This window comes from Lathyrus oleraceus, chromosome 6, assembly GCF_024323335.1.
Source record: "Lathyrus oleraceus cultivar Zhongwan6 chromosome 6, CAAS_Psat_ZW6_1.0, whole genome shotgun sequence".
Taxonomy (NCBI): domain Eukaryota; kingdom Viridiplantae; phylum Streptophyta; class Magnoliopsida; order Fabales; family Fabaceae; genus Lathyrus; species Lathyrus oleraceus.
The window spans coordinates 343332079-343404167 of NC_066584.1; the positions used below are offsets into that span (position 1 = coordinate 343332079).

General features: G+C 39.7%; 1 protein-coding gene across 1 annotated transcript; it reads left to right on the forward strand.

Moving 5' to 3' along the window:
* Positions 1-5590: 5590 nt before the first annotated feature.
* LOC127095562 (uncharacterized) lies at positions 5591-38317 on the forward strand. Its single transcript, XM_051034236.1, has 3 exons — positions 5591-5775; positions 37561-37895; positions 38001-38317. The coding sequence occupies exons 1-3, from the start codon at positions 5591-5593 to the stop codon at positions 38315-38317; spliced, it is 837 nt and encodes a 278-aa protein (XP_050890193.1).
* The last annotated feature ends 33772 nt before the right edge of the window (positions 38318-72089 follow it).

Consider the following 72089-nt stretch of genomic DNA (forward strand, 5'->3'; position numbering starts at 1 on the left):
GTTCTTTCCCGGATCTTTGGTTTAGATGATCTTATGAGAGCTGCACGGCACACCCGAAAGGGCAAACCCGTTGAGTATCTTATCCGATTATCGAGACCGATTATCCGCCTTAGGATGAGCTTATTAGAATTCACCTGTGAGGGGAGGGTTTGGTTCCTACAGGTACAGGTTCTGTCGGTGATTCTGTGATGGTGACTTTGGTTCAGTTGGATTTATGGATGTTTATTTCTGATACGCCGGAGTTCTGTATGTGGTATTTATCAGCGGGTTCCGTTTATTTCGGATTCCCCGGGTTGAATTTGGGGTTGCTTGTCCAGATGATCTTGTTGTTATTTGGTCAGTGATTTACCTGTGATGATGGTGATGTATCCCCCGGTTCTGTTTATTTTGGAACTCCCAAGTTGAATTTGTGGTTACTCGGTCCCTCATATGGTTGTGATCAGTTCTAAGACCGGAATCCATTACAGTTGATGTTCAGATGACTTGGAGGATGGCACCATGAATTGCATACATGCATCTGCATCATTCCCGTTTTGCATTTATCCGCATCTAACTCATGTTTATCCATATGCAGGGTACATTCTTGTTGAAGATTCTGGTTGAGAGGCATCCTTGTTCCAGATATGAGGATCGACTTGAAAGCTGATGTTGTCTACAATTTCTTTGATCCAGAGATTGGCGTGTTGAAAGATATGATAGCATTGATTACGCCTGACCATGTGGGGATGTTCCGTGAGGCTTATGGTGGTATTCTGAAGATGGTTTTCAGGCTCACAGATGGGGATAGGAGTGCCATCCATACTCTTCTCCGGTTTTATGATCCGGGTTTGAGATGTTTTATCTTCCCGAATTACTTGTTGGGACCTTTGATGGAGGACTATGCCGGTATCCTGGGTATTCAGGTCAGAAACCAGATTCCTTTCTATGTCACTAAGGAAGAACCTGATGTTGGTGAGATCTCTCGTGCTCTTTATTTGAGCCCAGAAGTGACTAAGAGAGGTTTGAAGGAGAAAGGAAAGTTGCCCGGTTTTCATCTGAGTTTCTTGGAGGCTAAAGCCAAGGAGCATGTTGTTTTGGGTAATTGGAAGGCCGTTTGTGCTTTACTTGCCGTAAGCATTTATGGAATTATTCTGTTCCCTACTCAGAAGAACTTTGTGGACATTAATGCCATCCGGGTGTTTGCTCAGAAGAATCCCATTCCTACCTTGATCGGGGATGTTTATTACTCGGTCCATAATCGGAACGAGAAGCGGCGTGGAGGATTGGTTAGATGTTGTGCTCAACTGTTATATAAATGGTTCATGGGATATTTGCCTTCCAGAGGTGCCTTTGGTTTTCTTGACCATAAGGTTAATTGGGAAACCAAGTTGATGGGTTTGCGAGCCAAGGACATAGCTTGGACTCACATTGATGAGGCTGGATGAGATTTCATTTGCAATTGTGGGAGTTTTCCCAATGTGACTCTTATAGGAGTTCAAGGTTGTATTAATTACAACCCGACGCTTCTTAAGAGACAAATGGGGTTTGCTATGGAGGTTCCTCCTCTCGAGCATGAGATTCAGGAGTCTTTCATCGTTGAGGCAAGTGTCTGAGGCGTGGCGTAATATTCAAAGGAAAGGCAAGATTCCTTTTGGTAGAGCTAAAAACAGGTCTTTTCCTCCGTTTGATGATTGGCTCAGAAAGAGGGTTGAGATCACTCGTCTACCATTTCCTGTGGGTGATCTTTGGTACCCGTTGATTGAGGAGCCACGTTCTGCTGTCAGTATGGAAGAATTTCTTGAGATGAGAAGGGAGAGAGATCAACTGCAAGCAGAGAAGACGGAGATAGAAATGAGTGTTGCTAGAATTCAAATGGCTAATCAGGAAATCAAGGGGAAAGCAGAAGACCAGGCTAGGATACATGCTCAGGAGGTGAAGCGTTTTGAGAAAGACACTGCCTATTACGGTAAGATCAGCCAAGCTTTAGAGTCATCTAAGAAGGAGCACGACCTTACCAAGGAGAAGTTGGCTAGAGCTTTGAAAGTCATTGAAGATGAAAAGAGGAGACAAGTCCTCGTGAAGACTCAGAGGGAAGCTAGAGCCAAAGCCCTTACCACAGAGTGGGAAGCGAAGCTGAGGGTTAAGGAAGAAGAGAAAGCGAAGATTATGGCCGAGAGAGATCACTATCTTGCCGAGAGGGATCATTATTTCCGTCAGATGAAGATTCACCAGAAAGAGGTGGGAAGACTTCAGCTGGAGAATACTGAGCTCAGGTTCGCTATGAAGTTTACCAGGATGGTTGGTGATGCAGAGCCTTCTGTGGGACCTTCTTCAGATTAGACTTTTATTGCAGTTGTCATCATGTGTTGGATTACTGTCAGGCATGTTGACGGAATTCACTTATTTGTATTTCGTTCCGATTCTTGAGGATTGTAAATTTGATTTGTATCAGATGTGATGTATGATTCTCGCACGTGTAGTGCTTTTGCTATACAGTGGTTATTAGCAGTCAATGATTGATCTTCAAGCTTTATTTGCTTTTCTGTGTACACTCACATAACACACACATGGTCGGGTGATGTCTTTGCTAAATCATAACTCTCTGTTCCGTATGGTAAAACCAGATGATTGATGTCAGAATGTTACTGTCGAATTATTATCCGTCTCGATGAAGCCAGGATCGAAGGACAGAACGTTCCTCATATGGATAGACATTGCATTCATGCATGAATCATAATAACTTGTCTTCTATTTTGCAGGTGTCGGTTTCTAACGTGTTTGATTGTTTCAGGAATCATTGCTCGCGCACGCAGAATCATTCCTCTGCACGTAGCTCGTCCGCACAGATACTTTACCAGACACAACAAACCCAAAATGATGGATCCACCCAACGCTGACATTATCGAGCTGAAAGAGAAGATGAGTGAGTTGATCAACGTCATGCAAGGGTTCGCCTTGGGGCAGAAAGCACTCGTTGAGAAGGTGGAGAAGCTTGAGCGGGCTTCGGTTGCCAATAGTGGCAATAATCAAGAGGGTACCTCCAACAATGGTCCTGGTGGTTCTAGGGATGGTGGCGATCCCAGAAGAAAGGCAGCTACTGCTCGTGTAGTCCTCAACAATGGTGGTGGTTTTGGTTTTGCTGCAGGCGATGGACTAGGTCCTGTGGACAACACTCTGAAGGACACTCAGTTTCCTCCTTTCTTTGGGGCTATGGAGGATAAGGAAGAGGATCAGTTTTCTATGTTGAATGAGCAGTTCGGTCAATATGGTGTTCAACCGCCGAATAAAGAGATTCAGGTACTGGCAGAAAAGATCAGGGCTTTGGAAAGCCATACCTCTCCTGGGACTATTAATATGACAAACATGGGGCTGGTTAAGGGGATTGTGATTCCACAGAAGTTCAAAGTGCCCACGTTTGATAAGTACAATGGGAGTTCTAGCCCGGAAACTCATCTTCAGGCCTTTGTCTGAAAGATATCTGCCTACACCATGGATCGGAAGCTCTGGATGTACTTCTTCCAGGATAGCTTATCTGGTGGGTCTCTTGAGTTGTACACCAAGTTGAGATCACCAGATATTAAGAGCTGGCAGGATTTGGGGGATGCTTTCTTCAAACAATACCAATTTAATGCTGACATGGCGCCAAGCTGTACCCAGTTGCAGGGTATGTCTCAGAAGCCAAATGGAGGGTTTAAAGAGTATGCACAAAGGTGGAGAGAGTTGGCTTCCAGAGTTCAACCTCCGTTTGTAGATCGGGAGATGTCGGATTTGTTCATGGGTACCCTTCAGGGGACTTTTGCTGAAAGGATGGTGGGATGTCCGGTTACCGGCTTTGCAGATATAGTAGTGGCTGGTGAGAGGATTGAAAGCTGGCTGAGAATGGGGAAAATACAGGGAAATGCTCCGTCGTCTGGATTAAGAAGCCCTTTGGTAATGTTCATCGCAAGAAGGAGGGTGATTCGAGTGTTGTGTATGCCCAAAAAGGACACTGTGGGAATCATTACTACCAGCATACTGCTGCAGTAACGATTCTTGTTGATAATCAACATGTACAACAACAACAGCAGCCACCTCAACAGAGAACACAAAGGGTCGGGTACCAAGTGAGAGGAAGGATGGCAGATCGCCAATTTGATAGGCCACCCGTGACATATGCCTTTCTGTTGAAGAAGTTGAAGGATCTTGGGTTGGTTCAGCTGAGGACGTTAGCTCCGTTAAGACCAGATCAGAGGCCTGCCAATTATGATGAGAATGCCAAGTGCGAATTCCATTCTGGTGCTCCCGGGCATAACATTAAGGGTCGTAAAGCTTTTAAGCATGTCGTTCAAGATTTGGTGGATTCTAAGGCCATCAATTTTGCACCATCGCCGAATGTTAATGCTAATCCCATGCCAACGCATGGTAAGATGGGGGTGAATGCAATTTCGGAGGATAAGAGGAAAATAGAGGTGATGGACGTGGATCAGTTAAGGACTCCAATGTTTGTGGTCAAGAGACAGTTGTTAAAAAATGGAGTTTTTCCGGGTTATGATAATTGTTGTGCTGCTTGCACTGGCGCTACAAATGGGTGTGTAATATTGAGGGAGACAGTTTAGAGAATGATGGATGAGGGAAGTCTCCGATTTGAGAAAGTTGATTTAGAGAAGGAGGATGTTGCAACAATAACCATTTATTTTGATCCTGTCCACTTGTCAGCGCCGGCAGATGCGGCTCCAGTTACCATCGCGGTGGATAATGCCGGACTTAGTGGTTTCACTCGCAGCGGGAGGTTGTTTGCGCCTGACACGTTAAGGAGTGGGGATGCAGAAAAAGAAAAGAGAGATAAGGTCGAGGCTTTAGTCAGGGCAAAGGTAAACAGGTGGTGAATGAGGGTACTCCTAGAGCGGCACCGATGCCTGTTGGGTCGGAGAATGAGCTTGATGATGAAGCCGAGGAGTTTTTAAGGATTATCAAGAAGTCTGAGTACAAACTTGTTGATCATTTGCAGCATACTCCGTCCAAGATTTCAATCTTATCTTTGCTGTTAAGCTCAGAAGGGCATAAAGATGCTTTGTTAAAAATCTTGAAGAGGGCCTATGTCCCGCAGGAGATTACGGTCAATCAGTTGGAGACAGTGGTGTCAAATGTCAATGCCAGCCATGGGTTGGGTTTCATTGATCTCGATCTTACCGTGGATGGACGTAATCACAATAAGGCATTACACATTTTGATGGAGTGTAAAGGAGCAGTGCTTTCGCACGTTCTGGTTGATACCGGCTCGTCACTCAATGTGTTGCCTAAGAAGGCCCTGGCTAAGTTGGATTGCGAAGAAGTGGTTTTGAGGCCTACTGATTTGGTGGTTAGAGCGTTTGATGGCTCTAAGAGGGTTGTGTTTGGGGAAGTTGAGCTCCCTATGAAGATTGGGCCCGAGGTGTTCAAGTCTGTGTTCTATGTCATAGACATTCAGCCGGCATACAGTTGCTTGTTGGGTCGACCATGGATACACGCTGCTGGGGCAGTAACTTCGACTTTACACCAGAAGTTAAAGTATATCTAGGACGGGTAGGTCGTAACAGTTTGTGGGGAGGAGGATATTTTTGTCATCCAGTTGTCATCATTCAAATATGTCGAAATGGACGGTGAAATATTTGAGACACCATGTCAGGAGTTTGAAACCGTCAAGGTGGAGAATTCCATTTTTGCTGGGAAAGAGAAGAAGCCATCCATTGCTTCTTACAAACAGGCCGTGGAGGTGGTGGGAAGTGGAGAAGCCCCAGGTTGGGGAAGAATGATAGACATTGCGGCGAAAGAGGACAGGTTTGGGATTGGCTATCAGTCGGGCCAAGGCTCGTCTGGGCAGAATAGAGGTCGTCATCAACCGTTCACGTTCACTAGTGCTGGAATGCTAGATCCAGATCGCGTCTGTATGGTGGGTGAAGAGACTAACAGTGACTGCAAGCTCGACTCGTGGATAAAACCGTGCATACCAGGGATGGAGATCCAGAACTGGAAGGCCGAAAATATCATCACTGTCACTCTGCGTGAAGAGTAATATTTCTGTTTTTTAATTCTGTTTGCATGAAAGCCATACGTGTTGCCCGAAACGTAATGGTTCATTGTAAGGGCCACCTCATGTGTTTCATTTTGCAATATTTACATCATTAATAAACGGAAGTTTTTACATTAAAAGCGGTGTTCCCTGTTTTTCATTTATTTTTGCAGTTAATAAAAATAAAATAAAAATGGCAATGGTTATTTTCATTTTCCTTCCTTTTAATTTGTCTCGTTCCAGCTCTAAAGCAATGCATGAATCAACATTCATGCAGATGCGATCATTCTCTAGATCTCATTGATAACAATTCTGTTACACCTCCATATGACTTCGACAACCCGATTTATCATGCCGAAGAAGAAGGCGAAGAAGATTGTGAACTGCCGGAGGAGTTAGCCAGGTTGTTGAAGCAAGAGGAGAAGGTGATTCAACCGCACAAGGAGCAAGTTGAGGTTGTCAATCTGAGCACCGAGGAGGACAGAAAGGAAGTGAAAATTGGGGCCGCTTTGGAGGTGAATGTCAAGAGCAGAATGGTAGCACTATTAAGAGAGTATGTTGATATCTTCGTCTGGTCTTATCAAGATATGCCAGGGTTGGATACCGATATTGTTGTACACAAGTTGCCATTGAGAGAAGATTGTCCTCTAGTGAAGCAGAAGTTGCGCAGAACTCGACCCAAGATGGCCATGAAAATCAAAGAGGAGGTGCAGAAGCAGTTGGATGCTGGTTTCCTAGCTGTCACTAATTATCCGCCTTGGGTCGCGAACATTGTGCCGGTACCGAAGAAGGATGGAAAGGTGAGGATGTGTGTGGACTACCGGGATTTGAATAGAGCTAGCCCGAAGGATGATTTCCCATTACCTCACATCGATGTGTTGGTAGATAATACAACTCAATTCTCGGTGTTTTCCTTCATGGATGGCTTTTCTGGCTATAATCAGATTAAAATGTCGCCAGATGATATGGAGAAAACGACGTTCATCACATTCGGTCTCAAGAACGCCGGTGCCACGTATCAAAGAGCTATGGTGACTTTGTTTCATGATATGATTCAACATGAGATCGAATGCTATGTTGATGACATGATAGCGAAGTCCCAAACGGAAGAGGGGCATTTGGTAGACTTGGCCAAGTTGTTTGACCGGTTGAGACAATTCAAATTGAGGTTGAATCCGAACAAGTGCACTTTCGGAGTGCGGTCCGGTAAGTTGCTGGGGTTTATTGTAAGTGAAAAGGGAATCGAGGTTGATCCTGCTAAAGTAAAAGCGATACAAGAAATGCCTGAACCGAGAGCAGAAAAGGAGGTTCATGGTTTCTTAGGTAGATTGAACTACATTTCGCGGTTCATATCTCATCTAACAGCCACGTGTGAACCCATATTCAAGTTGTTGAGAAAAGATCAAACGGTCAGGTGGAATGATGATTGCCAAGCGGCATTTGAAAAAATAAAAGAATATTTGCAGGAGCCTCCGATTCTGATGCCTCCTGTGGAAGGGCGGCCGTTAATCCTGTACTTGACAGTCCTCGAGGGGTCTATGGGGTGTGTACTGGGGCAGCATGATGAGTCTGGTCGAAAAGAGCATGCAATCTACTACCTTAGAAAAAAGTTTACCGACTGTGAAACAAGATATTCACTGCTCGAGAAAACTTGTTGTGCTTTGGCATGGGCTGCTCGCCGACTGAGACAGTATATGCTGGTTCATACCACTTTGTTGATTTCCAAGATGGATCCGATCAAGTATATATTTGAGAAGCCAGCATTGACCGAACGGGTTGCGAGATGGCAAATGATTTTGACTGAATATGATATCCAGTACACTTCCCAAAAAGTAATAAAGGGAAGTGTATTGTCTTATTACCTCACCCAACAACCCATTGAGGATTATCAACCGATGAAATTTGAGTTCCCTGATGAGGACATCATGTTTCTCAAATCGAAAGATTGTGAGGAACCGATCCCGGAGGAGGGGCCTGACCCTGAGTCCGAATGGATTCTGATGTTTGATGGGGGCGTTAACGTGAATGGTAGTGGAGTTGGTGTTGTTTTGGTTACGCCGAAGGGATCCCACCTTCCTTTTGCTGCCCGGCTAACATTTGAATGCACCAATAATGTGGCTGAATACGAAGCTTGTATCTTGGGTGTCGAAGAGGCGATTGATTTGCGAATCAAGAACCTTGTTATCTATGGAGATTCAGCTTTGGTTGTGAACTAGGTTAACGGGAAATGGCTTACGCATCAATCTCACTTAATTCCATATCGGGATTATACGAGGAGATTGTTGACGTTCTTCACCAAGGTGGAACTACCACCATGTGCCGAGAGAAGAAAATCCTTTAGCACATGCTTTGGCTACTCTGGCCGCTTCGATCAAAGTGCAGTGGTGGAATCAATTTCCTATTGTTGAGGTGGGATGGCTGGATAGACCGGCTTATGTGTTTGTTATCGAAATCGTGCCTGATGATGAAAAGCCGTGGTATTATGACATCAAGCGTTATCTGGAGACCTAAGAGTATCCCGAGGGAGCATCTAAAAAGGACCGAAAGACTCTGAGGAGGTTGGCCATGGCGTTCTTGTAGGTGTTTAATTGGCTGCATTGTATGGTAAAACACTAGCTGGATTCTAATGTCTTGACTGATGTCATGACATGTTGTGGAGATGTTTGTTTGACTGCATTGTATGTTATAATATCTAGATGTACTCTGATGTCTTGGCTGATGTCATGACATTCTGAGTAGTGTACTCCAGGATTAGCTAATACAGGATTTATTGAAGGTCAAACTGGATGTTATGACATTCATCCCTGTCAACAGATACTGAGGAATAGAACAAGTGATGTTCTACTATAACTCAGTATTTATTGTCAGTCTGCTTATCAAGAGGATAACAGACCTGATGTAAGTCTCTATGAATGAATGTCAAAATTGGATGTTTTGACATTTATTAATGTACGCTGATACTGAAGCATGGACAGATTGATTCTGTACAGTACATCAAATTGTACAGTCTGTTTTCAGGAAAAACAGACTTAGCATATGGTTAGTGACTTGAATGTCAAACTGATTGTTGTGACATTCATTCTTGACAGCGTATGCTATATTGTAGGTTGTTTAGTTTTTCTGTTTCAGCATTTTTCTCAGCCTATTCTTCAGGGATTCAACAGCTGCGAGAAAATCCAGGAAACCAACAACCAAGCTACATTTAATGAACCTAACAAATAGCCTATTTGTTAGTAACCTAGATGTGGAATTTAGGGGAACTCGCGTAACCTTAAATTCAGGAGAATACAAGTACAAGGCCCAAGTGCTGCAATATAAAAGGATGGCAATCCTTCATTCAGGACTGGGGATTTTAGGCGTGAAGATTTAGTGTGTTCATCATACTTCACTGCTGTATTTTTGTGAGTCTTGTATTAGACATATCTTGTAAGCCAAGCTATTATCACGTAGATGATTGCATTGGTATAGGGTGTTCATTGAGTTGTAAGTGTTGTGTCACTCTAAGCTTTTAAGCGTGAGTGCTGTGTATCTTGATTAAAGCTGTCAAGCACAATCAAGAGTTGTTTGAAGTGTGACTTCATAATTGTCTTTAATATTGATTAAAGGTAGTAATCACTGAGGTGATCGAGGGGGAGTGAGTAGGAACTCTGATCTTAGTGTAAGATTGAAATTGCATTGGGTAGGGATTAAGTGAAGAGTTGTAAACGGGGGAGTTTAGCTCTGAATTAATACTACTAATAGTGGATTTCCTCCCTGGCTTGGTAGCCCCCAGACGTAGGTCATGTTGGACTTAACTGGGTAAACAATTACTTGTGTTATTTACTGCACTTACTTTTAAGTTCTGCATAATTCTTGTCTGTGCAGAATTTGATGTCATAACAACCCGTGTGACATTGAAAGTCTGATAACTAGAATTTCAATTGGCATCAGAGCAGGCACCCTGCCTGTTAATTTCTGGCTGAGATCTAGGGAAGTTACTTTCTAGTACCATGGACAAGGATATAGGACACTCAAATAGACCACCCATGCTGGATGGTTCTAACTATGATCACCGGAAGCCTCGTATGATAACCTTCTTAAGGTCTCTAGATAGAAAAGTCTGGAGAGCTGTCAACAAAGGATGGGAACATCCAACGAAGACAGGTGAAGATGGAGGCAGTGTGTAGATTCCTGAAGAAGAGTGGGACAAGGAGCAAGAGACATTAGCCCTTGGAAATTTTAAGGCCTTGAATGCATTGTTCAATGGAATCAGTAAGAACATCTTCAAACTGGTGCACCATTGTGAGCTGGCTAAGGAAGTGTGGGATACCCTCAAGGTAACTCATGAAGGTACCTCCAAGGTGAAGATGTCTAAACTTCAGATGCTGACCACCAAGTTTGAAAATCTGAGGATGAAAGAGGATGAGACTATTCATGACTTTCACATGAATATTCTTGAGATTGCAAACACCTCTGGTGGCTTAGGGGAGAAAATGGTTGAAGAGAAACTTGTAAGAAAGATTCTCAGGTCATTACCTAAGAGATTTTCCATGAAGGTCACTGCAATAGAAGAGGCTCAAGATATCTGCAAGATGAAGGTGGATGAGCTCATTGGTTCTCTCCAAACCTTTGAAATGGGCTTGTGTGAGAATGCTGAAAAGTAGAACAAAAGCGTAGCTTTGTATCAAATACTGAAGAGGAGTCAGAAGCAGGATATACTGGAGGTGATGAAAGCATATCAGAAGCCATAGCCATGCTTGGGAGACAGTTCAACAAGTTCGTGAAGAAGATTGATCAAAGAGGTAGACCTAATGTCAAGAACATCTCTTCTGACATCAGGAAAAGATCAACTTCTGAAGAAAAGTTCAACCAAGGCAAGGGAATCCAGTGTCATGGTTGTGAAGGTTATGGACACATTAGAGCTGAATGCCCTACTTACCTCAAGATGCAAAAGAAGGGGCTAGCTATCACATGGTCTGAGGGAGATTCTGAAAGTGAATCTGGAGGAGAATCTGCTAAACATATCACTGCACTAACGAGTGTTTGTGCCACTGATGATAACTCAAGTGCAGATGAACTGACCTTTGATGAACTTGCTACAGCTTATAAGAAGTTATGTGTCACCAGTGCAGAAGTGCGTGTACAAGGAGAAAAGCAGAAGAAGCTCATCAAGGAGCTGGAAGATGAGAGACAAAAGCATCTGACAATCATAGAGGGTCTAAATGGTGAGATAACCCTGCTGACCTACAAGCTGGATCAAATGACTAAATCCATCAGAATGTTGAATAAAGGAACTGACACCTTGGAAGAGATCCTAAAGGTGGGACAGAAGTCTGGAACCATATCTGGTTTAGGCTTTGTGAAAAAATCCTCAGCTGAACTCAAACGCCCAAAGGCTAAAGTTCAGAAATTCAAGCGAAGGTCACATCCAATGTCTCAACATCAGGGAACCAGGATGAATAATCATCAGAAGAGGAAATTCCAGAAATGGAGATGTCACCACTGTGGTAGGCTTGGCCATATAAAAGCCTTCTGCTACAGGCTTCATGGTTACCCTAACCAAGCCCCTCATGTCAGGCCTAAGCATAAGACATATAGGCACTATGTCCCCATCAAGAAGCGACAATGGTATGCTAGGTTAGCTCAGACAGCTCTAAGGGCATCTACCAGAGAAGACTGGTACTTTGACAGTGGCTGTTCAAGACATATGACTGGTATGGAGAATATATTGGTGGATATACAACCTCACACTACCATGTGACCTTTGGTGATGGTGCTAAAGGAAAAATAAAAAGGTGTGGGTAAGCTAGACTGCTCTGGAGTCCCAGAACTGAACAATGTATTGTTAGTAAAAGGACTGACGACCAACCTCATCAGCATAAGCCAGCTATGTGATCAAGGATACTATGTTCAGTTCACTAAGGAGCTATGTGTTGTGACAAATGGAGATAATCAAGAAGTTATGAGAGGATCCAGATCCAAAGATAACTGTTATCTGTGGGAACCTAAGCTCTCAAACTTTTCCACAATGTGCTCCTCTGCCAAAGAAGAACAGGAGGTGAAGCTGTGGCATAGACGCCTTGGTCATCTACACTTAAGGGGAATGAAAAAGATCATATCCAAGGAAGCAGTTAGAGGAATCCCAAAGCTGCTTATTGATGAAGGAAGAGTCTGTGGAGAATGCCAGGTGGGAAAGCAAACCATGATGTCTCATCCGAAGCTGGGACATCCTACAACTTCCAGAGTTCTGGAACTGTTGCACATGGACTTAATAGGACTTATGCAGGTTGAAAGTTTGGGTGGAAAGAGATATGCATTTGTGGTGGTTGATGACCATTCCAGATACACTTGGATAAACTTCATCAGAGAGAAGTCAGATACATTTGATGTCTTCAAAGACCTGTGCATCAGACTTCAAAGGGAAAAGGACAGTTGTGTTGTCCGAATTAGGAGTGATCATGGTACGGAGTTCAAAAATTCAAAGTTTGATAAGTTTTGCTCGTCTGAAGGAATAAGTCATGAGTTCTCCTCTCCTATAACTCCTCAGCAGAATGGGATAGTTGAAAGGAAAAATAGAACTATTCAAGAATCTGCCAGAGCTATGATTCATGCAAAGAAGCTCCCTATGCACTTTTGGGCTGAAGCTATGAATACCGCTTGCTATGTTCACAATAGAGTCACCTTGAGAAAAGGAACCTCCTTCACTCTGTATGAAATATGGAAAGGCAGAAAACCCACTGTGAAGTACTTTCATATCTTTGGAAGTAAATGCTACATTCTCACAGATCGTGAACAGAGAAGGAAAATGGATCCCAAAAGTGATGAGGGTATATTCCTAGGATACTCAACTAACAGCAGAGCTTACAGAGTGTTCAACTACAGGACCAATGTCCTGATGGAATCCATAAATGTTATTATGGATGATAAAGAGGAAGGAATCGATGTCATAGAGGATGTTGGAACATTCCTTGATACTACAACAGACATACCAGTCAAGTCTGAAGAAGTACAGGAGACTCCTACTGAATGTGAGGTAGATGCACCCACCAAAATGCCATCTATCAGAATTCAGAAAGACCACCCTAAGGATCTTATCATAGGAGATCCCAATAGTGGTGTGACTACCCGATTAAGGGAAATTAGCTCAAATTCCTGCTTTGTATCCAAGGTTGAACCAAAAAATGTGAAAGAAGCCCTGACTGATGAATATTGGATCAATGCCATGCAAGATGAACTGGAGCAGTTTAAAAGGAATGAAGTATGGGAGCTAGTTCCTCGACCTGAAGGGACTAACATCATTGGTACCAAGTGGATATACAAAAACAAGTCTGATGAGAAAGGAGTAATTACTAGGAATAAAGCAAGACTAGTAGCTCAAGGATATACTCAAGTTGAAGGGGTTGATTTTGATGAGACGTTTGCACCCGTTGCTAGGCTTGAGTCAATCAGATTGTTGTTAGGTGTAACATGCATTCTGAAATTCAAATTGTTCCAAATGGATGTGAAGAGTGCATTCTTAAACGGCTACTTCAATGAAGAAGTCTATGTGGAATAACCAAAAGGGTTCTGTGACCCTAACCAACCTAAACATGTGTACAAGTTGAGGAAAGCCATGTATGGGTTGAAGCAAGCACCTAGAGCTTGGTATGAAAGGTTGACTGAATTTCTGACCTCAAATGGATACAGAAAAGGTGGGATAGATAAGACCTTGTTTGTGAAGGATGAAGATGGCAAAATCATGATTGCTCAAATCTATGTGGATGATATAGTGTTTGGTGGAATGTCAGAGCAAATGGTAAAATATTTTGTTCACCAGATGCAATCTGAGTTTGAAATGAGTCTGGTTGGGGAACTGACTTATTTTCTTGGAATGCAAGTCAACCAAATAGAGGATTCTATGTTTCTCTCCCAAAGAAAGTATGCCAAAAACATAGTTAAGAAGTTTGGTATGGATAATGCTAGGCACAAGAGAACTCCTGCACCTACTCATCTAAAGTTAACCAAAGATGATGGAGGGCCCAGTGTCGATCAATGTTTGTATAGAAGCATGATAGGTAGTCTTCTATACCTAACTGCAAGTAGACCTGACATTTCCTATGCAATTGGAGTGTGTGCTAGATACCAAGAAGAGCCCAAAGTGAGCCACGTGAATCAAGTCAGGAGGATTCTCAAGTACATCAATGGGACTTGTGATTATGGGATGCTGTACTCACATGGTTCTGAGCCTGTCCTATCTGGGTACTGTGATGCTGACTGGGCTGGGAGTGCTGATGACAGAAAAAGCACATTAGGAGGATGTTTCTTCTTGGGAAACAATCTCATATCATGGTTCAGCAAGAAGCAGAATTGTGTATCTCTGTCCACTGCAGAGGCTGAATACATAGCAGCTGGAAGCAGTTGTTCCCAACTAGTTTGGATGAAACAGATGCTCACTGAGTACAATGTCTCTCAAAATGTCATGACATTGTTCTGTGATAATCTCAGTGCCATCAATATTTCCAAGAATCCCATCCAACACAGCAGGACCAAACATATTGACATTAGACATCACTTCATCAGAGATCTAGTGGAAGACAAAGTGATTACCTTGGAACATGTAGCCACTAAACTCCAACTGGGTGACATATTTACAAAGGCTCTGAATGCTACTCAGTTTGAAAACTTAAGCGGCAAACTGGGAATATGTCTCTCTGAGAACTTATAGCAACCAATGATGTTTGGGATGTATTGTTTAATATCTCTGCCTATTAAACAATTGGAAGTGTGCTCTGATTGGTCAACAGATCATAGCTATGTCACTTGCAACAAGTGTGACAACAAGAGGTTAAGGAGATATCCTAACTTGAGGCAGCCTATGCACCTGCAGGTGTTCAAGGACAATGTTCATGCCGGAGTGGTTCTGGATGTCAGACACAAAGTCATGGCATCTGATATGGTGGTACCTACTGTAAAGCAAGAGTGTGACTACTTGATCAAAACTGTGAAACAAGATCAAGTGGGTGTTGACTTGGTTGAAACTATGAAGTAAAACCAAGACTGTAATTCTGTCATGTTTGTGTAATTCTGTTTATTTTATGTGGATCTGTAATTTGAAGTGTTGCTTTGGCAACATTTTTGACAAAAAGGGCGAGTAACAGGTGATACCCCAGGACAACAGATTGTTTTGTTAAAACAGATATTCGTGACAGATTCAAGATCCCCTACTATGCAGCTGATGTTCCACTTCTATGAGAGTGAGTAAGTGTATGTGTGTTGCAATTAGAAGTTTTTATTTAACTTCTGTATGTGTGCTGCTATGTGAAGTTTTTATTTAACTTCCATGTGTGTGAGTGTGCTGCCACTCTGAGTGTATTAGCTAGGTTAATTTCCTGCTAGATGTGAGATTTCCGCTGCTATGGACTCTGTTGTGAGACCAAAGTGTTTTAGCCAAAAATTTGCCAAAGGGGGAGTTTGTAGGTGTTTAATTGGCTGCATTGTATGGTAAAACACTAGCTGGATTCTAATGTCTTGACTGATGTCATGACATGTTGTGGAGATGTTTGTTTGACTGCATTGTATGTTAGAATATCTAGTTGTACTCTGATGTCTTGGCTGATGTCATGACATTCTGAGTAGTGTACTGCAGGATTAGCTAATACAAGATTTATTGAATGTCAAACTGGATGTTATGACATTCATACCTGTCAGCAGATACTGAGGAATAGAATAGGTGATGTTCTACTATAACTCAGTATTTATTGTCAGTCTGCTTATCAAGAGGATAACAGACCTGATGTAAGTCTCTATGAATGAATGTCAAAATTGGATGTTTTGACATTTATTAATGTACACTGATACTGAAGCCTGGATAGATTGATTTTGTACAGTACAGCAAATTGTACAGTCTGTTTTCAGGAAAAACAGACTTAGCATATGGTTAGTGACTTGAATGTCAAACTGATTGTTGTGACATTCATTCCTGACAGCGTACGCTATATTGTAGGTTGTTTAGTTTTTCTGTTTCATCATTTTTCTCAGGCTATTCTTCAGGGATTCAACAGCTGAGAGAAAATCCAGGAAACCAACAACCAAGCTACATTTAATGAACCTAACAAATAGCCTATTTGTTACTAACCTAGATGTGGAATTTAGGGGAACTCGCGTGACCTTAAATTCAGGAGAATACAAGTACAAGGCCCAAGTGCTGCAATATAAAAGGATGGCAATCCTTCATTCAGGACTGGGGATTTTAGGCGTGAAGATTTAGTGTGTTCATCATATTTCACTGCTGTATTTTTGTGAGTCTTGTATTAGACATATCTTGTAAGCCAAGCTATTATCTCGTAGATGATTACATTGGTATAGGGTGTTCATTGAATTGTAACTGTTGTGTCACTCTAAGCTTTTAAGCGTGAGTGTTGTGTATCTTGATTAAAGTTGTCAAGCACAATCAAGAGTTATTTGAAGTGTGACTTCATAGTTGTCTTTAATATTGATTAAAGGTAGTAATCACTGAGGTGATTGAGGGGGAGTGAGTAGGAACTCTGATCTTAGTGTAAGATTGAAATTGCATTGGGTAGGGATTAAGTGAAGAGTTGTAAACGGGGGAGTTTAGCTCTGAATTAATACTACTAATAGTGGATTTCCTCCCTGGCTTGGTAGCCCCCAGACGTAGGTCATGTTGGACTGAACTGGGTAAGCAATTACTTGTGTTATTTACTGCACTTACTTTTAAGTTCTGCATAATTCTTGTCTGTGCAGAATTGGATGTCATAACAACCCGTGTGACATCGAAAGTCTGATAACTAGAATTTCAGTTCTATCTGAATAAAGATGGGGTTTTGTACAAGAGGAATTTTGATTGGGTTTTGCTCAGATGTGTCGATGACAAAGAAACAAGCCAATTGATGAAAGAAGTGCACGAGGGGTCGTTTGGTACCCATGCCAGTGGGAATGCGATGGTGAAAAAGTTGTTAAGGGCTGGATATTATTGGATGACAATTGAGGCCCAGTGTTTCAACTTTGTGCGGAAATGTCATAAATGCCAAATTTATGCTGACAAGGTGCACGTGCCTCCAAATCCATTGAGTTTGATGTCGTCTCCGTGGCCGTTTGCTATGTGGGGCATTGATATGGTCGGAAAGATCGAACCTACGACTTCGAATGGGCACCGCTTCATATTAGTGGCTATCGATTATTTCACCAAGTGGGTGGAAGCGGCGTCTTATGCAAACGTGACAAAACAGGTTGTTGCCAGGTTCCTGAAAAGAGACATCATTTGCAGATATGGGGTTCCCGAAAGAATCATTACGGATAATGGTTCTAATCTCAACAACAAGATGATGGCAGAATTGTGCTGGGAGTTCAAGATCGAGCATCACAATTCTTCTCCTTATCGTCCGAAGATGAATGGGGCGGTCGAGGCGGCTAATAAGAATATTAAGAAGATCATGCAGAAAATGGTCGTGACCTATAAGGATTGGCACGAGATGTTGCCGTTTGCATTGCATGGGTATCGAACCTCAATGCGTACGTCTACTGGGGCAACGCCTTTCTCGCTTGTGTATGGGATGGAAGCGGTGCTACCAGTTGAGGTCTAGATTCCGTCATTGAGAGTCCTGATGGATGTGAAATTGGAAGAGGCTGAATGGGTAAGGACTCGGTATGAAGAGTTCAGCCTGATTGAGGAAAAGAGGCTGGCAGCCATTTATCATGGGCAATTGTATCAGCAGCGAATGAAGCGTGCTTTTGACCGAAAGGTGCGACCTCGTGTGTACCATGTGGGAGATATGGTGTTGAAAAGGATCCTTCCTCCTCAGAACGATCGTCGGGGCAAGTGGACACCCAATTATGAAGGTCCATTCGTGGTCAAGAAGGTTTTCTCTAGCGGAGCCTTCTTGTTGACGACTATGGATGGTGAGAATTTTCCATCCCCTGTAAATGCGGACGCAGTTAAAAAATACTTCGTATAAAAGACCCGCTGGACGGAAAGAATAAAATAGTCCAGGCAAAAATGGGCATCCCAACGAACCAGAAAAGAATGAAAAAAGGTTCGGGCAAAAATTAGGGATAAAAAGAAAAAAACTGTACACCCAGCAAGTCGAAAACCCTACAAGGGAGGCTTGGGCAAAAAAGGGTATCCCGGTGGACTGAAAAACCGAAAGGGCGATCCAGGTAAAAGAGGGAATGAAACAAACAACTGCGTCTAGCATGGTCATTTGTACTTTGGTTAAGACACATGGATAATCTGAAAGCGGAGATCGATCGGAAGCGTCTTGTTTCGGAAGGCAGAAAGTGCGGAGAGTCTTGAGGACATATGGGTTGTAACCGGGTTGGAACTCGATGAGATCATGGGTTCCCATTGCCATTAGGATAGATTTTCCTTTTGTGTGCAATTACCTCTTTTTAGAGATTGCTTCCTGTGTATTACTCAGTTACGAGCCACCTTTTTCAATCAATAAAATGCATATTCAGTCAAATAATTTTGTTTTTGTTTTCATTACCGCTTTGATTGCAAAAACATCCGTTTATTTTGATAAAGAATCTTTGCATTTTCAGACATAGGGGTCCCTTCCAATGCATGTTTATAGGATTGAAAACTTGAAATCTTATTCGGAAGGTTGAGTGACCTGGGTGTTGAAATTTTGGCACGCCTGGGGCACGTTTTATCTAACGATCTCTTTTGCAGGTGTTGTTGGTTTATTTTCACTCACTTGCAGGTTGTGGTATGAAGCGTTCATTTTTGACAAAATATTCCTTTGGGGTCCAATCAGGGACAAGGAGTTAAGGAATGGTGTAAAGACGGCGAAAGAATTGCGACAATCCTAGCGGGTTAATCAAGAAGACTCTTCAAAGTCTGAAGAAGTGAAAATTGACATTATGGTTAGATGGTGAATGCCAGTGTTCGACGAGTCGACAGGTGTTCCGTGTCAAATATTCCGTATCTCCCCAGCGGGTTCGAGGTCGGTGTTTCCTCGGCAGCCAGGCCTGAAGTTTGCTGTTTCCCCAAGCAGGGTTGAGATTGTTATTTCCCCGGCAGGTCTGAAGGTTGTCGTTCCCCCGGCAGGGGTGTGCGTTGGTAGTTTTTCCCCAGTGAAGTCCCCAAGCGGATCGAGTTCAGTGGAGGTCATCCCCATTAAGGGTTCCTCTTTCCTCAGCAGAGCTGCTCGTGTCGTCCCCTGAGGGGGATATTTTTTATGCATTCATCATTTAGAGAAGCATAGCATATTGCATAATTAATTGCGTAGTATTTCCATGGTTATGGAGCATTACGCTGTAAGGTTCATGCATCGGCATTGCAAGCATAAACTAGTATCGAGCCGTGGTTACCGTTTGAGAATTGGTTTAGCTGGTTGGTGAAGATGTTACTCTGACGAGTTTGGCATCGTGATTTTGAATCCACAGTATTCCCTAGTAGTGCGATATTGGGGGAAAAAATTTCCGTCGTTCGGAGAGGGAAGTTAAGATTGAAGAACGTTACATGATCAATGTGGAGATTGGGGTCCATCAGGAGAAAAGGAGACGCAGAGTGTCTTCTGGAGAACGGGGTTCATTGTTTGGAAGTAAAATCAAAGAAGTTTTTGGGGGTTCAAGAAAAGCAAAAATAATAATAATAATAATAATAATAACAAAGAGAAAATCCCCAGCAGAAGTGTCATTCAGGCCAACTTTCCGGTATTCAGACCGATGTGGCATTCAGGCCAGATTTTCCGATGTTCAGATCGAATGAGGTTCCGACATTCAGGTCGATGCAACTTGTGGCATTCAGGCCAGTTTTCCGGTATTCAGACCGAAGTGGCATTCAGGCCAGTTTTCCGGTATTCAGACCGAAGTGGCATTCAGGCCAATTTTTTTCCCAATGTTCAGACCGAAGTGGCATTCAGGCCAGTCTCTCGGTGTTCAGAATGATATTAATAATCTCATATCTTCCGATGCTCAGATCGAAGTCATTTTCCAGTATTCAGACTGATGAGCGGCATTCAGGCCATGGTTATTTCTGTGCTACCATTTATTTTGGTATCCAGGTTAACATTCTTTTTCGGTATTCAGACCGACTCTCACCGTACCAGACGGATTTTCCTTTCAAGACCACCTCTTTGCCGATTCTGACAGGCATTGTTACTTCACTTCACTTCAGTGTGAAATTCCCAGTGGTGCGCAAATTATTCGTTTGTTCTTTGTATTCAACCACTCTTCACCCTGATCATCTGGAAAGCCGAGGCTGTTCATATCGACAGGTTCACAGTGGATTGAATAGGGGCAGCTGTAACACCTCAAAATTTTCCCTCCTCTTCTTGAGACTAGTTTGACACATTGCATTTTATATTTTAGGGCATTAGGCATTTAATTTTGCATCTCATTTGAAATGAGAAGGTCATCCTCCAAGGTCTTTTTAAAAGATGGAGAAGTTACATGATTCAAGCCTGAGGGTCTCTATGAATTGATGATAAACCATCTGAGCGCATGGGCTTTAGTTAGGGTTTCTTGATTCTTCAAAGGTCTTGAGTATCATCTTGTTTGCAAGGATATATTACCATCATCATGGTTGCATCAGCATCAAGGGTTTCATAGTTCATTCTCAAGTTCCTTTGGATTAGGGTTGTGACCTCTGGTCAACCCTAATCAATGCAATTCTTCCAACCAGGGCTTCTCAAAGAGATGAGGTATTTTCTTGGGATGAGGATCAAATGATTGTTATGAAGAGCTTACATGAGCTAGGGTTTCATTTTGAAGCAATTTCACCAAGTGGTAGGGGCTCAAGCTGATCAGGACATTTCAAGGTCATCTGAGGACCAAAAAGTCAACTGTGCAGTCAACTGAGGGCTATGAGGTGGGTAAATGAGTTGAGACACCTCAATCATGTTCAAAAGAGGTCCATTCTTCGTTCTAAACATCCATCTTGAAGATTCAAAGGTCATGGCAAAAGTTACCAAAAATGGAAAGTGACCTATAATTCTAAGTTTCCAAATTTGGCAAGTTTTTGGTCCACTTTCAACTTGACTTTTCAATATCAGAGATGTTTCAAATGGATTTTTGGTGAACCAGAAAGTTGTAGATCTTTGTCTCCCCTTTCCAAAAAGTCCTAATTCATGTCCATATAATGAATGGTTGAGGAGTTATGGTCATTTGATCACAAGGTGTGCATGGAAATTCAAAATGGCATAACTTTTGTTACAATGCTTCAAATTGGTTCATTGTTTTTGCAAAATGCTTCTCATGTTCAAGGCATCTCAATTTGACATCATTTGACTCAATTGTGCAAGAGGAATCATGGCCAAAATATTCATTATTTCACACTTGCCTTAAGGATGATACCATGCCACAAATCAAAATTCACAAGGAATCAAGGCAAAGTTTCAATTCAGCATGCTCCATAGACCATATTTGAGTGAATTGAAAGCCTTGCATGGGAAACTATACGTGCATTATGGCCATGAAGTGTCATTATTCATTTTTTGCAATTGGTTTAATAATTCACTAATCATGTTTAGTGAAGGTCTAATTTTGTTTTCAGCATCATAAACATGAAGTATAAATACCAAAACCCTAGCCATAACCACCATAACTAACATTTCAGATCTGAAAATCAAGAACTCTCTCAACTTTCTCTCTCTTCGATTTTCCATTTTCTCCACATAATTCTCAAATCTCTTTGCATATTCTGGTTCCTGGTGCTTCATTGAGGAAGATTCAGCCATTGATTGGAGCAATTCAACCAGATTTCGAGCAGTTCAAGCACAATCCATGTTGATGGATTTTGGAAATTGAGATGAATTCAGAAGGTTTCAAGCATTGCTTCTTGCATAAAGCTTCAAGACAAGGGTAGAGGAGATGATCTAGAGCATGTGAGCTTGTGAGAGCACGATTTCAGAAGCTTCCATTTCAAGGTGACCAAATTTTCGTTCTCTTATTTTGCTGATTTAAGGATATGGAAATGTAGATCTTGATGCATAGGTCATGTACATGTGTTTAGATTTTGAAATGGTTGAGAATTGAGGTTGTAGTGATGAATAAAAGTTTAGATCTAGGATTTTATTCTCTTCGATTTGCAAAGTACGTGAGGAATTAGGATAATCTAAGATCATATTTGGAATCTACATTGAAGGACGAGTCGTTTGGTATAGGATTTGTCAAATTCTGCAAATTTGCACGGCGGAGCCACCGCCTAGTTCGCCGGAGAAGACGACTGGAGCGGAGCTCCGGCGTCTTTGTATTTTCTAGGGTTTGGCTGAGTTGGCTCCATGTCATGCATTGCGTGGAGGTTTGGTTGGCTAGGATCGCTTTGACTGGCCACGCGTGAGCGCTGAAAGCTGAGTGTGCATGCTGAGTCATAAATGAAGCACTGCGTTTTGATGCTTTAAACGTGAGCCATTGATTTAGATAGCGCGCCATATCCAACGGTTCAGGATTTTCCAAATTTTATTTGAATTAATTGTTTCCCTCCAATTTTCCATGTTATTCCATTTATTTTTCTCATTTTAGGAAAATCATAAAAAATACAAAAATGGTCCAAATGAACTCTAATTTTTTTCCCTAGTTTTGTATGAATGTCTACATTTTTCTGGTATTATTTTCATGAATTGTTGATGACTGGATATGTATTTTTGAAATTTTGAATGAACATTGTGCTAATTTGATATGTTGCATTCAATGCTTTGTGAAATCCTCATTTTTGAGCCATTGGATCCAATTTTTTGTATGATTAACATTCACACATGATGTGAATTATTGGTCACTGGTTTGGATTTTTTATCATATGTTATCATCATTTTTGATACATAGAGAATAGTGTGACAATTTGTGTCACATTTTTGACATTGAATTGTTGCATTTTTGTTCATATATCATTTGAACCTTTCTGGATTTGATCTTTTGCATATTGCTTTTTCATGACATGAGGAACTTGTATGAAAAATTTCAAGGTCATTGCATGCATTTCTGATTTGATGTGAATTTTCTAAGTTGGAAGATCATTTTATGCACATTTTTTGTCCTTGCATTACATTGATCATTTGAGATACTTGCTTATTGATTTGATGCTGGTCCTTTTGAGGACATTTTGTGGATTGTTTGAATGTGCATTGTGTAAAATATTGGGTTCTGTTTTGGTCATTTGATTTGGTTTTGAATCTAGTCTTTGCACTAGTGTTTTGTACATAAACTAACTTTGTCTTTTGTTTCAGGTTTGGACATTTAGCATTGATGGTTGATTTGTTCTCACTTGTGAGATGCAAATGCAATTGAGTACTAACCTATGTTTGTGTTGTAGGGTTTCAATTGATATGGTGAACTCATGAGCTCATTTGAGTGCCAAGGCACTTATGCACTGAATTGTAAAACTGTGGGAGAGTTTCACTGTTTGTTTTCTGGTTGTATGACTGAAGTACTAACTGTTTAGCCTTTGTACAGGTACCTTAGTTGCTTGCTTGCTTTTGCTCTTGCTTGAGCATTGGATTGTGGTTGACACACCACTCAGGTAGTTAGCTTCTTACTTCATGTAGTCTGGAAGTCCTGTCACCTTTTTGGCAGGCATTTGGCTGGCAAGTCCTCCCTCAGAGGCTCTGTTTGTGTTTGTTTAACATTGTGCCCAAAGACCTCCCAGAAGAGGCATGTTATATTTGATAAGACCTCCAAGAGATGAGGCAATTGACGGATAAAAGGGATTAGTAGCCAATCCCCCGTTATTCGGTGAGTCGTTCTTTATGCTCGCATTACGTGCTGATGCTCCAGAACATGTACCCAAGATCTTTGTCCAGAGTCTGTCAAGTGGAATAGGATCTCACTTTCTGGATCCCTATGCTTTCTTTGTCATTAGCTCACCCTGGCCAGGGTTAAGAGCTATGAGGTCTCATCCTCATTACCAGTTTGATCTGCTCACCCTAACGTTCAATGTTAGTGGTTAAGAGCTACAGATTACCCTTACAGTTTGGCTTGTTTGTCGAGGTTGACATGACCCCTCTTGACTAAAGCCCACCCATTGTTTGAGACTCTTGTATGGATAAAGTGTGTGATGCTTGTTCACTTGTGCTGATGTGTTTATCTGCTTTTCTCTTCTCATCTCCATTTCTGTAGGAGTTGTATGATTGATTTTTGAGGAAGTTGAATGCATGTTAGAAGAGTTGTATTGATTGCATGACAACTATTAGGCTCGAGTCTTAGTCTCCCTATTAGTTTGTTGTCTCCTTGGTCTCTGGTTAGGAGAGTGTTTTACCCCTGTTAAGGGGAACTACGTCGCCCTGATTCTCATACCAGATGAGATACGTAGGCAGGAGGTTGCGAGCAATCTCTCCGGGCACCCTTTTGTTTTTTTTTTGTGTGTGTGTTCACCTCCTTTCTTGTTTTGGTGTGAGTACTTGTTTGTCCAGCGTGGACTTGTGTGGTATGTTTATAGCTTGGGGATTTCTTCTGTCATTCACTTGGGGTTCATTTACGATTGTTGTTATTTGGGGTTCATCTTTGGAGTTCATTTGTGATGATTGTTATTCATCTCGGGGTTCATCTGTGACGGTTGTTGTTACTAGGGGTTCATATTGGGGATCATTGGTGTTTGTTATTCAGTTGGGGTTCATATTCGGGGTTCATTTGTGTTGGTTATTGTTGGGAGTCGGATATAAGTCCATGTATTGGCATTCTGTTTCCTTTTGTTTTTGTTGTTGGGAGTCGGATATAAGTCCATGTATTGGCATTCTGTTTCCTTTTGTTTTTGTTGTTAGGAGTCGGATATAAGTCCATGTATTGGCATTTTGTTTCCTTGTTTGTTATTGTTAGGAGTCGGGTGTAAGTCCATGTATTGGCATTCTGTTTCCTTTTGAGTGTTTCTTTTGATGTCTCAGCGTCTCTTTTGTGGTGTCTTGTTCCAGCGTGCGTTAGCCGAGCTACGAGTGCTCTGATTCTCCTCTGGATAGAGAAGATACGTAGGCATAAGACGCGATGTCTTAGCGAGCATGCCTCCCTTTCCCCGAACTACGTTGACTCTGATGTTTGTTTCTGACAAACTACGTAGGCCCAGGATGCAACATCCTGCCGAGTCCATTTCCTCCGTCTTCTTTCTTCTTTCACCTGTTTATTATTCCAATTTGTGTAGTTTTCTTTGAGCAGTTTATTAGCAACCCTTTTTTTACTCTTTGAGCTATCTTTTGAGCGTGGATCCCGTCGAGTACGGCGGATGTGAGGGATGCTAATACCTTCCCCTTGCGTAACCGACTCCCGTGCCTTGTAATCTCTGGTCGTAAGACCGTTCCTTTCCCTTTCTTAGGTTAGTCCTGCGCTCCTTTTCCGTCATAGGATGAATAGCGTCGGTGGTGGCTCTGTATTTTTTCCGCCGGTTGTTTTTCGCGTTGCGACATGGGGATAACGGCTAATTAATCGTCTGGGGAAATCAACAAACACTGGGCACTAATCATGTTGCTGAGGGTGAAGGAGGAATCGCACCTACTGCTTTGGGGAGAACCAACAATGCTCCACATTTAGGGCTTACTGCTTTCAAACCGCTGTTGATATTCCTTTTAAATGAAATCGATTAAAATTACCGCTTTTATATGTTTAAGAAAGAAAATGTTTTGATTGAAATTTTAATTTTCAAAATGATCATAATAAAATTTAAAACTATTTGGCTGAATTAAATAAGAGTAGAAACCGTTGGATAAAAGCTTAACTTTATTTAATAGAATGGTAGTTTGTAAATGGCAAGACTCCATAGATCTTTACAAAGTTGAAAATGGTAATTTACATGGAAAAATGTTACATTAAATACAATGATCACTAATCCTCCTGCCAATTCTTGATATCCACTATGCTCTTGACTGCTACTAGGGATCAGAATCCGACAATGGGCTCAAGAAAGTCTTCAAAACTGAAGATCAGCAGGTTGCAGTTACTTGCCATAATCTCTAATTTTTGCATAAATTGCCCCAAGGTGGGGGTACTCAATTTATCAGGATAACTCTTTCTGTTTTATGTCTCTAACTTTAGCCTGGATCGCCCTTTCGGGTTTTCAATCCACCGAGACTCTCATTTTTGCCTAAGCCTCCCTTTCGGGTTTTCAACTTAGCGAGTTGTTCTTTTTCTTTTTAGGCGAAGTATTTCTTGATTGCATCTGCGTTCATAGGACGAGTGAACTCTTCACCATCCATAGTTGTAAGAATCAAAGCACCGTCTAAAAAGTCTCTCTTGACAACATATGGGCCTTTGTAATTAGGAGTCCATTTTCCCCTAGAATCTGGTTTGAAAGATAGAATCTTCTTGAGCACAAGTTCAACTTCTCTGAACACACGAGGTTTGACCTTCTTATCAAAAGCTTTCTTCATTCTCTCCTGATATAACTGACCATGACACATGGTAGTTAACCTTTTCTCTTCAATCAAATTCAATTGGTCATACCTGGTCTGACACCATTCAGCCTCAGTCAACTTGACTTCCATGAGCACACACATTGACGGGATCTCAACCTCCATGGGGAGCACAACTTCCATACCATAAACAAGTGAAAAAGGGGTTGCCCCTTTTGAAGTGCAGATGGATGTACGATACCCGTGCAAAGCAAATGGGAGCATCTCATGCCAATCCTTATACGTTACAACCATCTTCTGGATGATCTTCTTTATGTTCTTGTTTGCGGCTTCAACAACCCCATTCATCTTGGGTTTGTAGGGAGAAGAATTATGGTGTGCAATCTTGAAGTCTTTACAAAGAGCTTCCACCCTATTATTATTCAAGTTTGATCCATTATCAGTAATGATCTTGCTTGGTACCCCATAACAACATATAATCTTATTCTTGATAGACCTCATAACAACTTGCTTGGTCACATTCGCATATGATGTCGCTTCAACCCACTTTGTGAAGTAGTCAATTGCCACCAAAATGAAACGATGTCCATTCGACGCTTTGTCTTAATCATACCAATCATACCAATTCCCTACATGGAGAAGGTCCATGGGGAGGAAATGACGTTCTACAGTGTCGGAGGAACATGAATCTTATCTGTATATATTTGACACTTGTGGCACTTCTTCACAAACTTGCAACAATCAGATTCCATTGTCAGCCAATAGTAACCTGCTCGCAACATCTTCTTTGTCATTGCATGTCCATTGGGATGAGTACCAAAGGAACCTTCACGGACTTCATCCATCAACAGGTTTGCTTCGTGTCTATCCACACATATGAGCAAAACCATATCGAAGTTTCTCTTGTACAACACATCACCATTTAGGTATAAATTTCCAACTAATCTTCTCAAAGTATTCTTATCTTTCAAAGATGCCGCAGACGGGTAAATTTGACTTTGGAGGAAACACTTGATGTCGTAATACCACGACATTTCATCTTTGACTTCTTCAACAACAAACACATGACTTGGCCTATCAAGATGCATCACAGTCAAATTTGGAACCTCATTCCAATATTTCACTACGATCATTGAAGCCAACGTTGCAAGAGCATCTGCCATCCGGTTTTTATCTCGAGGGATATGATGAAACTCAACCTTCGTAAAGAAAGTTAAAATCCTCCTCGCATAATCTCTATATGGTATTAAACCGAGTTGATTCGTCTCCCATTCACCTTTTATTTGATTCACAACCAAAGTTGAATCTCCATAGACGTCTAAATATTTGATGCTGAAATCAATGGCCTCTTCAATCCCCATAATGCAAGCTTCATACTCTGCCGTATTATTTATACACTTGAAAGTCAATCTAGCTGTAAATGGAAAATGCGTGCCTTGAGGAGTAATAATCACTGCCCCAATGCCATTACCATAGTGATTAACAGCTCCATCAAATACCATGCCCCAACGGGAACCAGGTTCTGGCCCTTCTTCAAGCAATGGTTCGTCACAATATTTCATTTTCAAGTACAAGATCCCTTCGTTAGGAAAATCATACTGCACTGACTGGTACTCTTCAATGGGTTGGTAAGCCAAATGGTCAGCCAAGATACTACCTTTGATCGCTTTCTCAGATCGATATTCAATATCATACTCTGATAACAACATTTGCCAACGGGAAATCCTCCCAGTTAAAGCAGACCTCTCAAAAATATACTTGATTAGATCCATTTTGGATATCAACCAAGTGGTATGATTCAACATATATTAACGCAGATGCTTAACGGCCCAAGCCAATGCGCAACAAGTCTTCTCAAGCATAGAATACCGAGTCTCACAGTCGGTGAACTTCTTACTGAGGTAGTAAATTGAAAATTCTTCTTTCCAGTCTCATCTTGCTGACCTATAACATAACCCATACTCTCATCAAGCACAGTCAAATACATGATCAACGGTCTTCCTTCAACTGGCAGAGACAGAATTGGAGGTTTAAGCAGATACTCTTTGATACTGTCAAAAGATTTTTGGCAATCTTCGGTCTAATCACAAGACTAATCTTTCCGAAGAAGCTTGAATATAGGCGCACATGTGGCAATCATGTGTGAAATGAATCTTGAGATATAATTCAAGCGACCGAGAAAACCTCTGACTTGCTTCTTAGTTTTGGGCGCAGGCATCTCTTGTATTGCTTTGACCTTGGAAGGATCAACTTCAATACCCTTCTCGCTGACAATAAAGCCCAAAAACGTTCCAGAACGAACACCAAAAGTGCACTTATTGGGATTCAAGCGGAGTTTATACTTCCTCAAATGCTGGAATAACTTCAACAAATGCTCAACATGTTCTTATTCATCAATTGATTTAGCAATCATATCATCGACATAGACTTTAATCTCTTTATGCATCATATCATGAAAAAGAGTAGTCATTGCTCTTTGGTAGGTTGCACCAGCATTCTTTAAACGAAAAGGCATAACACTATAACAGAATGTTCCCCAGGGTGTAATGAATATGGTCTTCTCCATATCTTCTGGTTCTATCTTGATCTGATTATAACCGGAAAATCCGTCTATAAACGAAAAGACTTTGAACTTAGCTGTATTGTCTACCAACATATCAATGTGTGGCAGAGGGATGCCATCTTTCGGACTGGCGTTATTCAAATCTCTATAGTCAATGCACATACATACTTTTCCATCCTTCTTCAGAACAGGCACAATATTGTCCACCCATTACGGATATTCAGCAGTCACAAGGAAACCGACATCAATTTTCTTTTGCACTTCCTCTTTGATCTTCACTACCATATCAGGATGACTTCTTCTCAACTTTTGCTTGATTGGCGGGCATTCTGGCTTCAACGACAATCTATGCTCCACAATCTCAGAATCCAACCCAGGCATGTTTTGATAGGACCAGGCAAACACATCTGAATACTCTCGGAGAAGATCAATCAACCCCTTCTTAAGTTCAGGACATAGTCAAGATCCAATCTTGAATTCCTTCACATCATCCTCGGAACCCAAGTTGACTAACTCAATCTGCTCTTTGAACGACTGAATGGTTTTTCCTTCATGCTCAAGAAGACGAGACAATTCATCATAAACCTCTTCATCACTTTCCTCCTTAGCCTCAAACACAAGGAATTCAAAATTTGGAGAAGGAAAAGGATCATTGTATTCAATGGGGTTAAAAAGCAACCTACATAATGATTTGATATTTTGATTTTAGAGAAGTGGATTGTTACCAAATATTATGCAGATGGATAATTATATTATTTATTTATGTTTTTTGTGATTACCATTTTTAGAATAAAGCAAAAAGTAAAAATAAAACCATCATAGATGTGGATGAATAAAATTATATTTCATTAATGATCAAATTTGAAATGCCCAAGCAATGTTCACTTCTCCCTTAGGCATAGGAGAAGGATTTTCAAAAACAAATAAAAGAAATTACTTAGATCGATGCACAATAATAGGAATATCAACAGCAGTCCAATTGTTGCAATCTTTTCCATGTGTCACAAAATTGGTGCGGTCTTCATCTTCATCACCCTCTAGCGCAATAGCTAAGTGTTGTTCATTACCATGAATGAACCCTCTGTTATGGAAACTGAGTTGCACATCTTCATGTCTAACCACGGATGAACCTTGTTAGAAACCCAATCCGTCTTTGCCCTTGTTATCGGAGACTGCTACCATCTGTCCCCACTGATCAGACTAACCATTTTCAACAACCTTCAGCACCTCTTTGAATGAGGACATGGGTGCCCCATCTCTCTTTTCATCAACAATAGATAAGGCTTGGAACGGAGTTCCAACCTCATCCTCAGCTTCTACATAAGAGAAAGATGACAAGTGGCTAACCAGCAATGCCTTCTCCCCGCCAACAATAACAAGCTTCCCATTCTTGACAAATTTCAACTTCTATTGCAACGTTGAAGTAACGGCTCCTGCCTCATGAATCCACGGCCTTCCCAACAAACAGCTATAGGCCACTTCGCCAATCACAGTTTTGCTAGAACCGTTAAATGCCTTGATGATCATGCAACTATATCTCATAGGAGCTCCTTGGTATGACAGCCTAGACAAATTTGACTTTGGAAGTAAGTTCAATGAGGACCCGGTGTCTACCAACACATTTGACAGAGCGTCGTCTTTGCAGTTCATTGAGATATGCAGAGCCAAGTTATTATTTCTACCCTCCTCGAGGAGTTCTTCATCACAGAAACTGAGATTGTTGCAGAAAGTGATTTAGCCATAATATGATCAAACTGATCCACCGTAGCATCATGTTCCACATAAGCTTGCTCAAGAACTTTCTGCAGTGCTTCTCTATATGCTTTTGAGTTCATTAACAAAGACATTACTGATATCTTGGAGGGAGTTTGGAGCAGCTGCTCCACCACATTAAACTCGCTCTTCTTAATCAAACAAAGAACCTCATCATCATTGTTAGGCTTAAAACCGCTGGACTCACCAGACTTACACTTTGGAGCACTAACAGAATCTACCACTGGTACATCGTCCTTCTTATTAACAGACAAATCTTCCATATTCTTTGGGAACACCGGCCCAAACACACGACCACTACAGGTCACCTTGGTAACATCTGTTATGCTCACAAAATAATTGGTCGTAGGCAAAGGGACCTCTTGACCATTCTCCAACATGGTAGCATTATACTGATATGGGACAGCCTTATCGTATGCATACGAGACTGGACCCGCCAACCGTATAACCAACGGCGATACCGATCTATTGCTGACGTTGTTACTACTATTGCTGTCGTACCGAATCACCATTCTCTCAGGAGTTTTGAAAACCAGGACTATAACATTGACATCGTCATCTATATGACGGGATTGAACAATCTGAATCAAACCTTCATCCATCAATCTCTGGATTTCTCTCTTCACAACAATATAACCTCTGGTATTGACACTACAGATAGCACAACCATCATGATCATGCTCACAATCGCTAACCAAGAAAATATCCTTGTGCATCGTCATCAAGGACCTTCTTATGAAGCGTACATCAAATATCTTGAACTCTCCAGGACAACCGTCCACCATATTAACAGATGAATTTCCATGGGCAAGTAATGGGTTAGCTTTGACGTTTGGCGCAAGATCCTCAAAGGACACCATTCCACTTTTTACCAGCTTATGGACTTCAGACTTGAGAGGGTAGCAATTCTCAATATCATTTTTGGGATCTCCTTGATGAAAAGCACAGCGTAGTTCCGGTTTATACCACCATAGAAGTGGTTCAGGGATTTGTGGAGGATTTATTGGTTGCAACAGGTTCTTGAGAACCAAAGAGGGATATAATTTTGCGTATGTCATATGAATTGGGTCAAAAGAGACCTTTTTCCTCTCAAAATTTGATTGTTGATGATTGTTGGTATTTTTGTTATTGTAGGTGTTTGTTTGTTGTTGTGGTTGTTGTTGTTGACGTTGTTGTTGTTGAATTGGTGTTGACTGATTAGCTGAAAATACTGGGATCACTGATGATACTTGATGATGATGTTGATGGGGTGGTTGATTTCTTATTGCATGAGGCCTCCTTTGCCTCCCAATGGAAACTACATTTGCTTCAATCTCTTTCTTCTTACTGAAATTATTTCCATACCTCTTGCTGGATGACACCTCCTTTTTAGATAACCGTCCCTCTCGGACACCTTCTTCGAGCCTCATCCCCATGTTTACCCTCTCGGTAAAATCCCTAGGGGCACTGGAAATCATTCGCTCATATTAAATGAGCTCAGGGTCTTGAGAAAAATCTTAGTCATCTCCTTTTCTTCCAAAGGAGGTGTAATCTGAGCAGCAAGCTCTATCCATATTTGTGCATACTCGTTAAACGTCTCCTTGTCCTTTTGAGACAACGACCTAAACGGGTCTCTCTCTGGAGCCATATCAACATTATATTTGTACTGCTTCACGAATGCTTCACCCAAATCATTGAACGTGCGGATGCTTGCACTATCCAATCCCATGTACCACCTCAGAGTGGCACCGGTCAGACTGTCTTGAAAATAATGGATCAATAACTGATCATTATCGGTTTGGGTCGACATCTTTCTGGCGTACATCACCAGATGACTGAGTGGACAGGTATTCCCCTTGTACTTTTCAAAGTCAGGCACTTTTAACTTCATCGGAATTTTAACATTTGGAACCAAACAGAGTTCCGCAACACTCTTCCCAAGCAAATCTTTACCCCTCAGAGTTTTCAACTCCTTACGCAGCTCAAGGAATGGGTCTTTCATCTCGTCCATCTTCTCATACACATCAGGACCCTCAGACGGCTCAGAATGATGGATGGTGTCTTCTGCACGAGACAGAGTATGCACAATAGGTGGTGGCACAAACATGACCAGGCTAGATGCCGACATGGAAGCAAAGGTAGGCGCAAAGCCTTCAGGAACAAAATTTGGCAGGCATGTTGGGTGCAAAATGGGCAACAGTTGCAGGAATGGTAGAGGTAGCCACCTCTTAAATGATAGTCCTCTGAGGAGGAGGAGTTGAAGGCGTTGGAGACGACTGGTTTTGACCAGCTAACACTGACTCCATCATGGAAATCAGACGGGCGATCTCGTCCTTCAAATCTATGTTCTCTTGCTCTAGATGCTCCATAATTCTTGAGTGATTGGTGCGAGTATTGTATCGATGATTCAGTTTGGCTGAAGCATAGAAGAAACACCAATAAGACATCTGGCGAAAGAGAAACCTGTTATGCAAATGATGCATGAAATGCAATGCTTGATTGTTTTTATTTTCAAGGAACTTACTATGTTATTTGCAAATATATATGTTTAACAACAATTGCAACAAATTGATATAACCACAAAAATCTATTTTATTTATATAATTGGAAGGATTACACTGAGTACATTTTCAGAAACCAAATGAAAATACAAGAGAAAAGGAGACTAGTCATCCTATGGATCCCTAACAACAATGTCAAAAGATCTGGCTGTAGGCGCGTACTTCCTTCGAATGCGTCGGATCTCGGTCTCAAAAGAAGCCTTCATTCGAGTCTTCTCGAGGACAAGCTAATCAACAATCTTCTTCCAAGAAATGGAAGGATGAGGCATACTAGAGGACGATGAAACCTCTGTCTCTCTCTGTCTCTTCGTCACTCGGTCTTCAAGAAGCTCAATAAGTTCATCTTTTTCCTTAGACTCAAGCTACAACTCCTCATGCTTTTGGCTAAAAGCATGGAAATCGCTCTTCCCACATATCCTTTTCTCACTTCATCTTGGAGAGTGCATCTTCCAACTCCACTACATCTTGGTTAGGGAGAGTTAATGGCTCCACCACAACCATATACATAGGTCTCTCACATGCATAAGGCATCTTTGACTCCAAAGCTCTCTTTTTCACCCAAAGAGTGTAAGCTTCCAAAGCTACATAATTGCACAGACCAAGCTCGGATATTCCTTTCCTATGCACATTATGCCAAGCATGCACAATCTTTTGCTTCAAATGTTGGGGATCTTTACCCTCTTGATAGAAAATAACTTCTAATAAAGTGTTATTAGGTTTGTCTCTCAAGGGGAACCCAAGTTGACGATGATCCAAAGCATGGTTGTAATTAATTCCTCCTTGTGTACCAATCAGAGGTATATTAGAGAAATCGCCACAACTATCAATAATCTCCAAAATACTCGATGAAGAATCATACCAAACTATATCATCATTAGTGAGAGACATAAGTCTCTGAGACCACCGTAGACATTGTTTGTTCTCCTCAAAAGTAGGTGTCTGAGGCAAGTGCAAAATAAACCACTTGTGCACAAGAGGAATGCAACATAAAATCGTTCCACCACCCTTAGAATTCCTTAGATGCAAAGAGAATTATATATCTCCTAACAGAGTAGGAACATGATTCCTAATCAAGAAAATTCTAATGGCGTTAACATCAACAAAACCGTCAATCTTAGGGAACAAAGCTAAACCATAGATGAGCAACAAAAAGATAGCTTCAAAAGCATCCACACTACCGGCTTAAGCAAAGGCAATAGCTTCCTTGATGAGGAACTCAAAAGTCAATCCAAACAATCCTCCTTTTTTCACCCAATGAGCCTTAATCTCATACTTTTTCAAGTGAGGAGCTTCAGCAATGAGATGAGATCTGGGGATCTCTTCCAATCCACTAAAAGGCACATCGTTAGAAACAGGTATTCCCAAGAGATGGGCATACTCCTCCAACATAGGCACAAGCTGATAATCAGGAAAAGTGAAGCAACGGTAGAGAGGGTCATAGAACTGAACCAACACACTCAAGATTCCTTCAACCACATCAGCAGATAAAACAGACAAAAGCTTCCCATGGCGATGCTTGAAGTCCAAGGGATCTAATACAAAAGATGATAGCTCCCTAAGGGAACACTATACTTCTTAGTGTTCCTTCGTCCACAATCCATGGTCTGAAAATATTTGCAAATAACACCTCAGTTCCTTGAAATTTTCGTGTGATGAATGTTATGATGCGCATGAATGAATGAATGCAACAATCACAAATAAGGGATCACACACAAGGCAAACAAACAAAGGTCAATGGATGAATCAAGTCATCGTCAAGATCAATCATCCATTTTGGTGGATTATTATTTTCACCTTACCAACACCAAAGTTCCATTGATATTGACAAGACTTGATTGGATCAACCAAGAATCAAGGGTTTGTTGTGAGTCACAAGCATGGAGTCTGGGTAAGAACCATCCCAAAGGAGTTAACTAAGGATAAAAACCTGTAGATCATGTTCTAAAAGGTTTCCAGAGTCTTAATTCCATCTATCGGATATTACATGTTAGGATGACTGACTCATCAACCCATAATATTCTCAAGAGAAACTCGTCTGAGTGTAGTATCGCGTAACAACTGTTATCAAGTCTACACTTGGTCAGTCTCCGCACTACGTCCTAAATAGGCTAAGAGGGGTTAAATGTTCTACGGTCCTCAACTTCTCGGACCCATAATCAGAGATAGTAATGCCTAGCCACAAATAACTTTTGTGACATTCCTAACTCCAAAAGGGTCTCCACTGAGTAGATGGGTCTCAAGCCAACTTGTTAAGGACTACTCCACACAAGTCGAACATGACTATACCATCTTCCTATCTTAATTGCACTCAAGTTCGGGTAGAACTTATCACACCAGTCAGAGATCACCAAGCACAACAAGCAAATTATATCATACAAACAAATACACATATATCAAATATACAATTATATACACATAAAAAGTAGGCTAAACCCACTGGAGACTACTCCCCAGCAGAGTCGCCACTTAATTTCCGTAGCGGTAAATTCATGACCATCAAGCTATGGATAAGCTAGACATCAATAAAACCAGAGTCGTCACCGTGCTTTTAGTGTTTCCAAGGGAAAAGGGAAAAGTACGAAAAAAACCCAAAAGATAAGAAGTTTTCAAATCAAAACTAATAAAATGCCAGAGATTACAGGTAAGGGGGTTGGTTACACGGAGAGAATGTGTTAGTACCCAAAGTGTCCTAGGTACTCCTAGGGAGCCCTTTCTGTATGCATATGTGTTTTTATACAAATGATGTTTGCAATACATAGAATGGGGGATGAGAAAAGAATTTAATAATTATATTTTTGTGTTTGACAAGATCTTCGGACTTGTACCTACGTACCAACATAAAAATGAGGGATCAAAACCTCGTAGTTCGTGGTATAAGTTTCAAAGTGAGTGCATTGCTTTTAACAAAAATTTAAGTTTGAAAGAGGCACAAAGAGCCTAAAAAAGGTTTGAATGAGTGTTAGTTTTTTTTGCCTTTTGAAAATTTTAAGTCAAGTATAGTTAAGTCCATTTACAAATTTGATTAAGAAAAAGTTTGAAAATGCAATGGCATAGGGTCAAGTTTCTAACTTGCAATATGGTCAAAGTTTAGAAAAACATATACAAATGGAATCCAAATGGAGTTGCTTTTTTTGTATTCCAAACATACCCTTACAATTTTTTTAAAATAATAAAATAAAAATATGTGGTGGTAGTATACTACTACCACTTCAAATATAACTGTAATCCCCACCATATAATATAGTTTTTATTTCGAATGTGCGATTATTGCATGGGTTACAAAAGAAAGAGAAATAAAACAAAGAATTGATAATAATAAAAAACAAAGATTAGAAAGAGAAATAAAGGAAGATAGAAGAAGAAGAAAAAAATTCATGGAGGCACAAATGTCTTAGAGTACTTTATTTCAAATCAAAGGTAATTGCTTAAAAAAAGTTATGGATGAACAAATTTAGCTTTCTTTAGTTTATATTATCTCAAGTTATTTTCTTTATAATAAAAATGGATAGAGATCGGCACAGTTGGAGAAAAGCATTATTGGCAGTATTCTTTAAATACGCATGAACGTTTCTTCTCCAACTCTCTCTCTTCATCTTTGTATACACTCTTCTTTAACTTGGTTCATTTTATAATCCTTTATTTTTTTCTCTTTTTTTATTGGGAGAAAAAATTTTGTTCTTCAAATTGATCATTTTAGGATGTATATATTTAGTAATCAATATCAAACTCCTGCCTGTAGAATCAGGATATGCTTTTCGAGCAAAACACATTATTGCTCGAAATTTCAAAAATAATATGATGATGGAAAAATCTCGGTTGCCTCATCCAATTACCTGTAGAAACTCCAATGCAAGATTGTTTCATCATGAATCACATGACACATGTTGTAATGGTGGAAAGATATTTAGGTAACATCCTAGCGTTCAAACGGGAACGAGAGTGCATGTCTGTCCGCTTTTATAGATCCGCACACGCATCTAACTATTAATGGATATTTTTTATTTTAATTTAAATTTAAACTATTTATGTAATAAATTTTACGATACGTATTCTCATATTTAATTTTATTCTATTTTAATTAAAATCTCTCTCTCTCTCTCTCTCTCTCTCTCTCTCTCTCTCTCTCTCTCTCTCTCTCTCTCTATATATATATATATATATATATATATATATATATATATATATATATATATATATATATATATATATATATATATATATATATATATATATAACCGTCCCAAGAAATGTCATGAGTTCCTTGAAAGTGTGATCTTGGAAATGTCATATTTGTAATTTTGAAATGGAACTCTCGACTGACTGTTTATAGGGCGAGATGTTTGAGCTTGTTTCTCTTTTTTTATCTTTTCTTACAACTATACATCTACGACATCGAGGTAAAACATTCATTTATCGAACATTAATGTAAAGTTTAAGAAGTAGAGGAGAAATTGTCTTAGCGACTGCATCATCTGGCATAGCTGCAACATTGTTACCCGGTTGTAGGACTGCACACTCTTTCTTTAAGATACCTATTGATATACAACCGAGTTCCATTTGTGGTATTCAAAAGCAAAAAGATCTTGTGAATCACATTAGAGTTGCTGCTGCAATAATTTGGGATGAAACACCAATGACAAACAAAAATTGTTTGGAAGCCTTAGATCGATCATTACAAGACATTTGTAGTAACAGTGCTCTATTTGGTAGAAAAGTTATGATCATGGTGGGAGATTTTTGTCAAGTTCTTCCTGTTCTAAGAAAAGGTACTAAGGCACAAATGATTTCAGCGTGTATTGTTCTGTCTCATTTATGGAATCATACCAAGATTTTGCATTAGCGTCAAAATATGCGATCATTGCATGATCAAGAGTTTGCAAAATTTCTTATTCGCATTGGTGATGGTGTTGAACCTACCAAACCAGATGACATGGCGAGGTTACATTTGCATATTGCAATCCCATGGAAAAAAGAACATTCCATACAAGTACTTATCCAATATATTTTTCCTAATTTAGAATTGCATGGTTGGGATGCCCCATATATGGTACAAAGAGCTATTTTGAAACCAACAAATGATGATATCCAGAAATTGAATGATATGATTATCGACCAGTTTCCAGGAGAAGAACATAATTTGTTATCTTTTGATGAGGTTGAAGGAGATAATAATAATTTATACCAGTAAGTATTCTTAAACTCAATTGCACAAGGTAGTTTGTCACCATATATTCTAAATATAAAAAAGAGTGCACCATTGATGTTGTTATAAAATCTAGATCCTAGATATGGATTGTGTAATGGGACGCGGTTATTATGTCGTGGTTTATTTATGAATATGTTGGATGTGAAAATCTTGACAGGAAACAACGCAGGAAAACGTGCGTTTTTACCCAGAATTAAAATAAAAACATTTGCAAGTGATGGACTGCCTTTTGTCCTTAGTAGAAAGCAGTTTCCTGTGCCACTAAGTTTTGAAACTACAATAAATAAATTACACGGATAAACCATTCCAAATGTTGAAATATATCTTCCACGACATATTTTTAGTCATGGACAGTTATATGTGGCTTTATCCATGGGTGTTTCACAGACTACAACAAGAGTTTTAACTAGGGAAGGAAAATTGAAAAGAGAAGATGGTGGCTACACAAAAAATGTAGTTTACAAACAAAGTCTTTTATCGCACCCGCAAATATTTATTAAATTCATTAAAAAAAATTCTCACACATTGATTCCCATTTTTGTTACACGACATACCAAACTCATATTTTATTCTTTTAAAAATAGACAATTTTTTTAAATTAAATCAGTGTTACAAATTGAACAAACAGATATGGAAAAGGCAATTTAGAATTAATACACTTTTACAACCTTTCATAGTTAAACAAATAATAAATAAAAAATTGTCATTATTGAAATTCCTTTTTTTAACGTTGTATATATATATATATATATATATATATATATATATAATATATATATATATATATATATATATATATATATATATATATATATATATATATATATATATATATATATATATATATATATATATATATATATATATATATATATATATATATATATATATATATAGAGAGAGAGAGAGAGAGAGAGAGAGAGAGAGAGAGAGAGAGAGAGAGAGAGAGAGAGAGAGAGAGAGAGAGAGATTTTAATTAAAATAGAATAAAAAATAAATATGAGAATACGTATCGTAAAATTTATTACATAAATAGTTTAAATTTAAATTTAAAAAAAATATTCATTAATAGTTTGATGGGTGTGCGGATCTATAAAAGCGGACAGACAGGCACTCTCGTTCCCATTTGAACGCTAGGATGTTACCTAAATATCTTTTCATCATTACAACATGTGTCACATGATTCATGATGAAACAATCTTGCATTGCAGTGTCTACATGTAATTGGATGAGGCAACCGGGATTTTTCTATCATCATATTATTTTTGATGTTTCGAGCAATATTGTGCTTTGCTCGAAAAACATGTCCTGATTCTACAGGCAGAAGTTTGATATTGATTACTAAATATCATCTAAAATCTAAAATACAAACAAAAAATGTACCTAAGAAGCCTCAATTAGAATACTTTAATATTGCATGATTTTAAATTTTATGTCGCATGAGCAAAAGCTACATTTATTTGAAACAAAATGTTTATTAACATACCTTGAGGACAACGGGATAATGCACCATTTTCATCAACATCCATATCATCTGATACAAAATATATATATATATATATATATATATATATATATATATATATATATATATATATGTGTGTGTGTGTGTGTGTATATATATATATATATATATATATATACACACACACACATATATATATATATATATATATATATATATATATATATATATATATATATATATATATATATATATATATATATATATATATATATATTATTACTCGCATACTTAGAACTATATCACTTATACCTATATCGGATTGACTCATGTTGTTTCGATGATTAGGTGATGTGCAATTACGATCTGCGAGTTTAAATACATAAAATGGGATATGACGAATGTAACACCCTTCTAAAATACCCCAATAATTAATTAAAACAACAAAATATGAATCAGAGTAGATATGCAATTTCAGGGTGTCACACTTGACACTTCACACCATTCACCAAAATAACTTGTCATGCTCATTTATTAATCAAAATAAAACATTGCACAATTCGCAGCGGATAGAAATCTAACAACATGGAAACCATGTAACACATTTCATGTAAAATTGTTCAACAACCAAAAATGAAAACAAAGTAAAACATCCCGTCCCGATGTTACATATACCAGAGCATGACCCACTAAGGAACTACACTAGACTCCAAGCACTAGCTTCTACTCAATCACTGCTCGTTACCTGAAACATAGTTGTAAGGGTGAGTTCCTCAATCGATATAATAAGCATTATAAAATATCATGTAATGCTAAGTAAATTAACACATTCATCACCCTAATCATATCACACATTCAACAACGGCAACCTCAACTCATAATCATACTCAACACAAACACAAAACACACGTATAATATTGGAATACATCCATTCATATTATACGCCATACATACATTATGAAATGAGACTCCATGCATGCGGTACCGACTATTCGTGAACACATAGTTCAACCTCACCGATCAAACCCAGATACGGCTACCAAGCTCACTAGTCCCACTCATTTGAGACCTAGTGACTCCCTCACTAATTCCTCACCATGGGAATTAGCTACCACCATAAAGGCTATGATATGCACGCTAAATCACCTAGCATGCAACATCAACAACAATCCACAATGGACATATGCTCACACTCTAAGCCATAAACAGTCCATCCACAATTGCATACATAATAGATATATTCACAGCATTATGCATACCATCATACATCATCAGCATATTTATCACAGAATCATATCATGTCATGCCAAATAATAAATCACAGTATTAGCACACTCTACTAATACCTATACTGCTCAAAACAACGGGAAATGATCCCTACTATATCATACATCAGCTAAATTACATCACTCAGCTGAAACGACCAAAACTGCACAACAACAGCTCAGAAAAATCAAACTTCTGCCCATACACGTATGCCTCATGCCCATACGCGTATGGCACATTTCCTAGCCAAGCCCATACAATATGTACACAATATTTAAATATCAATTTTTCACTTTTCGGGGTGTTACAACTCTCCCCCACTAAAAGAGTTTTCGTCCTCGAAAACATACCTCAAGCGAATAACTCCGGATAAGACTCCTTCATCTGACTCTCAAGTTCCCAAGTCACATTGCCACCTGCTGGTCCTCCCCAAGCTACCTTTACCAAAGCAATCTCTTTACCCCGCAACTGCTTCAACTCTCGATCCTCGATCCTCATAGGTGATGTTTCAACAGTCAGGTTATCTCTCACCTGTACATCATCTACTTGGACCACATGCGACGGATCAGGAATGTACCTCCTCAACTGAGACACATGAAAAACCTCATGCAAATTCGCAAGTGACGGCGGTAAAGCGATACGATAGGCTACCTCCCCTATCCTCTCCAAAATCTGATAAGGACCAATAAATCGAGGTGTCAACTTCTTCGACTTCAAAGCTCGACCAACCCCAGTTATCGGAGTAACACGAAGAAACACATGATCTCCCTCTTGAAACTCAAGTGACTTCCTCCTCTTGTCGTGATAACTCTTCTGACGACTGTGAGCAATCCTCATCTTCTCCTGAATCATCTTAATCTTTTCCGTAGTTTGTTGAACAATCTCCGGTCCAACCACAGCACTCTCACCGGACTCATACCAACATAAAGGTGTCCGACATCTCCTACCATACAAAGCTTCAAACAGTGCCATACCAATGCTCGAATGAAAACTATTGTTGTAGGTAAACTCAATCAAAGGTAAATAACAATCCCAAGCACCTCCCTTTTCCAAAACACAAGCCCTCAAAAGATCCTCCAGTGACTGAATCGTCCTCTCAGTCTGACCATCAGTCTGCGGATGATATGCAGAACTCAATCTCAGCTTAGTTCCCAAAGCCCTCTGCAAACTTTCCCAGAACTTCGATGTAAATCTAGGATCTCTGTCCGAAACAATACTCGACGGAATGCCATGCAAACTTACAATTTTCTCAATATACAACTCAGCTAATCTCTCTAACGGATAATCCATTCTGATCGGAATGAAATGAGCCGATTTTGTCAATCTGTCAACAATCACCCAAATAGCTTCAAAATTCTTAATTGTCCTCGGTAAACCAGAAACAAAATCCATACTGATATTATCCCACTTCCACTCTGGAATAGCCAACGGTTGCATTAGCCCAGACGGCTTCTGATGCTCAATCTTTGACTTCTGACAAGTCAAACAAGAATAAACAAAACTCGCAATTTCTCTTTTCATTCCCGGCCACCAAAATAACTTTTTCAAATCATGATACATCTTCGTAGCCCCAGGATGAATACTCAGGCCACTACGATGTCCTTCCTCAAGAATACTCTTCTTAAGTTCGGTAACATCCGGAATACACACCCGATTACCAAATTTCAAAACACCATTCTCATCAACTCTGAATTCACCACCTTGACCTTGATTCACTATAGTCAACTTATCAACCAAAAGCACATCGAATTTCTGACCCTCTCTAATCTCATCCAGAATACCACTCGTTAACTTCAACATTCCCAATTTAACACTATTGTGAGTACTCTCACACACCAAACTCAAGTCTCTAAACTGCTCAATTAAATCCAATTCCTTAACCATTAACATAGACATATGCAATGATTTCCGACTCAATGCATCAACCACTACGTTTGCTTTACCCGGATGGTAATTCAAACCAAAGTCATAATCCTTCAGAAACTCTAACCATCTCCTCTGTCTCATATTCAGCTCTTTCTGATCAAACAAATACTTTAAACTTTTATGGTCACTGAAAACCTCAAATCTTGACCCGTACAAGTAATGCCTCCATAACTTCAGAACAAATACCACAGCTGCCAACTCTAAATCGTGTGTCGGATAGTTCCTCTCATGAACCTTCAGTTGTCTCGAAGCATAAGCTACAACCTGCTTATTCTGCATCAAAACACCACCCAAACCCAACAATGAAGCATCACAGTAAACCTCAAATGGTTCCGACGGACTTGGTAATATCAGAATAGGAGCAGTAGTTAACCTTCTCTTTAACTCTTGGAAACCTTCTTCACATTTTGAGTCCCAAACAAACGCTTGCCCCTTTCTAGTCAACATCGTCAACGATAACGCCAACTTAGAAAATCCCTCAATGAATTTCCTATAATAACCTGCAAGTCCAAGAAAACTCCTTATCTCAAAAACTGACTTCGGAGCTTCCCACTTAGATACCGCTTCTATCTTAGAAGGATCAACAGCAACACCACCTCTTGAAACCACATGACCAAGAAAACTAACCTCTTCTAACCAAAATTCACACTTGGACAGTTTAGCAAATAACTTCTTTTCTCGTAGAACTCCTAAAACCACTCTCAAATGTTCAGCATGCTCTTCTTCAGATTTCGAATACACCAAAATATCGTCAATAAACACCACAACAAACTTGTCTAGGTACGGATGGAAAATCCTATTCATATACTCCATAAATACCCCAGGCACATTAGTCACACCAAAAGGCATTACAAAATACTCATAATGTCCATACCTTGTTCTGAAAGCAGTCTTCTGAATATCCTCAGTTTTCACACGTATCTGATGATACCCCGATCTCAAATCTATTTTGCTGAACACACTCGCACCAACCAACTGATCCATCAAATCATCAATCCTCGGCAAAGGATACCGATTCTTGATCGTCACTTTATTCAATTGCCTGTAGTCCACACACAACCTCATAGTACCTTCTTTCTTCTTAACCAATAACACTGGTGCGCCCCACGGTGACACACTCAGACGAATAAATTTCTTATCCAACAGATCTTCCAGCTGACTCTTCAATTCAGTTAACTCAACAGCAGACATACGGTACGGAGCCATCGATATCGGCCTAGTACCAGGTACCAAATCAATCGAGAACTCAACTTCACGCTCTGGCGGTAATTCATTCACTTCTTCAGGAAACACATCAGGAAAATCACACACCACGGCTAGATCACAAATCGCCAGTTTATCTTTAGCCTCCAAAGTCGCTAACAGCATAAACAACTCTGCCCCATCTGCTACTGCATCATTCACCTGCCTTGCTGATAGAAACAAACTCTTTCCTTCCTCAATCTCAGGAAAGATCACAGTCTTATCAAAACAGTTGATATAAACTCGGTTAAACACCAACCAGTTCATACCCAGGATAACATCAATCTGCACTAGTGGAAGACACACGAGATCCATCCCAAAGTCTCTACCAAAAATACTCAAAGGGCAATTTAAACAAACTGAAGTAGTAGTCACTGAACCCTTCGCAGGAGTATCAATCACCATACTCCCATGCATCTCAGATATCTCTAATTTAAGTTTCACAGCACAATCCAAAGATATAAAAGAATGAGTCGCACCTGTGTCAATAATAGCTACAAGAGGAAAGCCATTAATATAACACGTACCTCAGATCAAACGATCATCTGCAGAAGTCTCAGAACCCGATAAAGCAAAGACCTTGCCTCCCGACTGGTTCTCTTTCTTCGGCTTAGGACACTGTGGACTGATATGACCCACCTCTCCACAGTTGAAACAAGTCATAGTCTTCAACCGGCACTCTGCAGCCAAGTGACCACCTTTGCCACACTTGAAACACTTCTTCTCAGTACTGGTACACTCATGGATACGATGCCCAGCCTGACCACATCTGTAACACTTAGCAGGGGCACTGGAGTCTCCCCCACTAGGTCTCTTCATCCCACTCTGTCTCTGGAAACCTTTGCCAGCTGCATACGGCTTCCCACGATCATTCTGATTCTTGCCTTTCCTATCAACCCTCTGCTGATAGCTCTCCGCTCTGGCCTTGGTATCCTGTTCAAAAATCCTGCAACAGTCAACCAAGTCAGAAAACACTCTAATCTGTTGACCAAGCATTTATTTCTACCAGAATTTCCTAGGCACGGGCTGGACTATTTAAAGGATGCAATAGCCCTCTTCCTCTCACAAGAAAAACACTCCATTCTCAGAATCATGGGGTATGTTAAGGTTTGGGCAAGCTGCGCCTGGATCTGGTTTTGTGAAGGGTGCCTTTACAAATGTTTAGCTAAAAAGGGGGAGAGAAATATAGTCCTGGGGTTGAGAATGTACCAGAAGCAAGCCAACTGTTGATGTGGCAGCAAACAGAAGTTGGCATCAGGCACAAAATCCACCAACTGGGGTTCCACTTGTGTCTTGTGATCTGAGTTAAGAAGACAGTTGTGCCGTGTGATCTGAGTTACATTGTCTATGTACTCAGCATTACATATTCTTCTGGAAGCTCTCCGGTTGAGGGGAAGGGTTCTGGTACAACTGAGTATTGTCCCTCTTCTTCCCCATGTACACCAACTTTGGTGTTTGTGGTGGTGGAGCCAATGGCGGAGATGAAGAGCATTCCCAAATTGGGATGTTTTGTCCAGTGTATTGTTTATTTGTTTTAGCTAAAATTTGCCAAAGGGGGAGATTGTTGATTCCTTAGGATTGGCATTAATTTTAGAAAACAAATAATGTAATCATCTCTGTTGTTTTAATATGTTGGGTTGAAGAAATTCAACATCTGGACCAACATGTCATGTACGATGTCACGACATCAGGTCTGTGACATCGCACAGGTGTAGAAAACTGAATTAATTAATTCAGTATATATTCTGGGATCAGCAAGGATATCTGGTGAATATCCTAACTCCCATGTGGAGGTCTTGAAGACTCAATCAGAAGATATATAGGCTCAAAATATGGAGATATATATGGAGAGATTTTAGGATTGAAGACCTTGTTTGTAGCAGAATTTTTCTGCTGAAGTTGTAACAGCAAAGAACAAGTCTGCTGCGATTTCTGAAGGCCCAAATCCAGTTGGGTGATTAGGTTATAAATAGTTGATTGTAATCTAGTCTTTGTAAGCCTCCTAGAATGAATTTTTAGGGGTGTGTGTAAGGTAAACCTCCCAATCTGTGAGAAGGTTACCATGTGTATATCAGTGGTAAATCCTGAGAGTTTTTGTAACTCAAAGCCTGTAGGCAAGAGTGATTTTGTTCTTGAATGAAGCTGTGAAGCAAGTTCAAGGTGTGTTAACATTACATTGTATTTGTAGTGATAGGAATGGAAACTGGAGGTTTCTATCTAGGAGTTCCTAGGTATAGATTGCATTGGGTAGGGATTAAGTGATGAGTTGTAAACGGGTGAGTTTAACTCTGAATTGATACTACTAATAGTGGATCTTCTTCCTGGCTTGGTAGCCCCCAGATGTAGGTCATGTTGGACTGAACTGGGTTAACAATTTCCTGTGTTTGTTTTCCTTCTGCATGTGTTTATTACTGTCATAACTCAGCAGGTATTCCAGTCAGCTTATCAAGATGATAACTGACCTGGCATATAGCCTTCAGTTTGAATGTCAATCAGAAAGTTGTAACATTCATCAGGGACAGTACATACTGAATGATAAGTAGGTTAACTGTAGTTCAGTATCTATTTAAGTCTGTTCTTCTCAAGGATAACAGACAGGGCTGAAGGATCATAGTGAAACTGTCAAACTGGATGTTTTGACAGTTGATACTGAAGGATGATACTGAAGTAGAGACTAGTTGGTCTTTTCCAGTATTGCAAGCTTAGCACAGCAAGTTTCCAGGAACATATCAGAATCAGCATATGTTCTGGATGTCAAACTGAATGTTGTGACATTCATTCCCAACAGCAGGTGCTAAAGTGTAGGATGATTGGTTTTTCTGGTTCAGTATTTTTCTTAGGGATTCAATAGCTTAGAGAAAAACCAGGAAACCAAATACTAACCTACAATTAATGAACCTAACAAATAGCCAAATTGTTAGCAATCTAATAAGTGGAAATTAGATTAACATGTTCAATCTTTAATTCAGGAAATACAAGTAAAAGATACACACACTGGAACAATGTAACAGATGATGTCCACAAACAACAGTAAGACATCATGCTGATAACTATGGAAGAAAACAACAGAAGTGAGTGCTAGGTTTGATTTCTGTTGAGTCCTTCTTCCTGATGCACAGAACCAGGGGTTCATACATTCTAGGGTGACATAGAATGAGATGTAGTGACATCTGTGAACCTGTGCATATTAGTACAGTGGTTAATAACTATCTTGCTGTATTAGGTACAATGTTAGATCAGATGTCATGACGTGGAGTATAACATCTGAATTCTGACTACACCAGAATTTCAATTGGTATCAGAGCAGGCATCCTGTTCTGCTTCTGGATGAGATCCATGGGTGATACTTTCTGGTATCTTGCAAGGAGTTATGTTAGTACTGATGCTGGAACCTGTAAAAGGTTCTGTATTTTCCCTGAATGGTCCCTTGAAGTAGGTGGATGGACTGTTCATGACAGGAATGGTGTGTACCTGTCTCTGGAGGGTGGCAATTGGCATGTATGTGGGACAACTGTGCCAGTATTGAATCATATTCAAACTTGGTATGGTCTTGGAGGCTGATCTGGTGAAGTGTGTGTTCATAGGTTGAGTTGTATTATGATTTCCGCTGCATAATACCTGGCAAAACTCAAACTCTGATGTTGTTTCCCCTCATGTGGATGAAAGGCTGTTGTATTCAAGATCTCATCATAATCTACTGAAGATGTCAAAGATACTTGAGTCTCCTCAAGTCCACTCATCATGAAGTTCTCACTTCAGGATAGTAAGAATCACTTAATCACTGATTCATTTACTCACTTGAGTAGGGGGTATGAAGATCTTGAAGGCCTTCAAGGAAGGTTTGTTCCAAGGAGGTGGAACTAATGTTCTATGCGATGTTAGAACATGTTATTCAACAAGTATGCAGCTACTGGTTGAAGAGCAGATGTTTTTAGGTGTCAAACAAAGGGATACTTGTTTGGAACCTACTCCTGACCTGGAAGAGGAGACATCTGTGTGTGCTAAGTTGACAAGGGTAGGGTCAACTGTGTGTATGCTCAAGAAGGTCACATGTAGAGGTCTGGTCTCTAGAAGTGGAGCTGGGTGAGATCTGACATTGAGCAATTTCCTGCTGCCTGTCCTACTCCTGTAGATTGATCATGGATGAATGGCTGTTCTCTGGAGTACTATGGAGTGTTGTAAGACAAGTCCTCTAGAGGCTAGCAGTCAACAATGGAGTAACCTGACTGCTACTTCATTTCAGAGGATTGGGACCATGAATCTTGCTATTCAATCACCACGATCAGAAGTGGCAGTTCTTTCAAAGAGTGAGAATATGAAGATTCATAGGTTGGTTGATGAAGTATGCTCTGGCAATGCGTATCTGCTATTGACTGGTGTTCCTCTAGTACTTATGGTCAGCTAAAGTCTGATTGGTGTAGTAGGAGTTTGCTTAGGTATAACTCATAGAAGTAGTTACCACTGGTAGGGATGAAGTATGTCAGGTAGAGACATTTTTATACAATGCATGGTTATTGGTGTGGAGTTTCCATGATTGTTAAGTTGAGGGGGAGTCTTGGTTAACCTCCTCAAGTCTGGTCAGCCTAGGGTCTGGTTGGCTGTTAACCTGTGTCACATGGGTTCTGGTGGTTGTGTGACACATTTGCAAGGAAGAATTCATCTCTCTCATTCCTAAGGGTGAATTTAATCTGGGAAGACTTTCAAAATTGTCTAGGTGCTTGCAAGCAGAAGATGTTGACACAAGAAGAGTACTTTCAAAGTAGTCTTATGGTGGAAGTATCTGAAAGGATAATTGGGAAAGGATTTAAGATCAATGTCTACTTGTGCCTAGTACAAGTGTTTAATTGATTATCCTTGGAGCTCAAGATAACTGATGTTCTTAAATATGTTGGAACATCACTTCTTCAAGACCCTGTGCAGAATCACAGGAAGCAGAGTACATTGGCTTATGATCTATCTCTTTGGTGGCAGCAAAAGCATATGATCTCTGAAAAGGTTTCCTGGCAAGAAACATGTTCAGCCTTGGTATGTACAAGAAGAAGAAGACATCATAGTCTTGATGGTGGTTACTTGGATCAGTTTATTTCTAATCTAGGTAAGGAAGTGCATTAGCTTATGCACACTGTGGAGTCAAGAACAAGTGGCAGCATTCTTGACATCATGGAAACAGCCTTGCCTTAGGACGTGGAATCCTTGGTATAGCTGAAGGGTTAGTCTCTAACTGGTCCTTCTGAAGACTCATGCACCAGAGTGTCTGATGTCTTTGGAGAAGAAGCAGGGATACATCAAGGTGTGAGCTTGGATGACTTAACTGCAAACCTGCAGGATGGAGGTTGTTTACTCAAACTTGGTTCCACAATCAAGTCTATGAGAACATTGAACTCTTGTTCTGTGAAGGGAGGAAGTTCTTTCAAGTGGCAGAAGAAGGAGCTGAATTCAACAGCTAGATGTCAAAACACACTGGTGTGACATTTGGTTCAACATCAGATTCTTAGTTGGTGAAGTGGCACATCAACTTGAGATAGAAAGGTCTACAGGGTTGTAGATTGGATACTTCAAAAAGCTTAAAGTTCAAGTCTCACTTGGAAGGTCAGAATATCTTTGGGAGAAGTCTGATAAACTTGGGGAGGTCAAAAAGCAGCATTTGACCTTTTCATATGAGGATTCATGAAGGAGGTAATCAACCAGTGGCAATTGGTGTACCTCAGAAGTGAGTTCGAAGAATCAAGATAATCAACATATGGCAGCTGATTATTCTTGAGGAAAGTCTGAGACAAATTACTACTGAGTAGAAAAGTAGTAAGTTGAAGACTAAAGGAGGTGCTTTCTATTCATCCCTTGGAGCTTGTGGTAGGAGTTCTGAGCCATCTATGGAAGATTATCTCTTGTAATGGGATGAAAATGTATATGTCCCAATTTAGGTCTGGGGTCTTCGTAATCAAGCTGATGACTCAGTGATATCTGAAGACTATCAGATGGTGCTCCTCGTTGTGAAGGATGTCCCAGCTGATGTTAGAACATCGTGTGAAGTGGTCTTCTGTTCTGGTTAGAAGAGAGATTGACACAGAGTGTGAATGTGTTCAGCTAAGAGGGTTGAACAGAGGGTGTGCTCTTGAAGACATGAAGATGCGTCTTATGTTTTCCATTCATCAAGTGGTTTGGATTCTCTTTGAATCAGGAAGTATGTGAAGGTCCAACTTTGGGGTGTTGGATATGCTCATGTGTGATCTCCAAGTTTCAAGAGGAGAGTAGGGCGTCCATGACAGGGGGAGTCTTGTCCTTGAAGCTGCAAGTAATCATCAAGCTTGTGGTCTATGTGTACTCAGATAGCTAGGTATGGCACCTTGTCAGTTATCAGGATACTGTGATGTATGTCAAGGCTGAGTGAGCGGAAGAATGTCTGACCGGATGTCATGACATTGCCCTGGACAATGCTGCTAATTCCTTCTGAAACTAAAAGTCAGTAGGGATTATGAAGGTGATGTGTCAAACTCTGACAAATCAGAATAAGCCAGATGGCTACAGCTGTGTGGTACAGGGGGAGTAACCATCTGATGAAGTGTGGGAATTTGACTGTATCAGTGCCAGATGTCAAGTCTCTACTAGAGGTATGACAGGAACCTTGGAAAATGTTGAATACTAGCAGAATGCAGGAAAAAGCCGCGTGAAATGTTAAGACATCGCGTGCAACGTGTCTGACTGCATATATGGAATAGTCTCCATGCACTGGAATGGCTGTTTTGGAAAAGAAACAGTCAGGAGCTATAAAAGGTATTCAAAGATAATATGAGATTTTGTTGGTGATTCTCTGACTGTTTCTCAGCAAAAATAAATGCATCTTGACCAAGCATTTATTTCTACCAGAATTTCCTAGGCACGGGCTGGACTATTTAAAGGATGCAATAGCCCTCTTCCTCTCACAAGAAAAACACTCCATTCTCAGAATCATGGGGTATGTTAAGGTTTGGGCAAGCTGCGCCTGGATCTGGTTTTGTGAAGGGTGCCTTTACAAATGTTTAGCTAAAAAGGGGGAGAGAAATATAGTCCTGGGGTTGAGAATGTACCAGAAGCAAGCCAACTGTGGATGTGGCAGCAAACAGAAGTTGGCATCAGGCACAAAATCCACCAACTGGGGTTCCACTTGTGTCTTGTGATCTGAGTTAAGAAGACAGTTGTGCCGTGTGATCTGAGTTACATTGTCTATGTACTCAGCATTACATATTCTTCTGGAAGCTCTCCGGTTGAGGGGAAGGGTTCTGGTACAACTGAGTATTGTCCCTCTTCTTCCCCATGTACACCAACTTTGGTGTTTGTGGTGGTGGAGCCAATGACGGAGATGAAGAGCATTCCCAAATTGGGATGTTTTGTCCAGTGTATTGTTTATTTGTTTTAGCTAAAATTTGCCAAAGGGGGAGATTGTTGATTCCTTAGGATTGGCATTAATTTTAGAAAACAAATAATGTAATCATCTCTGTTGTTTTAATATGTTGGGTTGAAGAAATTCAACATCTGGACCAACATGTCATGTACGATGTCACGACATCAGGTCTGTGACATCGCACAGGTGTAGAAAACTGAATTAATTAATTCAGTATATATTCTGGGATCAGCAACGATATCTGGTGAATATCCTAACTCCCATGTGGAGGTCTTGAAGACTCAATCAGAAGATATATAGGCTCAAAATATGGAGATATATATGGAGAGAATTTAGGATTGAAGACCTTGTTTGTAGCAGAATTTTTCTGCTGAAGTTGTAACAGCAAAGAACAAGTCTGCTGCGATTTCTGAAGGCCCAAATCCAGTTGGGTGATTAGGTTATAAATAGCTGATTGTAATCTAGTCTTTGTAAGCCTCCTAGAATGAATTTTTAGGGGTGTGTGTAAGGTAAACCTCCCAATCTGTGGGAAGGTTACCATGTGTATCTCAGTGGTAAATCCTGAGAGTTTTTGTAACTCAAAGCCTGTAGGCAAGAGTGATTTTGTTCTTGAATGAAGCTGTGAAGCAAGTTCAAGGTGTGTTAACATTACATTGTATTTGTAGTGATAGGAATGGAAACTAGAGGTTTCTATCTAGGAGTTCCTAGGTATAGATTGCATTGGGTAGGGATTAAGTGATGAGTTGTAAACGGGTGAGTTTAACTCTGAATTGATACTACTAATAGTGGATCTTCTTCCTGGCTTGGTAGCCCCCAGATGTAGGTCATGTTGGACTGAACTGGGTTAACAATTTCCTGTGTTTGTTTTCCTTCTGCATGTGTTTATTACTGTCATAACTCAGCAGGTATTCCAGTCAGCTTATCAAGATGATAACTGACCTGGCATATAGCCTTCAGTTTGAATGTCAATCAGAAAGTTGTAACATTCATCAGGGACAGTACATACTGAATGATAAGTAGGTTAACTGTAGTTCAGTATCTATTTAAGTCTGTTCTTCTCAAGGATAACAGACAGGGCTGAAGGATCATAGTGAAACTGTCAAACTGGATGTTTTGACAGTTGATACTGAAGGATGATACTGAAGTAGAGACTAGTTGGTCTTTTCCAGTATTGCAAGCTTAGCACAGCAAGTTTCCAGGAACATATCAGAATCAGCATATGTTCTGGATGTCGAACTGAATGTTGTGACATTCATTCCCAACAGCAGGTTCTAAAGTGTAGGATGATTGGTTTTTCTGGTTCAGTATTTTTCTCAGGGATTCAATAGCTTAGAGAAAAACCAGGAAACCAAATACTAACCTACAATTAATGAACCTAACAAATAGCCAAATTGTTAGCAATCTAATAAGTGGAAATTAGATTAACATGTTCAATCTTTAATTCAGGAAATACAAGTAAAAGATACACACACTGGAGCAATGTAACAGATGATGTCCACAAACAACAGTAAGACATCATGCTGATAACTATGGAAGAAAACAACAGAAGTGAGTGCTAGGTTTGATTTCTGTTGAGTCCTTCTTCCTGATGCACAGAACCAGGGGTTCATACATTCTAGGGTGACATAGAATGAGATGTAGTGACATCTGTGAACCTGTGCATATTAGTACAGTGGTTAATAACTATCTTGTTGTATTAGGTACAATGTTAGATCAGATGTCATGACGTGGAGTATAACATCTGAATTCTGACTACACCAGAATTTCATAATCCGCTGATACCCAATAGCCTGCTTGATCTCGGGACGTAACCCGTTCTCAAACTTCACACATTTTGAAAATTCCCCAGTAGCCTCATCATAGGGAGTGTAATACTTCGACAGCTCTGTGAACTTAGCAGCATACTCAGTAACAGACTGGTTGCCCTGTTTCAATTCTAAGAACTCTATCTCTTTCTTTCCTCTGACATCCTCTGGAAAGTACTTCCTCAAGAATCTCTCTCTGAACACCGCCCAAGTGATCTCAGCACTCCCAGCAGCTTCCAACTCAGTGCGGGCAGCAACCCACCAATCATCTGCTTCCTCTGACAGCATATGTGTACCGAACCTGACCTTCTGGTTATCGGCACACTCAGTCACTCGGAAGATCCTCTCGATCTCCTTCAACCACTTCTGAGCACCATCTGGATCGTATGCTCCCTTGAACATTGGAGGATTGTTCTTCTGGAACTCACTCAGTTGACGAGCAGCTCCCAAGATAAAACAATAAGTACTGATAGGGTTACACAACACCTATCACATACAGGGAAACAGAATAATTACGACTCGACTCGACCGACTATGCTCTGATACCACTAATGTAACACCCTTCTAAAATACCCCAATAATTAATTAAAACAACAAAATATGAATCAGAGTAGATATGCAATTTCAGGGTGTCACACTTGACACTTCACACCATTCACCAAAATAACTTGTCATGCTCATTTATTAATCAAAATAAAACATTGCACAATTCGCAGCGGATAGAAATCTAACAACATGCAAACCATGTAACACATTTCATGTAAAATTGTTCAACAACCAAAAATGAAAACAAAGTAAAACATCCCGTCCCGATGTTACATATACCAGAGCATGACCCACTAAGGAACTACACTAGACTCCAAGCACTAGCTTCTACTCAATCACTGCTCGTTACCTGAAACATAGTTGTAAGGGTGAGTTCCTCAATCGATATAATAAGCATTATAAAATATCATGTAATGCTAAGTAAATTAACACATTCATCACCCTAATCATATCACACATTCAGCAACGGCAACCTCAACTCATAATCATACTCAACACAAACACAAAACACACGTATAATATTGGAATACATCCATTCATATTATACGCCATACATACATTATGAAATGAGACTCCATGCATGCGGTACCGACTATTCGTGAACACATAGTTCAACCTAACCGATCAAACCCAGATACGGCTACCTAGCTCACTAGTCCCACTCATTTGAGACCTAGTGACTCCCTCACTAATTCCTCACCATGGGAATTAGCTACCACCATAAAGGCTATGCTATGCACGCTAAATCACCTAGCATGCAACATCAACAACAATCCACAATGGACATATGCTCACACTCTAAGCCATAAACAGTCCATCCACAATTGCATACATAATATATATATTCACAGCATTATGCATACCATCATACATCATCAGCATATTTATCACAGAATCATATCATGTCATGCCAAATAATAAATCACAGTATTAGCACACTCTACTAATACCTATACTGCTCAAAACAACGGGAAATGATCCCTACTATATCATACATCAGCTAAATTACATCACTCAGCTGAAACGACCAAAACTGCACAACAACAGCTCAGAAAAATCAAACTTCTGCCCATACACGTATGCCTCATGCCCATACGCGTATGGCACATTTCCTAGCCAAGCCCATACAATATGTACACAATATTTAAATATCAATTTTTCACTTTTCGAACAGTGTTAACCGGTTAACGCCCTGGGTTAATCGGTTAACGCAAAACAGAATGCGCTTCTTGGCAATTTATAACAGTGTTAACCGGTTAACGCCCTGGGTTAACCGGTTAACGCAAGACAGAATTCAATTTTTTCAATATTATAACAGTGTTAACCGGTTAACACCCTGGGTTAACCGGTTAACGCAAAACAGAAAGCTGTTCCTGCGCTAACACGAAACAGAATGCAGATTTCCCCGCATTTTTCATCGTTGGAGGACTTCCGGACCTCCGATTTCGATTCCGTAAAAAGCTACACGTTCAGAAAATTATGACTCATCCAAATATATATTCACTCACAGTTTTAGCATAATTTAATTATCACAATTCAAGAGTATTTATCAAGACCTAATAATTCCAAACCATGCTAATTAAGGATTTCAACCTAAATCATGTTCCTACCCGTTAACCCAATCATACTAACCCACAATGATAAGGATTTCCCCCCTTACCTGAGTTAATCCGGCAAATCCTTTAACTTCAAGCTTTTCCCTTCTTCAACCCTTTTTCTCTTGCTCTTCCTTTTTGCCCTTTTTCCACTTTTTAGTCGCTTCTCTGTTTTCACGTGTAAAAACCTTTTTACTAAATGGGACTCTTTACTGATTCCAAAATCGTTCCAATTCCAACTTTATTATTCCAATAATAATAATCCAATAATATTCCAATTATTTAATTAAATTAATAAATATACTAATAATAATATATATGAATGGTTTATCTTTTATTTTGAAAAATAATACCCTCTCATTCATATTATCATCATAATATACTATTAAACTTAAATTAAATAATTATCATATTTTATCGGGGTGTTACAACGAAAGCGAATAAATTTATACAATGTAATATATAATGTATATATTGATCATCATCAACCAAGTGCAACATCATTAACATGTGTAATTCTACTTGGATCGACTTCACTATCATGAGTTCCTTGAAAGTTTGATCTTGGAAAAGTCATATTTGTAATTTTGAAATGGAACTCTCGACTGACTATTTAGAGGGAGAGGTGTTTGAGCTTGTTTCTCTTGCTCTTTCCTCCGCCTATAATTTTCACGTCGTCTCGGCAAATGGTTTTATCTCTGCTCGTTGTTCATATTTTGTCTCATCTTCCTTTCATTTTTGGCCCTTCTTGACCTTTGTTGTTGACTTGATATTTGACGAGTATTATTTTCCATTTTATTAATGTAACTGTCAACTGTGAACTATATTGAATCCTCTGCAAAAACAATTGATCGATAACTGATATATCATCAGAAGATGATTTGACATAAATTTTCTTCTTCAATCACTATATATCATAGACTAAATAAAATTAATTATGCACGTTATAAGCCTAAGTGTAATTACTATGAATGGTGCAAAAGTCCAATTGATTATTTTGTATGGATTGGAAGCATGGGGTTGGTGTTGTATAGCATGGTTTGGCAACCTAGTGATGTTTCTATTTGTTTGTAACATGTTGGGTTGGGGTTCCCTTGGACCCCTTTTAAATATATTGTTTGTTATAAAAAAATAATCTTAATGTAAAAGAATGCATGGCAAATTCACCTAAAATGATTCCATCAAATATAAGACTTGTAATTTAATCTTATTCCTGAAAATAATATGAACAATATAAGTTTTAAAATTGAAAACAATAAGAACGATGACAATATACATCAACTCACATATGTATTGTTATGAGTCTTTCCAATGACTAATTCTTACATGAAAACTTTGATCGACAATAACTAAAGTATTTGAAGAACACAATTTTTTCTGCCAATAAAAAAAGAGAAAAAAATAAAGAATTATAAAATGAACCAAATTAAAGAAGAGTGAATACAGAGATGAAGAGAAAGAGTTGGAGAACAAACGTTCATGCGTATTTGAAGAATACTGCCAAAAATGCTTTTCTCCAACTGTGTAGATCTCTATCCATTTTTATTAAAAAGAAAATAACATGAGATAATATAAATTAAAGAAAGCTAAATTTATTCATCCATACCTTTTTTTTAAGCAATTACCTTTGATTTGAAATAAAGTACCATGACTTTTTTTTCTTCTTTTATCTTCCTTTATTTCTTTTCCTAATCCTTGTTTTTCATTATTCTCAATTCTTTGTTTTATTTCTCTTTCTTTCGTAACCCATGTGTAGCGGTGTATTCGTCGCTATATGATTTATTGGTTAAACCATAAGCAAAGCATACAATGAATTCGAGTCGCCATCGCACTTTTATTTATCCAAAGGACTGGCTAAAAAGCGAACAAAAGCCTAAGAAGTTTTACATATAGAAAACTAATGAAAAGATCAGAGAGTCTGGGTATGGTGTAAATTACGCAATGGGAAGGTGTTAGGCACCCACTACGTCCTAGGTACTCCTAGGGAGCCCTTTTCACACTTGTTGTATAAAATTGTTATTTGTTTTGAAATATTTATTGTGCAAACATGAATGGGATGATGAGAAAAGAATATACAATTTTTATTGTTTTTGTGTTTGAACGGATGAACCCGTTGCCTACGTACCTTCCATCAAAGGTAAGGATCAAAACGCCGTAGTTCGGCTAAAAGATTTCCAAAAGGTTTGTGAATTCAATTTTAAACAATAGCACTGAGGCTCTTCATTATCAATGGGAGAAAACTCGACCAAGACCAACATCCACCATGCGAGGATAGCTTCGACGTACTAGAGGGGTTAACCCTCTTTTCAGTACGGAAGTCTTATAGTCGACTCACTAAGGATAAGGTGAGGTTTACATCAACCACAATGATAATTGAAACCTATGGCTAATGTGTGAAAAGATTAACAATGGACAAAGCCAAAACAATTGAATGGGTGAAGTTAATTGATTGTGATTATGAAAGTAGGGTCAAAGTATAATTAAGATTAATTCAAAAGAAGTGTTATGAAATGGAATTTGAAAAAAGTCAAGGACTTGGGGTCCAGGTTTTTGATTTGAAAGCATGAAGATGTTTGCACAATATCTATCTCAAGTTTGAAAGTAATGTGTGAAAAGGTTTAGGACAAAGAGGGATGAATGGATGAGAATGGATTGTAAAACTTCCTAGAATGTTCACCTCTTGAAATCATATTGAAGATGATTCAAGTGTGTCCTTTGGAATAGGCAATGAGCAATAACAAAATAAACAAACAAGTGATACCGGATGCCACTCAATGGTCTTACTCCAATCTCACAAACAAAAGCGGATACCGGATACCAATAGATGGATTTACACCAATCTACTAAACAAAGAAACAAGGATGTCGGAAGCCAATAGATGGACTTATTCCAATCTCCCTAAACAAAATGAAACTTGGATACCGGATGCCAATCTGTCTGGGCTTATACCAATATCCAACATATGATCATAGGAAAGCAAAGGCCAACTTGCAGGGACTTACAATTGCATCCTCACATACAACAAATGCAAATGCATCAAGCAAAGAGAAGATGAGTGGCCAATGAGATGGTCTTATACTCACTTCCATATCATAGGAACAATGGCCAATGGATGGTCTTACAATTATCCTCAATGGGCAAACAACAAGGATATGTCACAAAGACAAATGAGATGATCATGCGCTAATGAGCAATTAATGATGATAAATGCACAAAGCATACAAGCAAACATGTGCATATAAAGTGAGCAATCAGTCAATTAAAGTCATTCAGCACACACTATAACCAAACAATCAGGCTCACACAAAGGGTTAGGCATTGAAGCCAACTGGAATTGGGTTAATGGTGCTCTTAACCTTGCCATTAAGGGGCTAAGGTGAAGCAGATGAAAAGATATGAGGGGTGTGCCTCATTGCTCTTATCCCTGGTCAGGGAGAGCATTGAATATCAGAAGGTGTGGGAGTTCAGAAAGTAGGAACTCTCTCCACAAATTATTGACTCGATAGATCTTGGGTTTTTACTCACTATGCATCAACACATGTGGTGTGAGCAAGGTGAGTGACACACAGAATAGTAGGAGATAGGTTGCATATCTCTTGGATTCTACCAATTGCCTTATTTAAAGGACTTTTCCTGCTTGGGACAAATGTAAACACACACAGGCATTGCCTCTTAAGGAGGACTTCAGACAGTTGCCTGGCCAAGTAACAGGCCAGGTCTTCCAGACTACATGAAGATAAGAAGTTATACCTTAATGCAAATTGCTATTTAAGCAAAGCAAAGCAAGTTCTTAAAGAACTATAAGCAACTAAAGGTACTTGGTTTGAAGTGCAGTGGTGATGCAGTAATTGTTTGGTTGTGTAAAGCTGAAACAGGTGCTCTACAAGCTTCCAGATGATGAATGAGTGAAGGAATTTGGCTCAGCTACCTTGGGTTTTGCTCAAATCGAAATCTGCCATGGGAGAGCTTCTTCAAAACAGTCCATGAAAAAGGCTTTACAGTTGAGATGTGAGGCTGGCAAATGGTTTGTATGTGATGGCACCAACAAGCAATGCACGAGTTCTTTGAGGTTTTCAGCAGAATTTTCAAAATGAAGAAATGGATGTTTTTGAGAGCAAGAGAGTTTTGGTCTGTTTGTGAGAGTTGTGGCTGCTAGGGCTTTTGTTCAGCAGAAAATGCAGAATATATAGTCTGTTTAGCATGTAAGTTTGGTTAATGGAAGTGTTAATCACAATTTGCAAAATGGAGTGTTTTTGCTAATTGGTAGAATTTACTCAAATGGCATGGGCATGGCTTTACAGCTGCGAATTTGGGCCTTGGACACATCCTAAATGTGATTTCTGATCATTCTCAATTGGTAAAATGTGTTGGAATTGGCTATTTTGCAAAGTCACTTTTTCACCTCACTTAAATTAATTCAAGCCACTTCAAAAATGCCATTTTTCTTGGTTGAGTTTTGGTGAATTATGATGGAAGATTTGGAAAGAGGGCATCAAATATGACTTGTAGCAAAAAACCCCACCCAATTTGGCCAAATGGTTTGGAAGATATGGCCTTTTGAAGTTCAAAAATTTTTGAGAATGATTTGATCATAACTTGCCAACCATAAATGGGAATTGAGTGTTCTTGGACTTTTTGGAAATGGGAGGACAAGATCTTCAACTTTCATGTTGGGAAAAATTTCATTTGAATCTTGTATGATGATGTAATTTTGAGGAGAAGAAGTTTCCATTTTTGGCAAATTCCAATTACAGGTCAACTTTCTATTTTGGGAAATTTCTTGTTTGACTTCAAATTCTTCCATGATGATGTTTGACATGATATATGAGGCTTATATGGACATGAATGAGACCTCTCAAACCAATTCCCACCATCAAATCACTGATTAAATGCACAGTTGACCAACAGTTGACTTCAGTTGACTTTGCTAGGGTTTGGTTGACTGAACCATGTTCTGATGAATTCCAAACCCTAATCACTTAAGATCTTGATTCCAAATGATGTCACAACTCATATGAACTCTTGATGATTGATCATGGTGCCCAAATTCTTCAAGAATGGCCACCATCCACTGTTTAATGGCTGATTTGACTATTTGACTGATGATTGCCTCAGCTGCAAGTAACATGGTTAGATGACAATATTTTGTACTTTTGGTTAGTAAACATATGAAAAGCAAAGATATACAAATGCAAAACATGCTTGGTGATCAAGAACCACACTCACAAGGTGACCCACCCACTAGGAGGGAAGCTAGGGCATGCAATGATCCTTGAGGCCATGGTATGATATGATATGGGCCATGAGGGATCTTAGGGCCAAAATTGGGGTCTTACAGATGCCCCTATTTAAGGTCATTCTAGCCAGAGAAGTGAAGTTTAGAAATCTTCATCTCGACGCGGTAGAATGGGCTTAAATAACAGTAATGAGACAAATTTTGGTCCCTAAGAGACCTCATGATGCAAATGTATGCATGCAAAAGACACAAATTTTGTGGGGAATATGGTTCACACAGAAGAAAAGACGATCCATCGGAGTAATACACTCACCAGGAACAGAGACTCTAACAAAACTCTTGTTGGGGATAAACAAAACTGACACAGCGCGAACAAGACACGACTTTGATTAGAAGAACAAAAATCAGACTGGAGGCCTCACTGGGGAGTGAAGGACTCACACTAGGGAAAAGAATTCCAAAGGAAAATAAATCCATTGGAGAGACACAAGCTGACTCCTGGGGGAGAAGCAACAGGAAAACTTCATTGAGGAAGCACCAAACAATGAGGTGTTACCGGTATAAGGGTAACAAACTCAAAAAGAATGAATATCTAAGACCGGTATAAGGGTGAGAGATATCAATCAACCAAACATCTGAGAAAGACCTGAAAAAGGTACATAACCTCAGGAAAATCTGACTCCACAGGGGGACCGAGGTCATAATAGGGAGCAGAAAGGAAGGAACACCAGAGATACCGAGGTATATAATAGGTGATCGACCAAAGCGTGAATTGGTATATATGCCAAAACACTCATCATCCGAAAGGAGGGCTTGAAAAAGCAAATCGACTTACAGGATGGACATTCGAATCCACAACGGGAAAACGAATCTTACTCAACTGGGGACACAAATCCAAAGAGTGCATGAGATACAATATCCATTACCGGCAGACCGTGGATAAGAAAACTCGCATGAGATTTATTATCTATTACCGTCAGAACGTAGATAATAAACTCGCATGGTAAGAAACACCAGAGATACCGAAGTATATAATAGGTGATCTACCGAAAACGTGAGTTGGTATATATGCCAAAACACTCATCATCCAGAACACAAACTGGTTAAAGGATGGATATTCGATTCTACAAAGAATACGAATCTTACTCGACTGGGGAATATCAACAAAGGACTCCAACCAAAGAGCGCATGAGACATATTATTCATTACCGGCAGACCGTGAATAATATACTCGCATGAGATTTATTATCTATTACCGTCAGAACATAGATAATAAACTCGCATGGTAAGAAACACCAGAGATACCGAAGTATATAATAGGTGACTAACCAAAAAGAGAGACAATCGACACCAAGCATCCGGGTAAACGAAAGACAACTCAAAGGGATAAATTGCAAGCATCCGGCAATTATCCGACAACAAAGAAATATTCGACTCCGCGAAGGGAAATAACGAATCTTACTCAATAAAGAAAACGCAAAAGGCTTCGACTGAAGAGTGCATGAGATATATTATTCATTACCGGCAGACCGTGAATAATACACTCGCATGGAAGATTATCCACAACCGGTCACTGGATTAATAAAGGATAAATCAACCGAAAAGAAAGGCATCGGGATACCAAACTAGGTATATAATGATGACTCGTCAAAGGGAGCAACAGACATTACCAACAAAGGGGGTAAATGAAAGAAGACTCGCTGGGATGCATTGATGACAATCAATGATCCGGGGAACACAATCACTGACAAAAGGTGAAAGGACCCGCTAGGGATAAAATTGCTAGCATACGGCAATTATCCACAAAAGACTTGCTGGGGATATAAGTGCTTATCTGAGCAACTTATCCAAGCGAAGGAAAAAAAATCAACATCAAACATTAGATGAAGATAAACCACAAAGAGGGGATTACATCTACCAAAAGAAATTGGATAGAAAACCACAGAAGAGTAACTGTCATCGGTTGGGATGAGCAACAAAGTTAACTATACAAATGGAGAAAACAGGGTTTATAACTACCGGTTACCGGGTAGAAAACCAACAACTCTGGCTGGGGAATAAAAGGTGTATAACCACAAATTCTACCAAGAGAGCCAGGAAAAATAGGACTTATAACTACCGGTATGAGGGTAGAGGCCCAAAACTACTCCGCTGGGGAACAACCCACTAGGAAGCACAAGACATTTGACAAATAGCCAATTCGGGAATAATCCGAAAAGACGGACTGAATCAAGACATGTCCTAATGAGGATGTAACTCAAATAGGAAAATCCATCCCAATATATGTGTTGGGAGGAAACGGAAGAAACCGTCATCCACGAGGATATATCTCGGTGGGGAACTGCAGAAGGAAAGACAACAGACATTTTCTGCTTATGGGGCTGACTCTATATGGAGAGATTTATAACACCTGACATCTGCTAAGGGAAGATCTATAAAGAAGATCTGTATCACCCGTTGCAGGAAACAACAAACAAAGGATATATGGCAAGAAATGCAACATGAATATCTGAATGTTTTATGAATATGCATGAATATGCGTGATTTATGTTTGATGAATGCTGACAAAACAGACAATTCTAACACAACAGGTCCAGGAATCAAACGCCCGGTATTATACTTCCAGGGGAAAAACCAGCTGGAGAGCCAATCTGCGGAGATCTATATGCTGTCAAGCAAAGATCTGCGGGTACTGCTGAAGAAGCAGAGGGTCGGAGATATCAGGAAACAACCCAATCAGGGTACAGAAAGTCACAACAGGCAAAACAGCCACCAAGACGAATCTGTTGGAGAACAAGAGAAAACCCAAGATATCTGCAGGGGATCCCAGTGTTAACTGAGAAACAAAGGGTGCATTGCACAAGCACGAACTGCTGTAGAAGCAACTCCACATAACTCCGCTGGGGAACAACCCACTGAGGGAGAATGTACCACACAAGTAGATTCTGCAACGAACCACTCTACTTGGGGAGAATACTCATAGCGAATTGATCACAACAAGTAGATTCTGCAATATAAGCCACTCTACTGGGGATCACAAACAGTCAGGAAATCAATCCGTTCTCGGGATGCTAGAGCCATCATCCGACCATACTGGGGATTGAAGGAGTATTCAACAGGCAAAACTGCCACAACAAACGCTCTGCAGACTACGCTGAGGAAAAGATGGATGCAATATACTGGGATGTCAACCCAAATCAACCACTGAGTAGGAAAATAATTCCTGCTCTGCTGAAGAGAAAAACTCTGATGGAGAGATAGCAACAATTCCGCAGACGACTTCGCCGGGGAAAAGGTAAAGTACCGGGTATCGAACCGCTGACTTACCGAGTCTTTCAAAAAGAAAGCGATCGTGCTGAGGAAACAGACAACTCTGCTGGCACCTGCACTAGGGAGAGTGATAACAACTCTGCTCGCAAATGTGCTGAGGAGACAAATAAAGTCTGGGAATGTCGACTCACTGGGGTAAGTGACGGGGCACCAGGATGACAAACCATCAACCGCCGAATCTTCTACAAGGAGATCACCCATGCTGGGGAAGATTGCTGCTGGAGAAAACGAAGTCTTCAACAACACTCTGCTTGCGACTATACTGGGGAACAACCCCAACAACAACTCTGTTTGAGGAACAACCCCAACAAAGATCTGAAGAAAGAAGATACAACCAAACCAGGAATATGAGCAAATGTCTTACCTGTTGGAAATCATGCCACCCTCGGGAGAGCACTGAGATATTCTTGAGTATCCTTTCAATATTGTGAATGTTCACTTCGTTTAAAACAATATTTTTGAAAAATTTATTTGTTTAAAACAATGACATTTTATCAATTTAAAACATGCAAAACATTTGTTGAATTGAAACAAATAAGAGTGCAAATAATTGGATAAAAGCTCAAATTGATTTGATGGAATGGTAGCCTGCAAATGGCAAGACTCCATAGATCTGTACAAATTTGAAATCAGTGATATATATTGGAAGAGGGCTACATTGAACATAATGATCCTTTCTCTACCAATTTGAATCTCGATGTATTCGAAGCTTCAGTTTGACGACGAATCGAGAATCTTCTGACGAAATGACAGCTGGTGAAACAGAAAGTCTGGTCAGGATGCAGTCACTTGCCAAATCCCTAATTTTTGCCTAGATTGCCCCAGAGTGAGGTACTCAATCTAGCGGGATGCAAATACTTTCTTTTTTTCAAGTCTCTAATTTTTGCCTGGATTACCCTTGCGGGTTTTCCACCGAGACGCTCATTTTTGCCTAAGCCGCCCTTTCGGGTTTTCAACTTAGCGAGCTATTCTGTTTTTCATTTGCATATACTTTTTTTTTTTAGGCAAAGTATCTCTTGACTGCATCTGAATTCACGGGACGAGTGAAATCCTCCCCATCCATTGTTGTAAGCATCAAAGCTCCGCCTGAAAAGGCTCTCTTAACAACATATGGACCCTCGTAGTTTGGAGTCCACTTACCCCTGGAATCGGGCGCGAAAGACAAAACTTTCTTGAGCACGAGGTCACCTTCTCGGAACACACGAGGCCTGACCTTTTTATCGAATGCTTTCTTCATTCTTTGCTGATATAACTGACCATGGCACATGGCAGTTAATCGCTTCTCTTCAATCAGATTCAACTGGTCATAACGACTCTGAATTCAGCATCAGTCAACTAGGGACTTGAGGGTATAATTTTTTTCTTTTTTTCTTTTGGAAAAATTTTGAAAAAATTTTCCTGATTTTTGATTTTTCTTATTTTTCACCCTCTTTTCTCTCTTTTTTTTTTATTATTACATTTGTAATGCCCCAGTTTGACTATTTTGCTGATTCTCATGATACAGCTGAATGAGCCTCTTTTGGTGCTCAAGAAGGATAGGAAATCTCATCAGGAATCCCCCTCAACATCATCTTCCTCTGCCTCAAATACAAGGAATTCAAGATTGGGAGATGGCGTTGGATCATTATGTTCAATGGGTTTAGAAATCCCTGCATAATGATTCTGGATAATGAAAAGCTTTTGAATTTTAAACAAGCAAATCACTTATGCAGATGAAAAATGTTGTTTTATTGTTTTTCAGGTTTTTTTTGTGATCACCGATTTCATGCAAAAGCAAAAAGTGAAAACGACTGGAAAAACAAATGTTTAACAATGCATTAATTGAATGAAATATCATTGTATTAAATGCTGCCAATCAATGTCATCACTTCTCCTTTTGGCATGGGAGAAGGGTTTTGAACAAAGTGAACAAATCACGCTGACTTATGAATGACCGTAGGAACATCCACAGCGACCCAGTTGTGGCAGACACCACCAGGAATGATGAAATTGTTCAGGTCCTCTGCATCCTTTTCCAAGATAGCAGCAGCCTCTTCTTCAGGTTGATCGGCATGGATGAATCCTCTACTTGTGAACAAACCTTGCTCATTAAGTGCCCCAGAACAGTAGCCAATGCCAGCCCGGGATTGGTTAACCAGGAATAAATCCATCAACAGTACTTAGTCTGGCAAATTTCCTCTTCTGAGTCCACAACTCTCTTGCTCAGGATGATCCATCAATCTGGCCGAAACGGCTCTGGTATAATACCGGCAAAGTGCGTCTCAAAATAAATGAAGACCGCAGGGTCAGACCACAGGACGGGAGACCGGAATAAAACACCCGCTTATGCAAATGAGGCATGAAGTGTTTGTGCATATGCTTGTTTTTATATCAAAGGAACCCGAGGGTTTTATTTGCAAACTTTGAAATATTTAAGCATTTTGATCATATATGAGAATATCTCATCAGATATATCAGGTGAAAAAATTTTCCCGGTTTTTTCATGTTTGAAAATTTTTGCAAATAAACTCCTTTGAGTTCCTTGAAAATTTTCTTTTTATCTGATGATATGGATGCGGATGAATGCATGAATGCATGAATGCAACAATCACACTCAAGGATCAAACAAAGCACACCAAACAAAGGTCGTGGGAAAGCTCATTGTATCCCTAATATCAATCATCTATTTTGGTGGATTTAGGTTTTCACCTTATCGACACCCAAGTTCCATTGATATTAACGGTACATGAACCGGCTCGAACATCCTTAATATCAACCATCCATTTTGGCGGATTATGGTTTTCACCTTATCGACGCTTAAGTTCCATTGATATTAACGATGTTTGAACGACTCAACCACGAATCACGGGTTTGTTGAGAGTCACGAGCATGGAGTCTCGGTTAAGAACCACCCAAAGGGAGTGTACTAGGGTTTAAACCTGCCAAACATGTTCTATCAGAGGTTCCCATAATCATCGTTCCATCTTTCGAATTTATCGGAGGAACGAATACTCATATTCCAAGAATATTCTCAAGAGAAACTCTTATGAGTGTAGTATCGCGTAACAATCGTATCAGAACTTACATCTGAACGACCTCCGCACTACGTTCCTAAAAATAGGCCAAGATGGGCTTGGTAAACTACGGTCCTTGGCTTCTGCGGCACATGATTGAAAGAATAATGCCTAACCACAAATAACTTGTGTGACATTATTAATCCAACATGACCTCCACCAAGTGAATGGACTCGCAAGTAAACTGGCTAAGGAATACTCCACACCAGTCAACAAGACTATGCCATTCTCCTATCCTAGAGTGCACTCGAGTTCGGGTATAGAACTCATCTCACAGATCACCAAAGCAAACAGCAATTGTATATCAAGCAATTCAAACATTACAATCAATACAGTTATCCCAAATGGTACAAAAATATGTCATATAACAAATAATAATATATCACACAACAAGGGTGAAAAGTAGGCAATACAACCAAGGATCGATGCATCCCCAGCAGAGTCGCCACTTTTCTGTAGCGGTGTATTCGTCGCTATATGATTTATTGGTTAAACCATAAGCAAAGCATACAATGAATTCGAGTCGCCACCGCACTTTTATTTATCCAAAGGACTGGCTAAAAAGCGAACAAAAGCCTAAGAAGTTTTACACATAGAAAACTAATGAAAAGATCAGAGAGTCTGGGTAAGGTGTAAATTACGCAATGGGAAGGTGTTAGGCACCCACTACGTCCTAGGTACTCCTAGGGAGCCCTTTTCACACTTGTTGTATAAAATTGTTATTTGTTTTGAAATATTTATTGTGCAAACATGAATGGGATGATGAGAAAAGAATATACAATTTTTATTGTTTTTGTGTTTGAACGGATGAACCCGTTGCCTACGTACCTTCCATCAAAGGTAAGGATCAAAACGCCGTAGTTCGGCTAAAAGATTTCCAAAAGGTTTGTGAATTCAATTTTAAACAATAGCACTGAGGCTCTTCATTATCAATGGGAGAAAACTCGACCAAGACCAACATCCACCATGCGAGGATAGCTTCGACGTACTAGAGGGGTTAACCCTCTTTTCAGTACGGAAGTCTTATAGTCGACTCACTAAGGATAAGGTGAGGTTTACATCAACCACAATGATAATTGAAACCTATGGCTAATGTGTGAAAAGATTAACATTGGACAAAGCCAAAACAATTGAATGGGTGAAGTTAATTGATTGTGATTATGAAAGTAGGGTCAAAGTATAATTAAGATTGATTCAAAAGAAGTGTTATGAAATGGAATTTGAAAAAGTCAAGGACTTGGGGTCCAGGTTTTTGATTTGAAAGCATGAAGATGTTTGCACAATATCTATCTCAAGTTTGAAAGTAATGTGTGAAAAGGTTTAGGACAAAGAGGGATGAATGGATGAGAATGGATTGTAAACTTCCTAGAATGTTCACCTCTTGAAATCATATTGAAGATGATTCAAGTGTGTCCTTTGGAATAGGCAATGAGCAATAACAAAATAAACAAACAAGTGATACCGGATGCCACTCAATGGTCTTACTCCAATCTCACAAACAAAAGCGGATACCGGATACCAATAGATGGATTTACACCAATCTCCTAAACAAAGAAACAAGGATGTCGGAAGCCAATAGATGGACTTATTCCAATCTCCCTAAACAAAATGAAACTTGGATACCGGATGCCAATCTGTCTGGGCTTATACCAATATCCAACATATGATCATAGGAAAGCAAAGGCCAACTTGCAGGGACTTACAATTGCATCCTCACATACAACAAATGCAAATGCATCAAGCAAAGAGAAGATGAGTGGCCAATGAGATGGTCTTATACTCACTTCCATATCATAGGAACAATGGCCAATGGATGGTCTTACAATTGTCCTCAATGGGCAAACAACAAGGATATGTCACAAAGACAAATGAGATGATCATGCGCTAATGAGCAATTAATGATGATAAATGCACAAAGCATACAAGCAAACATGTGCATATAAAGTGAGCAATCAGTCAATTAAAGTCATTCAGCACACACTATAACCAAACAATCAGGCTCACACAAAGGGTTAGGCATTGAAGCCAACTGGAATTGGGTTAATGGTGCTCTTAACCTTGCCATTGAGGGGCTAAGGTGAAGCAGATGAAAAGATATGAGGGGTGTGCCTCATTGCTCTTATCCCTGGTCAGGGAGAGCATTGAATATCAGAAGGTGTGGGATTTCAGAAAGTAGGAACTCTCTCCACAAATTATTGACTCGATAGATCTTGGGTTTTTACTCACTATGCATCAACACATGTGGTGTGAGCAAGGTGAGTGACACACAGAATAGTAAGAGATAGGTTGCATATCTCTTGGATTCTACCAATTGCCTTATTTAAAGGACTTTTCCTGCTTGGGACAAATGTAAACACACACAGGCATTGCCTCTTAAGGAGGACTTCAGACAGTTGCCTGGCCAAGTAACAGGCCAGGTCTTCCAGACTACATGAAGATAAGAAGTTATACCTTAATGCAAATTGCTATTTAAGCAAAGCAAAGCAAGTTCTTATAGAACTATAAGCAACTAAAGGTACTTGGTTTGAAGTGCAGTGGTGATGCAGTAATTGTTTGGTTGTGTAAAGCTGAAACAGGTGCTCTACAAGCTTCCAGATGATGAATGAGTGAAGGAATTTGGCTCAGCTACCTTGGGTTTTGCTCAAATCGAAATCTGCCATGGGAGAGCTTCTTCAAAACAGTCCATGAAAAAGGCTTTACAGTTGAGATGTGAGGCTGGCAAATGGTTCCAAATGGTTTGTATGTGATGGCACCAACAAGCAATGCACGAGTTCTTTGAGGTTTTCAGCAGAATTTTCAAAATGAAGAAATGGATGTTTTTGAGAGCAAGAGAGTTTTGGTCTGTTTGTGAGAGTTGTGGCTGCTAGGGCTTTTGTTCAGCAGAAAATGCAGAATATATAGTCTGTTTAGCATGTAAGTTTGGTTAATGGAAGTGTTAATCACAATTTGCAAAATGGAGTGTTTTTGCTAATTGGTGGAATTTACTCAAATGGCATGGGCATGGCTTTACAGCTGCGAATTTGGGCCTTGGACACATCCTAAATGTGATTTCTGATCATTCTCAATTGGTAAAATGTGTTGGAATTGGCTATTTTGCAAAGTCACTTTTTCACCTCACTTAAATTAATTCAAGCCACTTCAAAAATGCCATTTTTCTTGGTTGAGTTTTGGTGAATTATGATGGAAGATTTGGAAAGAGGGCATCAAATATGACTTGTAGCAAAAAACCCCACCCAATTTGGCCAAATGGTTTGGAAGATATGGCCTTTTGAAGTTCAAAAATTTTTGAGAATGATTTGATCATAACTTGCCAACCATAAATGGGAATTGAGTGTTCTTGGACTTTTTGGAAATGGGAGGATAAGATCTTCAACTTTCATGTTGGGAAAAATTTCATTTGAAGCTTGTATGATGATGTAATTTTGAGGAGAAGAAGTTTCCATTTTTGGCAAATTCCAATTACAGGTCAACTTTCTATTTTGGGAAATTTCTTGTTTGACTTCAAATTCTTCCATGATGATGTTTGACATGATATATGAGGCTTATATGGACATGAATGAGACCTCTCAAACCAATTCCCACCATCAAATCACTGATTAAATGCACAGTTGACCAACAGTTGACTTCAGTTGACTTTGCTAGGGTTTGGTTGACTGAACCATGTTCTGATGAATTCCAAACCCTAATCACTTGAGATCTTGATTCCAAATGATGTCACAACTCATATGAACTCTTGATGATTGATCATGGTGCCCAAATTCTTCAAGAATGGCCACCATCCACTGTTTAATGGCTGATTTGACTGTTTGACTGATGATTGCCTCAGCTGCAAGTAACATGGTTAGATGACAATATTTTGTACTTTTGGTTAGTAAACATATGAAAAGCAAAGATATACAAATGCAAAACATGCTTAGTGATCAATAACCACACTCACAAGGTGACCCACCCACTAGGAGGGAAGCTAGGGCATGCAATGATCCTTGAGGCCATGGTATGATATGATATGGGCCATGAGGGATCTTAGGGCCAAAATTGGGGTCTTACACCATGCAATAACCGCACATTCGAAATAAAAACTTTATTATATGGTGGGGATTACAGTTATATTTGAAGTGGTAGTAGTATATTACAATCACATATTTTTATTTTATTATTTTAAAAAAATTGTAAGGATAAGTTGGGAATAAAAAAAAAGTCACTCCAAAATTCTCTATCCCCTTTATAGATTGTTATAGATGTAATGAAACAAAAATTAAATAACAAGACATTCATATATATTTTAGCCTAGGAGTGAGTTTTCTATAAGTTAGAACTTATCTCTCTAAAACCCGATGATTTTTTTCTCCTCTTGCGTCTATTTTATGAAGCTCCGACACGTCATTCACACGGCATGTTACCGTGTCGGATATCGACACACGTACGATAAATATCAAACATATTTTTGAAGTGTTCAACGGAAACAAAAAAATAATGGTTGAGGATACATATACAGCACCTTATTTCGAATAAATGACCAATCCAGTTCAAAAAATTTCAAAAAGAAATTTATAAAAAAAGTCCAACTCAAAAAATTTCAAAATTTCAAAAATAAATAGATTTTTAGGATTCTTTTTACAATTCTTTACTATAAATACAACACAATTAAAATTCCTTATTTTTTTTATATTTTACTGTTTTTGTCTCTATAAAATTCTTTTATCTTTTTCGATTATTTTCATCTGTGCACACCATTGCTTCGATTTTCAAAAGGTATTTATGAATATCAATTATCATGTTCGAAATTTGTTTGAAAGTGTTGAAAGAATTTTTGATTGTTATACCTTAAATAAACAAAAATCTTGCTTCTCATTTAAAACTTTTTTCAAATTTTATCCATAAATTATATTATTACATTAATATATAAAATATA

Excerpts from the sequence above, each read along its gene's own strand:
- LOC127095562 (XM_051034236.1), top strand. The coding sequence starts at position 5,591 with ATGGACGGTGAAATATTTGAGACACCATGTCAGGAGTTTGAAACCGTC. Across the intron at positions 5,776-37,560 it reads ATTGCGGCGAAAGAGGACAG|TTTAAGAAGTAGAGGAGAAA; the intron begins GTTTGGGATTGG and ends ATTAATGTAAAG. Across the intron at positions 37,896-38,000 it reads TCTTCCTGTTCTAAGAAAAG|AGTTTGCAAAATTTCTTATT; the intron begins GTACTAAGGCAC and ends TGCATGATCAAG.